Raw genomic sequence first — 60948 nt, 5'->3', positions numbered from 1 at the left:
CGAAGCTTTTATGGGTTTGGAACGACATGGGGGTAAGTGATTAATGACAACATTTTCATTTTGGGGTGGAGTAACCCTTTAAGTTCCTGGGCACCACTATCTCTCAGGACCTGAAGTGGGACACTCACATCGACTCTAATGTGAAAAAAGCCCAGTAAAGGCTGTATTTCCTTCACCAGCTGAGGAAATTCAACCTGCCACAGGAGCTGCTCACACAGATCTACTCGGCCATCACTGAGTCTGTCCTGTGTTTGTCTATAACTGTTATCACGATATCAAGAGACTACAACGGACAGTCAGGACTGCTAAGAGGATTATTGCACTATGCACCCCTGCCCAACCTCCAAGATTTTTACACTTCCAGAGTGAGGAAAAGGGTTAGTAAAATGACTCTGGACCCCATACACCCAGCACACTTCTTCAAACTGTTGCCCCCTGGCCTGCGCTACAGAGCACTGAGCACTTAAACAGCCACACACAAGAAGTTCTTCCCCAAAATCATATCCCACCTGAACAACATATAAAACTAATTGACGTCAGGCTGTTAAATTATTAGAAAAAAAATGCACATTATTATGCAATTATTTCACTTATATTATGGTCACTTGGCCTGTGGCCACATGTCTATGGACAATTCACAGCCATGCTGATATAGAGCGATATCACATGACTACTCATATTTTTTTGTACATTTTATATAGAAATGGTACATAATTACGAATATTGTTATAGTAATAACAAATCCCCTCAAAATACCAAATATATAAAAACATTATTGAAATGAAATATAATTTAATACATTCAATTAAAATTAGTGCTGTCAAACGATTAATTGCATCCAAAACAAGTCTTTGTTTACATTATATATGTGTACTGTGTATATTTATGTATATATAAATACACACACATGCATGTATATATTTAAGAAAAATATATTTCTGTATTAAATATATTTATATATAATATAAATTATATAAATATATACATGTAAATATTTTCAAAATATATCCTGTATGTGTGTGTATTTATATATATATATATATATATATATATATATATTATAATAAATATACAAAGTTCATGTGATTAATCGTTTGACAGCACTAATTAAAATAGAATTATTATTATTATGATCATGGTCTCCAGTCAGTTTTGACCACGAACCACACAAGTGTGACACCCAAAGTAACAACAAGGTTCAGGGGCAGTATTGCCAGATATTACCAGAAAACTTCACAACTAATCTGACACAAATGCAACTAAAAGTTAGTTTAAAATACATACATAACCACATTCAGAAATACAGAAAGAACCATTTTTAATCAAACAAGTATAAAATTTATTTTATATTTTGACTCTTTTTTTATTATGTACAATATTATAAACAGAACTACCTGTACACAATTTGAGTAGCATTTACTATTATCCACTCACAATTGTGTATAAGAATTATTGTGTATTAGAAATACAAACAATTGTATATCAGAAAAATTATAGAAAACATTTGAAAGCTATAAAGCATAAAGTTCTTGTGACATAAAGGTCAAACGTTATTCTTGAAACAACTTATTTCTATTCCAGTGACTAAAAGAACAAGAATGTAAAACTTGCCCAAAGAACTGCAACTGTTAATCAGGAACAACATGTAAATAAATAAAACTTAACAATTTAATATGTTTTCAGAGTGGAATAAAATTTGAACATTTTGTCTCCTTGCACAAAACAATAACCTAAGCTGAACACTTTGGCAACTGGCTTTAAGTAAAGTTGGTCTAAGAGGGGGAAATCTCCTGTATGACCTGGTTTAAAATCTCATCTATGACCTCACAGTCATAGTTCACTTGGTCGAGGTCCAAGGCAGGAACAAAAGTGACCAATAAACGAGCGATGCTGCACCGCAGCTCCCTCAACCTGATGACAGAAGAGAGAGAGAGAGCAGAATTATATATGTGCATCAAAACATGACTGCTAATGAGCATGTACAGAAAGGCCACAAACCACTGAAAACCTTTGAAACAAGTCAACAAGGCTCTTACTTGGCCGGTGTCACTCCGTTCTCTCCCTCCACAGGTCTTTGACTGCTCTCTCCTTCCTTTCTGATCCCATTCACAAGGTTTGCAGCTGTGCTTGTGTTGCATGTTTGTTCTGAACTGGCGTTACTGTCCTTCAGAGTCTCTCGCTCTCTTGCATTGTTCCACTGCTCTCTTTGTTTCCTCAGCTCTTCTACTTCCTTCTGCAACTGTTCACAGTGAGCTTTCTCCTGCTCCAAGCTCTCCAACTTTTGAGTATACAATTTGTGGGTAGTAAAGAATGAAATAAAAAATAAATAGTTTAAGCATGAATCATCAAATAATGGCCATGCCTGCAGAAAAGACCAGCTCCCCATCATGCCTCTTAAAGAGATAGTTCACCTAAAAATATATATTTTTTTATTTACTAATCATTAATTAGTCACCCTCATGTCATTCCAAACCTGTAAGACCTTTGCTTATCTTCGGAACACAAATTAAGACATTTTTGCTGAAATCCGAGAGCTTTCTGACTCTCCATAGACAACAAGGGTCCTACCATGTTCAAGGCCCAGAAAGGTACCAAGAACAAAATAGTCCATGTGACATCAGTGGTTCAGTCATAATTTTATGAAGCTACCAGAATATTTTTGTGCGTAAAAAAACAAAAATAATGACTTTATTCGAGTTACCATCTTCCGCCATTATAGAACGCATGCGTGTGATACTGCAACTTGTTTACAAGCAGAGGAAAGCACGGGAGAACAATTGGTGAATAAAATCGTTATTTATTTATTTATTTTATTTTATTTTTCTGCACACAAAAAGGATTCTCGTAGCTTCATAATTACGGTTAAATCACTGATGTCATATGGACTATTTTGTGGATATTCTTGGTATCTTTCTGGGCCTTGAACGTGGAAGGACCCTTTCTGTCAATGGAGAGTCAAAAAGCTCTCGAATTTCAGCAAAAATATCCTAAGTTGTGAACAAAGATGAACGGAGGTCTTACGGGTTTGGAACGACATGAGGGAGAGTAATTAATGACAGAATTTTCATTTTTGGGTGAACTATCCCTTTAACTAGTCTTGCGTAGCCAGACCTTCAGACTGACTGCATCAGATGTTCAGCCAACGGTCCGTGGGCGTGACGTCTGAGGCTTAGACTTCTGTTTAACTATCTCAACTAGCAAGGCTTTCATGGTCAGTCAACTCCATTAGTATAATAGAATTTTTTTTTTTTTTTTGGTGAAGTAACCTTTAACAGCATCAAAATTGTACTAAGCTGGCTTGAAATTCATTCTGGTCTTTTAAGCAGAGACAACTGTCATTTCTTATTAGTTACATTAATTTAGAGTCAAAACTACCAGTTTCTCACCTTAATTTTCAGTTCGTTGCATTCGGTGTTGCGACTGTCCAGCTCTCTTAGAAGAAAGTCCACTTGAAGAGCCATTTCATCATCTACATTTTCACAAATACTCGTTGATGAGTGTCCCTCCTTCTTAGCCTCATCCTGTGCTTCTTTTTCAGCTTTGATTTGCAACAACACCTCCTGTTTCACTTTTAGCTCATCCCTCTCTTGTGTAAGCTTGTCGATGGACTGGGTGGCCTGCAAGTAGAGAGTCTTATAGTGCTGTTCCTCTGATGGATCTGTCTGGATGCACTGATGGCTGCAGTCCTTCTTCATGGTGAGTTTCAAAAGTTTGATTTCTTTCTCCTGAGCTTGCTTTCTGAATTCATCTCTCTCCCGGGCTGTGGCCTCTAGGAGATCTAGCAGGTTATCCTGTTGCTTCTGTGCTTCATGTGTTGGCATAAGGTCTATTTGTATGTCAGAAAAAAGTGAGGTCTTTGAAGTTGATGTCATACCTTCCTGGTTTTCTACATATGACTTTGCATGTTGTTCAAAACTGATCTTATTCTCCTTAGGTATCTCCTCTATTTCTTCAAGACTTGGTCTGGAAACTTCTACGCTAATACATCTCTCTATCTCCATGGGGCATTCGATTTCTGAACTGTTACTTTTCCTGCTTTCCACCTTAGTAGTGCTCTGTTCCATTCTTCTCGCATCATTCTCAGTCTCTTCTTTCTTGATCTCACCTTCTTCCTTTCTTATCTGCTCGCCGTTCTCCGTCTTGACAATGAAACGCTCTGTTTGGGTTGTTATGCTTGTTTGGCCACTGGAAGTCGATGCCTCCATTGTTTCCTTTCCAGTGTTTTCAGTTTCTATGGAAGCTTGATCACTGCACTCCATATATAATCCTGGTGCATCTTCGCTGGTCTTTTTTTCCAACTTCACCTTAGAAAGGTCAAAGGGTTTGGGTCTTGGCGTGCTGTGGGTCTCATCAATAACAACATCATCAGTGTCACTGCTCTCTACATTGTTTTCATCAACTTCATTGCCATCATCTTCTGCAATCGCCAAAGGTGAGGCTATGGAATCTGATGTAGCTGCGGATGTTGATGGACCATCTGGTGTGTTGCTACAGTAGTCATGTAATGTTCTTGCTCTTTTTACAGTTTGGCTCGGGGATAAACCAAGACTTCTCTTTGTTCTGGAGAAGACAGGTTTGAAATCATGTTGTGTGCAAAAACAGAATTAAGAGAGAATAAATGGCAACAACGTGTAAAAAGAGAGAAAGGAAGAATGAAAATGATATACCTTTTAGGAGTGGAGAGGGACATGACATTTGAAATCACAGGCATGCTGTCCGAGGGGCTAGAAGCTGTTCAAACACAAAATATTAATAAAATAATTTAGATTCTGGATCAAATAATGCACACACAATTTGGCCTCACCAGACTGTGAAAGGCTCGTTGAATTGAAAGGGCTCTTTGCTGTCAAAGAGGTCGAAGGTGATCTGGGTGAGGAAGGGCCCTAGGGAAACAAAAGGGAAGACCGAGACTTCAATATGTTCTGGGAATGTATAATTGCTTAACTAAGCTTTGGTTAAAAAAAGCAAAAACTTACTTTTTGGTACAGTTGACGCACACGGTCAACTTTCCTTTTCAGATTCTCGTTCTGTTGAAGCAGCTCTGCATTTTTCTGCTGTTCCTGCCTCAACCTGGTTTCTTCCATCTAATTACAAACAAGAGGAAAGACATCTGAGTAACAAGCAACACCACCACTGGATGGAGAAATCCAGAAAGATTACCTGAGAAGATATTACCTGAGTTCTTTGCTGTTCCTGCTGTTTTTTGATGTTTCTCTCACTGTGGCAACATAACAAAGAACATCAGAGTCAGACTATATCACCTCTGGACACCTGGTATATCAGATCCATTTTCTTAATCTTATCACTGGCTTATCTTAATAATTTTTGGGGTAATACAATTCATTCATATTCAGATAAAGTGAATATTTTCACTCATTTTTTCACTCACTGCTGTTTGTATGTTTTCAGGCAGTCTGAAGTTTCATCTTCAGAATCTTCAGCTTCTTCTGGTTGTTCACATCGCCTGGATGTAGAAAGAACAGTTGTTTTAGCTACGACATGTTTGGAGATTTGCACGTACACACACAATTACATATGCTGGTAAATATAACTGATATCTAATCTACATTGCATGTTTAGACAAATGATACTGTACATTGCTTAAATGCACTGAAATAAATTTTTCTGTTTTCACACATGTCTGTTCAAAGATGCCACCCCATGAGGAGAAAAAAGGTAAGATAGTCACAGGTTGCTTTGTTGAAAAAGAAGAAAGTCTGGTTCACACCAACGATAACTGTATTAGCGTCCATACCAATGGATGATAATGTTCAGTTTATTATAATAAAATCCCATAACCAAACAATTATTACCAATTAAATATAACACAATGTAATATACTACATGTACATATATAAACTGTTGATTTACTAATCCACTAGTAAAACCATGGGTGTAATTCATTAAATTATGATGATTAAGTAATTGTTATCATTTCAAAGGTCATGAAACAAAACATTTTTCCTGATGTTAAAAATTTAACAATTCAGTCTCTTATTTGACCAGTAAATAATCTCTAAAATAATAACATCCACTTCTAAAAACATCACCAACTGAAAATAGCAAGTACTATATCATATTTTTGCTTAGCTATAAAACAAAAGGATACTGATGATTTGGATTATTATTTTTCTCCCGTGCTCAATTCAGCAATCATTAAAAGAACACAGGGACTGTCCATATATCCACACTTGTGGCTTTGGCCAACTGAGAGCGCGTGCACACAACAGGAAGTAAGTATGCAAGACTGTCCCAGGTCTTAGAAACGCTAAAGCACAGTGCCCTTAACACATACTAAATCCACACTGTTTCGGAGCGGTATTCGAGGCTAAGTGTATCCCATCATGCATTATGTTCTGGAAATAAATTTTGAGACTTTTTGCTCAGATCCCTTGAGATGTCACAGAAACCATTCCAGTGCAAGTTAAATATTAATAACGATATTACATCTATATTGTCTATCCATATTGGTGGATGAAAAATAAAACTGCAAGTCATTTTTAAAAGAAATTGTTTTGCTTTTTTTCAACAGATAGTTACAGTTTTTCTCGATTGCTAACACACTATAACTGATTAATTTGGCACAATTGTCCAAACCATTCATACAGTTCTTGAAACAAAGACGTTTCTCAAAACTTTTAACACATTTCACCTGTTTGCACACATGCTCCAATTTGCTCAGTGTTTTCTTCAAAACTCTACACAAGCATCAACAGCATCATTTTGTACCGGTTTAACCATGTTCTCATTTAGAAAACTCAAACACACAATATAACTACCTCAAGAATCACAAAATGATCACAACTAGCACACATTTACCCATGTGTGAACTTTCAGTAGCAAAACTGATGACACAGCAGTCAGAATCTCAGGATGATATGAACAAGAGCACAGGTGATTATGTGTTTCGGAAAATGAATCCTGATCATGGGAGACAGAGGAATAGGAGGAGAAAGGAAAAATGAAGAGGACGAGGTGAAAGGTCATTTGTTGCTGATGAAATATAAATCACTATAGTTGAGCATGTTCTTGTGCATGGAATGATCATAAGGAAAGCTGGCCTGCAGGATCATCTACAGGGTTTTACACTACTTACACATTACAATTACAGTACTTCAGATGAGAGAACTTTCACTGTTCTTTGTACTGTAAATACTGTACCACACACCCTCAAACTCATAACTGTTGAACTGATTTGTAGCCAAGTACTTCTTACATGTATTTGTGCAGAACTGAGAGTTGACTGTCTAGGGGAGGCAGAAAAAGTATTTTCTCAGAAGACTAAGAAACTGCTATAGCATAACAAATAAGGATATTACCAATACTGTAATGCAACTTGGCAGAGGATGCTGAATTTATTTATTTATGTACAGTAACTGACAGTACATTCTAATGTGTGTTTACTGTATATTCAGTTGTTTGGTCTTTGAACTTTTCTTTTCTAGTGATTTTCATCTACTGTAGGATCACTTTACAGTAGTGTAATGAAAGTAAACTTTTCTTAAAGTTTATTGGTGAATTTTACTGTATCTTCACAACTCTATTTATGCTGCATATTGTAACAGACATTGACTTGCAAAATGTCTCCTGTTTCCCAAAAGGAGGTTTTTGTAACAGTGTTTGGAATTGATCTCACTAGTTTTCTCTAGTCAGTAAAAGTAGTCTGTGTATGTGACAGCTTTGTGAGTCATCTGAGGCCTAAGATTAGATTCTGACAAAAGATAATATGTTTTTGACTAAAATGTTTGACTTTGACCTGAAAGTCTGAAGTTTGCACAAACTGGTGTGTAGTTTTGAGACTGTGTTTATAGTTGTGAGAAAATGGTGAATTGTTTCATGAATTGTGTGTTAGCAATCAAGAAAAACTGGAAGACAGCTAGCGCATAGTACATTTTTGTCATATCAATTTCACAGCATGCACCCACAGTCACCAGACTTCATCTTGCCTTTTTACAGAGCCTTGGGCTGTCACAGAGACATGTGATTTCTCAGAACATCCATTTCAATGATATCTCTTCTTAAACAGCTTACAACTGCTTTAACTGTAGGTTAAAAGTCACTACTCTATAATTCTCCTTTTTCTTGAATCCTGCTGGAGGTAAATCATTTTACAAGCTAAACAATGAAAAGTCAGATTAAACAAACCTGAACAGGGGGTCTGGATTAAATCGACAGAACCATTTTTCAGGGAGCTTATTCATGTCAATGCCATCTGGAAGTTTCCTCCATTTCAGACAATCATCACACTGAACCCAGTTCTGATCAGGACGCTTCCTTTATGTTAAACAAGGAACAAGGGTTATATATGGAAAAAGAAAGAAATGAAATGTTTTGAAGTTGCATGTGAGTGTATACTAACGGGATATCCTCCACAGGTACTTGAGTGATTAATCCCTTCTCGTGGCGGATTGCTTTCCAATACTCTTCCAGTTTAACACCCAAAGTGATCATGGTTTTCCTGCGTGGACAAATAATAAGCAGCTTAAATAGTAAGACTGCTATATTATTGATTTCCTGTTTTAGAAAACAAAATTTGCTCCTGAAAACTTGTAAAATTAGTTATTAACTCAAATAGAAAAGAGCTTGTTAATTTAGTTCAACAGTCCAGTATGAGAACAGAACTTAACAAGGGTTCGGGCAATTCTTGTAATTACCTGAATTGATTGTAACCCTGCCTGCCTCATCAAAAATCAAACGCTGAATTGCAAATGTGCTCACAAAATAAGATATTCATAATTAGTCAAAACAATTGAAATGCAAATATTTGTTATACAGCTAACATCTGAATTTATATAATGTATTTGACCATATACAGTATGCATACGGTCCAGACAGTTCTATATGTACTAACACACGTGTCAAACTCAGCTCCTGGAGGGCCACCTTCCTCCAGAGTTTAGCTCCAACCAACTGCAACACACCTGCTTGGAGGTTTCTAGGGCTGTGTTCAAAATCACCCCTTACACCCTCATTCACTATTCCCTACATTAGTCCACTAATACAGTCCAGTTGAAAGAGTGAAAAACGAGTTAGCGAATTCAATACACTGAGTGTGTCTCTCTGAGACGAGTAAGAGAATTCAGACACTGAGTGCACTGGAGGTGCAATCACTTTTGCATAGTTTGTGCTTGGTGTTTAATGATCATTTGAAACTAAGAACACTGGCAGCTCCAGTAGTAATTAAAAGATTTATCTCCAATTTTACATTTTTATCTAAAATTCTGGAAAACGTTGTTGCGGCTCATGATCATCTCTCAGTGATTAACCTATACAAACAATTTCAATCAGGTTTTCGTTCCTATCATAGTACTGAGACTGCCCTGTCAAAATTTCTAATGACTTCGTCTGACTCAGGACTATATCTATATTCATTCATCTTGATTTTTGATTCATCTCTCTGGTCATACTCAATTTGTTCAACTAGGCCAGTTTAAATCTAAGTCATCACATATTACTACAGGTGTGCCACAGGGATCAGTTCTGGGCCCTTTATTATTTATCATTTATTTACTGACACACTTGGAAGCATTTTTAGGGAATATGGTATTCATTTTCACTGTTGTGCCAATGACTCCATGCTTATCCTCAAAACCTACTTCTGAACTTCCTTCATCCTCTCTTTTTAACTGTTTGGCTGAAGTTTTAAAATAATTTTCTTAAACTTTACAGTAGTAAAACAGAAATACTCTTTGTAGATAAAAAAAATAATTGGTCAAAGACCAGTGGGTTTCTCTATGTGCATCAATGTATTTACAATTGCTCTTTCAACACAGGTTAAGAGCTTGGGTGTTCTCCTCAACAATACTTCTTTTAATCTTTTGAAGCAATACTTTTCATCTTTTGAAGTACATATTAACAAGGTTACTTGGATGGCTTATTGTCACATACAGTGCCCTCCACTAATATTGGCACCCTTGGTAAATATGAGCAAAGGCGGCTGTGAAAATAAATCTGCATTGTTTATCCTTTTTATCTTTCATTCAAAAAACAAACAAAAAAAAACAAAATTCCAACCTGTCATTGAAGTAAATCAATTGAAAGTGGGTGGAAAATCTCATTGTGAAATAAATGCTTTCTCTAGTTCATGTTGGCCACAATTATTGGCACCCAATTATTGCAACGTCCTTTTCCCAAGATAACAGCTCTGAGGTTTCTCCTATAATGCCTGAAGAGTTTGGAGAAGACCTGATAAGAGATCAGAGACCATTTTCTTCATACAGAATCTCTCCAGATCCTTCAGATCACAGCTCCATGTTGGTGCTTCTTCTCTTCAGTTCACCTCACTAATTTTCTACAAGGTTCAGGTCAGAGGACTGGAATGGCCAGCAGAAGCTTGGTTTTGTGCTCAGTGACCCATTTTTGTGTTGTTTTTGAGGTTTGTGTTTGGATTATTGTACGGTTGGAAGATCCAAACATGGCCCATTATAAGTTTTCTAACAGAGTCAGTCACTTGTTGATTTTTTATCTGTTGGTATTTGATAGAATCCATGATGCCATGTGTCTAAACAAGATGTCCAGGACCTCCAGCAGAAATATACAACAACAACAAAAATACAGCAGTATATTTCATTGTACACACAGGGTACTTTTTTATCCCTGTGTGCACCAAACCCATCTTGAGTGTTTGCTGCTAAAAAGCTCTTTTTTTCAGTTTCATCTGACCATAGAAGCCAGTCCCATTTGAAGTTCCAGTCGTGTCTGACAACTGAATATGCTGGAGTTTGTTTTTGGATGAGCTAGGAGAATTTTTCTTGAAACCCTCCTGAACAACATATGGTGATGTAGGGTCTGTTTGCTATTTTTTTTTAAAGGTTTTCTGACCCCGAGACTCAACTAATCTCTACAATTCTCCAGCTGTGATCCTTGGAGAGTCTTTGGCCACTCAAACTCTCCTCCTCACCATGCATTAGGACGATATAGACACACGTCCTCTTCCAGGCAGATTCATAACATTTTATGTTGATTGGAAATTCTTAATTATTGCCCTGATGGTGGAAATGGGAATTTTCACTGCTCTAGCTCTATTTGTGAAGCTCAAATATCTTTTGCTGCACATCAGAAATATATTCTTTGGTTTTTCTCATTGTGATGGATGATTAAGGGAATTTGGCCTTTGTGTTCCTCATATTTATAATCCTGTGGAACAGAAAGTCATGGCTGAACAATTTCATGCTCCTAGTCACCCTGGTGTGCTGAAAAATGTAAATATGAATGGGAATATACTTCAGAGATATTTTACTCATAAGAATTTCTAGGGGTGCCAATAATTGTGGCCAACATTCATTGGAGAAAAACATATTTCATCATGAGATTTTCTCCCCACTTTCAATTGTTTTATTTCAATGACAGGTTAGAATTTTGTGAATTTTTTGAGTGAAAGATCAAAAGGATAAACAATGCAGATTTATTTTCACAGCTTTTAGCTATGCTGCTCCTCATCTGTGGAACTTGCTTCCACAGGACATTCGTAATATTGACTCTCTCCCTATTTTTAAATTTCTTTTTAAGCAGGCATAACGGTGATTTTTTATGTCTCGTGATGTTGTAAAGATTTTAATGCTGGCTTTGAATTTTATTGTTGCTTGTTAATTGTTTTACATGTTTTATTTGAATGTAAGGTCTCCCTTAGTGTCACATGAGACACCTATAAATAAGATGTATTATTATTATTATTATTATTTTGAACTCTGTTGTGGAAACTAGCATGTATAAACTTTAATTAATCTGTTTAACAATCAATTAAAAAGAAATGTTATACCTGTATGATATTACGCAGTACCCACATTGGACAAGCTGTCTGAAAAGTGGATGGATGTATGATTTAGCTGCATACACCATCTTTTGGCGAGACACGGGTATTCATTCTGCCGACTCTCACAGTGCATTATGGTTATTCTCTAGCCATTGTGTGTACATTGGTTGTACACTCCTTATTACGGTGCAATATGGGATTGAATAAGTGCCCTCAACATCCACTACGGTTTCGGACACCACTACAAATGATTATTTCCTTAAATAGTGCTCTATTTAAGGGTATAGGAAGCGATTTCGGACACAGCCTAGCATTACTAAAGACTTTGTTTAGCTGGATCAGGTGTGCTTAATTAGGGTTGGAGCTAAACTCTGCAGGACAGTGGCCCTCCAGAATCTGAGTATGACACCCCTGTACTAACAGAAAACAATAATTGTAAACTTACACTTAAATTGTTCTAAACTAACATTACAATCCACCTGTACAGTATTACTCTCACCTGTACTCTTCTGTGTAGTCAAAGTCCTGCTTGTTGTGTGTTGGCTTAAGGAAGTTGCACTCAATCACTGCAATGACTCCCACTCCCTTTTCATTTGCCTAATTGCAAAATCAAGATTTAAATAGCATTCAGATTCTCCAAGTAGTAAAAAAGAATAAACTATAAAACATTACTTTGTCACTCTAAAGTAACGTGGCAAAGGGGGTGTTTAGGCACAAATAATTCAATCAAAAATGTAAATAATTACCTTGGTTTGACATCCAACACGTTCATAGGCTTTGATGAGTCTGTTTTTATGGTACATCATGACTCCATAATGGTCTTTGCTCTTGGTGTTGTAGCCAAATACGATGGGAATGCTTTCTCTCTGAGAAGAAAATTCTTAAGGAAAGCTCACTATGTAATGTATGTATTCAGTGAGTTGGTTAAATTCATAAAATAAAACCTGGGTTTATGTCAATTTGCTTTCATGTTCAAAAAACTAATTATTCTGTCTTTCTTTCAAAAGTGAACATCTATTTTTCCAATAACTAAATTTCAAATAGTTATGATGTATAAGGTTTTTTTTGGGAAGCAGAAAATCGTATCTTGCTCCTATATGATTGGTTGGATACATTTAGAAAGTTGGGTTTGTATTTATGCTTGACAATGCTTGCCAGGCTTTTAGAGATCAGCTGGGTTTTCACTTTCTGTCCACGAATGATAATCTGCATTCTGGGCTTCAAGTATAGGATACTACAGTATGCCTACAAAAAATAACATGAATACAGACACATACAGTATTACTGTTATGTTCTGTGAACTGTAATGCATAATGAAGTAGACAACGATAATACAATATGTAGACTGCAATGTGTTAGACCTGAAGTACTCACCCGCAGAGAGAAGTCGCTCTCTGGGCTTGACTGAAATGAGTGAGACGGTTGCTTGTATTTCTCCTTTTCACTCTCATATACTTCTGATGGAATCTGGATGTCATAGCGGTCTATGTCAAAGTCAAACTCAGATTTATCTGTGGATGTTCTGTAGCAGAAAAAAAACATTTCCCGAAACATTTAATCTATCCGTTTCTGGGCCTGGTAGCTCAAGAGAATGGCACTAGCAACACCAAACACTGCTCTGATCTACAATATGAGCAGATCTTTTGATTCTCACTTGCGGAGGTTCCAGATGATGATTCGTGTTCCTGTGGACTTGGTGTCATAGTGTGCATTAATGGCACTGAGCTCACAGAGAAGCTCTGCCTCCGTCTGGAACAGAGAGTAGCGTAGGATATCTTGAAGACTTGCAGCGTGTTGTGACTCAGGTTGGAGTGAGAGGAAGGGTCAAGGTTACAGACATCAAATTGAGAATGTATGCTGAAACTCTTACCTAAAAACATATACAACTTATTATTGAAACTCACTCGACTATAAGAGCTTACAAACAAATGCAAACAGAAATCAGCCACTGGACTCTTAATATATGTAATATACAGGTGCTGGTCATATAATTAGAATATCATCAAAAAGTTGATTTATTTCACTAATTCCATTAAAAAAGTGAAACTTGTATATTATATTCATTCATTACACACAGACTGATATATTTCAAATGTTTATTTCTTTTAATTTTGATGATTAGAGCTTACAGCTCATGAAAGTAAAAAATCAGTATCTCAAAATATTAGAATATTTACATTTGAGTTTGAATAAATGACCATCCCTACAGTATAAATTCTGGGTATCTCTTGTTCTTTGAAACCACAATAATGGGGAAGACTGCTGACTTGGCAATGATCCAGAAGACGAACATTGACACCCTCCACAAAGAGGGTAAGTCACAGAGGGTCATTACTGAAAGGTGTGGCTGTTTACAGAGTGCTGTATCAAAGCATATTAAATGCAAAGTTGACTGGAAGGAAGAATTTGGGTAGGAAAAGGTGCACAAGCAACAGGGATGACTGCAAGCTTGAGAATACAGTCAAGCAAAGCCGATTCAAACACTTGTGAGAGCTTCACAAGGAGAGAACTGAAGCTGGAGTCAGTGCATCTAAAGTCACTACGCTCAGACGTCTTCAGGAAAAGGGCTACCAAGCCACTTCTGAACCAGAGACAACGTCAGAAGCATCTTAACTGGGCTGTGGAGAAAAAGAACTGGACTGTTGCTCAGTGGTCCAAAGTCCTCTTTTCAGATGAAAGTAAATTTTACATTTCATTTAGAAATCAAGGTCCCAGAGTCTGAAGGAAGAGTGGAGAGGCACAGAATCCATGTTGCTTGAAGTCCAGTGTTAAGTTTCCACAGTCAGTGATGATTTGGGCAGCCATGTCATCTGCTGGTGTTGGTCCACTGTGTTTTCTGATGTCCACAGTCAACGCAGCCATCTACCAGGAAATTGTAGAGCACTTCATGCTTCCTTCTGCTGACAAGCTTTATGGAGATGCTGATTTCATTTTCCAGCAGGATTTGGCACCTGCCCACACTGCCAAAGGTACCAAAAGCTGGTTCAATGACCATGGTTTTACTGTGCTTGATTGGCCAGCAAACTCGCCTGACCTGAACCCCATAGAGAATCTATGGGGTATTGTCAAGAGGAAGATGAGAGACACCAGACCCAACAATGCAGATGAGCTGAAGGCCACTATCAGAGCAACCTGGGCTCTCATAACACCTGAGCAGCGCCACAGACTGATCGACTTCATGCCACGCCGCATTGCTGCAGTAATTCAGGCAAAAGGAGCCCCAACTAAGTATTGAGTGCTGTACATGTTCATACTTTTCATTTTCATACTTTTCAGTTGGCCAAGATTTCTAAAAATCCTTTCTTTGTATCGGTCTTAAGTAATATTCTAATATTTTGAGATACTGATTTTTGACTTTCATGAGCTGTAAGCTCTAATCATCAAAATTAAAAGAAATAAACATTTGAAATATATCAGTCTGTGTGTAATGAATGAATATAATATACAAGTTTCACTTTTTGAATGGAATTAGTGAAATGAATCAACTTTTTGATGATATTCTAATTATATGACCAGCACCTGTATATCTAATACCCTCTTCATCTCTTATATCATGCCAAATATTCTATTATAACCTATGTAGTCCATTCATTTAGGCCTACTCTTGTCTTTGCTCATTTAGAAGTTAAGGATATATGACTTCCCGATGCGTTTGAATGAGACAATGGGTACAATGACATTCTCTGCATTTATCTCCTGAAGATATGTCTGGGACAGAAGGCCCACACACATGGACTCTCCATTCTTGGAAAACACAATGGTATCCTTTCCTAAGCGCATGGAACCAGACTTGAATCCATTGCCGTAAAGGCCCACAGGGACATGGCCATTTATAGTCTCCTTGTCACTGAAGCCAAAACTGAGAGGGAGAGGAACACAGTATGTTATATAGTAAAACTTTTTCATATAAAATTTTTAATATATAATTTTCATATTATTTTTACAATATTATGGGATTTACTGTTTTTTATCTTCAAATAAATGCAGCAAGAGACCTAAAAATGTTTTTAAATCGTACTAAACAATGGTAAGTCTACACAAAAGACATTTAGAGTGTTACAAAAGCATTCTTTGTCTTTTTGAAATAAACGCTGTTCTTCAAACTTTCTATTCATCAAAGAAGAGTTTCCACACTTCGTTAACAATTAACTATGATAATAAGAAAGGGCTCTTAAGTACCAAATCAGCATATTCGAATGATTTATTAAGGATCATGTAACCCACCCAAGTGTATGTTAGTCAACTTATTGGTTTGTGTTCTCACCCACCTGAGCATTTTGTACATCTTATCGTAATTCATTCCTGCTCCATTATCCATGAAAGTTAGACAGTCTTGACCTCTGATTGTTGTCCTATCAATCCAAAACTGTTTGGCACTCACATCTGGGTCATAAGCATTGTCTGAGGTAGGAAAGATAAATTTAAAATATTATCAGGTTGCACATATTTATTCGACTTTGAGTGGATCTCTACTGAGGTAGCCCTGAACATTAATGAAACATAATTAGTCTGTTGTTTCCTTGCTTGCTCCTGGCTAGCTGTCTTTGAGCAATACATCAGATGCAATTAAATTACTCACATAATTGATTACACACAGTCAGCAGGCACTGGCAATATCAGCAGGGATATATTTACGTGGGGAAACTAGGTTACAAGTTCATAGTAATCTAACCCTTGAGGGCACACATCCATTGTTCCAAACTGCTAAACAAATATTATCACAATGAGCAATATCAGAAGATATGGATAGTTTCCCTCACCTATCAGCTCTGCAATAGCACTGAAGGGCCAGGTGTGGCTGGTGGAGTTGGTGTGAAGGAACTTTGGATTAAGCTATAAAAGGATCAAAGACACAATAAATTTTATAAGTAAAACATATTGACAATTTTTTTCTTCAACTTATCGATTTGCGGGTTTAAATGTAACAGGCATTATTTGTTTGTCCTCCATTTTGGCTTGATTTAAAATTCTTTAGTTTGGAGTTGTAAAAGAAAGTTTTATTTCATTATTTATAATACATTTTATGAGAGTATTTATTTTTAAAACATGTTCTTGTCTTCATATTTAATCATATAACATTTTAATGAGTCTTGTTCAAAGCTGTTTTTAAAAACCACATATATAGACAGATGTAAAGAGAAGACAGAAGTAAAAACTGACAATTTTTATTAAAAACATTTTACCGATTATGCATAAACCTTTTATGAGCGGCCCGCCATGAGCTTAGAGGTTATTGTTATGTGTTGATAAGGTACATATCAGAGAATCCCTACTTTTTTTTTTACTATCTTTTCTAATACCAGATTTCCAAGGCGGGCCAGGCTTTTGACAAAGTGAAAGGTGATTTTCAAGGGTGTGTAAATGTTTTTTCTCTCACAACATTTAGATTTTACGCAGAACAAAAAGAAGAATTTACACAGAATATTTAATTTGAAAATCACATAGGACACAAAGTCCTTTGAAATTGTTTATTTAAAGAGTTATAACTGACACCGGGGTCTGACAGGTAATGTACTGGACTATGAAAATACAAAGTTTGAAGAGTGTTAGTTTATCATTCCATTTTGTCCAATTGGAGCCGCTGTTTCTCAGCTATTTTTAAGGTGAGCTAACTTACAGATCACAATAAAGGGGCCGATGGACTATTAGAGTAAAAAGTTTAAAGACACGTGAGCGTCGCGTCCATAGGATGGAACGAATACATAACTGGATTTATGCTGGATTAGACATTTCCCTTTGACAGAGAAACGAAACTGAAAATAATATCCTACTTTTGCGCCTTTCTGATAGGACGAAGAACACATACGTCACAGCAAAACAAATGCACGATCCTGACATTAAATGATCATATACCGTTTTCAATATACTGTGAAAATATATGTTATGCACATAGTTAAGAGAAAATACATAGTTTATTTAAGATGACATAGTTCGTCAACCCGTCAATGACATGCTAACAGTGTGAAAAGTTAATACATGTAAACTTTTCAATATATCTATTACCGCTACATGTCTATTAGCACGGTGTTTACTACCATGCGTTAAATACACATGTCAGACAAAGAAATGTACCGGTATTAAATATTCATACCGCACTGAGCGGGATTCCTCTCTCCGTTTGCACAGCCATCCTTGATATGAACAAACCCGCGACGATACAAAACTTCCAGAGGCGTGACTCCGACATCCGGGAGGACAGACAGACAGTATTTTTAAAATAAGAGCTCAAAAATTACATAAATTGAATTAATATTAATAATTTTACATAATAGCCACAATATAATTATAACATAATAATTATATTTGCATTTATTTAACGTATTATCTGTTTAACTATATATTAGTCTTTTAGTTATTTTTTAAATGATTTTTGTCCATTTTTAATGAAAAAGCACATATCATGTCAAATGAAGTAACTCTTTAAAAGGATTTTTAAAAATTGATTTAAAAAAAAAAGTTTAACTCAAGCGTTGAATATGTCAAGCAAAGAAAGTAGACTTTATTCAATGGCATTTTGTGAGATTACATTAGATAAGATAGGGAATGGATATTTGCAGTTTAAACTAGATTTCTCCTTTTTATTATCTCGGACATAGGCTTATTTTTCATTGACATTCACATAAATTAAAAATATGCATGGATTAATTGAGAATTCACTTTGGATATCCAAGATGCACCTGGGATAACCTTTTTGTACACTTCTTTTGTTCCGATATTTCTTTTCATTTTTCTGAATTATTTTTTCATAACACCAACCGACTGTCGTACTATTATTTTGAAAGGAAATCTTAATGAGATCTATCACTTCCGGTCTGGAACTGCTTTTACAGAAGTAGATCTTATAAACAGTACTGGACTAAACTAAATTATTAATTGATCGTTGCTTTCAAAACAGTCTCGCATTTAAAGACTCGCTTTTAATATATGGTGAATACAGTAACGTTAGTCTTATAGTAAATATTGCGATAGTTGTCGAAGATGTTAGGACTGGATCTGTCAACTGGTGAGTAGAATTTGTTACTATTTTCTTGCAAATGTAAAGAGCAAAGTAGCAACGTGTGTTAAGTCCCGTTCTGTGAAAGTAAAAATTAACCTTATATTATATACAGATGTTAATATGTATTTTTACAGAAATCATATGCAGTATAATACGGGGTGCTTTTCTGCACTGAACATAATATATCGATATGACCTAGCATTAATAAATTATACAATTCTGAGAAGCGGTGACATTTTTCCTTTTTTCTTGTTGTTTTTATTTTATTTTATTTTTTTAATGCAGGTGTGGATGGTGTGGTCGAAAATATCGAAAAACTCCCCATAGACTTGTTTGCAGAGACGGTAAGATGTGTAATTACATGGTCTGGCCATGTACAATGGGAAGAAAATCATTACAAGTATGTGCTTAAAAAATGCAACACGTCACAGATCATACTGACATATTATCATAGTAGTTATTTAGTGAATGTCCTATTTTAAGTGTTGTATTGACTGTTCTGACACTCATCTTTTCATTTTCCAGCTTCAGTCAATCCTGGTTCACCTTCAGGATCAGAACAGAGCAGTAGATTTGATTGAAACCTGTGATGTAAGTTCAAAAAATCTACATCCCTGTTAATATACTATAAATTAAGCATGCATGTACCTGCCTTTCTATGTCTTTGTAATGCTTTCATTTCCCTAACAGAAATTTCAAAGAGTTGGTATAAACCTTGATCAGAAAGCTGTTCAAGATATTATAAAACTGATGACATACTATTTTAGGTACAGTATTATCTTTCTAACTACTACAGACTGTCATGTATGTGTATGTTTGGGAATTAAAAAGGCTTTTTTCAAATCCCCTTTGCATACACATCTCATACACATGGAGCCTGTCAGTTTGTCACGTTTGATATGTGTCTGCTGCATTTGATTTGATGAAATTGTTTTATTTAATCAGGTTAGCTGCAAAGAGCAATCTTAGTGCGGATGTCTTGGTCAGTAAATTGACTGAATGCAGCAGCAAATGGTCCAAACCAACTCTACAGTTGGTGCACCAGCTTTGGACTGAACATGGTGCTCTTCTACATGCACATCAGGAGGTCCTGACAATGGCTAGTATAGGACAGGTGTGTCACATGATTCTTGCTTCTAGTGTAAACTCAGACTGTTCTCAGTCAGGTTGTTGCTATCAAAGCTTCTTCATGCTTAGCTTGTAGATATCCAGTGGAAGCTTGGAATGGCAGTGAGCTCAGATACCTGCCGATCCCTCAACTCCCCGTTCATCTCTGTTCTGATGAAAATTGCGGACACATCAGGAGAGATGTCATATAAATCCTTTGAGATGACAGTTCAGCAGTTTCAGGTATGGAAGAATGCATTTCAATCCTCATTTCATTTATCTCTCTGAACTGATGCAATTAATCGTCCTCTTTCTGTTATTTTGACCCTCAGAACTTCTACAGGCAGTTCAAGGAAATGGCTTCTGTTTTGGAGACGGTTTAATATTTTTCTGCAAGCGATTTTTACAGCAGAGATTCTGAACCATTTTGTCTGTGACCAAATATTTACATACAAGTACAGTATTTAACAGTTTAACAATGTAAATTTGTTGAATTTTGCACTGAGCTTTTATTTTTGTTCTACTGTGACAGTAGCTACAAGATTAAAATTCTTACTTTATCATAATAAATGATGTCTGATTTGTTTTTTTCCTCTGTGGTTCATCATAAATTTCCATTTGTCATTATTTACAACTTAAGGTTACAGAAATTCAAATGACAGAAGATGTAACTGCAGTATACGATATAGTATGCGTATTGCGTACTGTGTGCAGTATGCTGTATTCCATAATGCAATGTGTTTGACCTCCAGTTTGACTAAAAAACTGGACTGAAATCCAGAGGTCACTCTTTGGCTGGCTGCTTCTGCTGGTAGATCTTTATAAAAGCAAGTTTCTCCATTCATGGTCATTACAAGTAGTTTTATTTTCCGATTAAATAAAAATCACAAGAAAAAAAATCATTGTTAAAAAAACTCTTAAGAGCATTAAATAACATGTTTTTCTATGTCTGCTGTCAGGTTTTCTACAAGAGTAATTGATCACATTTACAGCTTGAAATGAATTCTCTTTAAATGAGAGTTGATGACAGCAGCATCCAGGTTGTATACTTCTGAATAGCATACTACTCTTACTATTTCTACAGTGCTACTATTTCTATAGACTACTATATACTACTTAATATGAAGTATGTCAGTATTTGATTCGAAATATATACATTGTACAGTATATTCCATCAAAATCCATTATAACGTTGAGAGACAGCAGAGGGCGTCGTTGAGTAGTATTTTTTTTTTTTTTGTGCAGTCGGCTACTATTTTTATTAAAAAAACGTGGCAGAAGATGTGTGATTGTTTCCAGTTCACTATACTTGCAAAAAACAAAAAACACTACACATGCAGTATTTAATATTACTAAAAATATTGCTCAAATTCATCTTCCCATGCATTGGATACCTTTGAATTCACAATTTTACAAGTGTGTTCACCCTAAACACACCCTGAACCTCACCCTAATTTACTTGCTAGAAATGTAAAGAATGCTTTGTCCACAGTAAAGTGTCTGGACTGAGTGCAACGTTGACTGTATTTTGTGTTCATGTTCCATATTTGGTTTGAGTTTAAATAAAATTAGTATATTATATATTGGGAGGCTGGGGCTGGTCGTAACAGAGGAGGTAAAAGACCAATTTTCTTATGTAAGTGTGTGTGTTTGTGTGTACATATATGTGTGTATATATATATATATATGTGACTTTATATACTTTAGATATATAAAATATACTATAGATCCATTTTCACAACCGGGGTATGTTGTCACAAAAAGTCAGTCCATGAACGGTGTATATAAAAAAAGCTGACTTTCAAAAATATTCATTGGAGTAAAAAGTGTGAGAACTAGCTCTAAAACGTTTAACTCTTAATTTGAGTTGACTTGCTTTCAGGCCAGTGCCGTGTGTTTCCTTAAGACAGGGGAGCCAGAGATCCACACACAGAGACGCACACACTCACTCAAGTGAACGCCTCTCCTATGGCTGCTGCGGCCACTCCTCCTGGAACAACAGCGCTCTGTTCTCCAACGCCGTTAAATGACACTATAACGACTGAAAAGTGATGTTCAACGACTTTAAAGGACTCCAGCTGATCTGCAACTGCACGCAGGAGGCATCTGTCCGCTCCGGCGTCCACAATCCGAAACGCTGGGACTCGAGAAATCTGTAGGAATAAAACGCGCCTCCTTCAAGCAGCAGTGTATTGATACACGCACGCGAGTCGCCCAACTTAATATATGGATTATTCGAGCCCTCAGACCCTTTGAATGGATGTTTTCATCTTTAAACAGTGATCTGACCTTGGAACAAAAGCTAAAATCATCGCTGCATCTTAAAAGCCATTATTTTTGTACTTAAGCTCTCCAGCGCACTTTTGACTAAAGCGTGAGTGATGTTTCCAACTGCTTTCACACAATACTGACCTGTGCATGTATGTATTTAGGCATTTAGCGGTATAAAGGCACTGAGTTGTTGCATAAAGCAACTAAAGTCTTTGTCCCGGAGCCCTTGGAGAGATGGAGGAACAGGGTGGCAAAGGGAATAATGACAGTAATCAAAAGGCAGACAAAAGGTTTGCGCTCTGGTACATGGGCTGGTCGTCTATGGACAGGCGGACCACGCTGCCCATGCTGCCCTGGCTGGTGGCGGAGATCCGGAGGAAAAGTGAGAAGAACGAGTCCGGTCCCGCACAGGCCAGAGAAGTTCAGCTGTATCTCTCGCCTCCTCTGATCCGCTGCGTGCCAGCAAACAGCAGCAACCCGTCCGTGTTCATATTCGAGCACAAAGCACAGTTTATATCCAGGTTCATCCACAATAGCCATGACTTGTCTTATTTTGCCTACCTTATCAGAAGTCAACCCGATAACCCCGAGTCTGAGATGGCATGCCATGTGTTCAAAGCATGTGATCCAAACCAGGTACGTAGCCTATATGGCCACTCATTCAACTGTTAAGTGTTTTATCTGTTAAATATATTGATCGAAAACACAGTGGTTAAAGTTTGCAAATCAATCTTTTCTGAGATTTGGATTAGAGGTGAACTGGTTATTGGTTTCCACTCTACAGATAAATCACATTATTTGAAGTTATGTTTTTCACCTATATTAACACTTTTTTTGCAACTTAAATGGTTATATATTCTTAAATATTTTGTATATTATTTAATGACCCCATTTGATTAATTTTTCTTTTTAACGATACTCACACCATATTCACATCTATCTATCTATCTATCTATCTATCTATCTATCTATCTATCTATCTATCTATCTATCTATCTATCTATCTATCTATCTATCTATACCCTGCACCATGACCAAGGAGCAAATTACTATCATTGTTTTGAACAATAATTTTTTTTTAGAGGGCCACATGGTACATTGACAAAAATAGAAGTGTGCTAGGTGCCTTGGAGATATATATGATCTATCTATCTAAACACAAAATAGAAAAAGTAAACTTCATTCATATATATATATATATATATATATATATATATATATATATATATATATATATATATATATATATATATATATATATATATATATATAATATAATAACACATACTGTATTAGGGAAAAAAGGTCAACTTCATTCCTTTGAACCCCCCATTTTTGTAATGCAATTTTATAATTTACAAACATGAACTTTCACAATGCCTGTGCCAATGCACCCTGACGTTTAGTCTGCTGTATGACTGACAAGTCTTTGTCAGTTGGATAAATGCCAGTATGTAGGGCACCATTACGCCAGAGGAATTAGATTTACAGAGCATCATGTAAAGATGGGTCAGATCTCTCCTGGCACATGCAGAGGAAGGATTAATCAGATCAGCTAGACAATACACACTTAGAATATTGAAATCCCCCCTCCCACTCCTGTGCTCGCTAGCTGTCATACTGCCTTGAAACAATAATAACAACTTTGATGCACTGCACTTACATCTGAGTTCTCGGTTTCATGGTATTGATTAGAGATTAGTTGTAATGTGAACCTAATGTTAGTCTGCTGCTGAGCTATATTTGAGACGCCTGTTCAATGCACTTTGTTGGTCTGAGTGAAACATGGATTTAAACATACACGTGTGTTAATGCAATGATTTGCTATGCATTTTATTACACATTTACAAGCATACAATTTTGTTGCTCTGTGAATTTCAGTTGAAAAGTAATCCCTTTCTTTGCACTTGCTACATTATTAATGCTATTTGTTCTATTGTTGTACAATCTCAGAGGTAAAAGTTCTTAGAAGTGAATGTGAGGAAGGGAAAGTTTCTGGTGTCCTGTGAGTGCACGTTGAGCTCCAGAGGCAACATATTTCACCGTCATGTGTTATGCAAGAAAAACTGGCTGGATAGCAACACGTGCTTAGATGGTCCATGAGGAATGTGTCTTAGCTCATGTCTTAAGATGGCTGCTGGCTCATTTCGAAGTTCTACCATGCACCATAGTCTGTCCAGTGTTCAGAGACTGACTCGGCTGGCATATTGCCATATAAATATCTCCTACTCCTAATACAGCCCGATCAAACCTTTCCAGATGCCTGCGGAGTGAAATAGTTTAACTTTTAATGCTGAGGGGGAACCCACTGGTCCCTTATTTATAACTCCACCTTCAGCATGGAATAGCCCACCCAGTGTAAGGGCAACAAAGTAAGGTTATGTTTCCTTTCATAATTATATACTATGTGCACGCAAATGCCTGGCCTCATTTTACTGATAGAAATGAAAGGAAAGCATTATCTGTGATTATGCGGTGGTGTGTTGTTTATGCTGTGGGCAAGAAAAAATGGCTGGGGTCCCTCTGATGCATTTTGTTCATTGTTTATGCATTTTAAGATGGGGCTGTTTGTTTTGTGGTTTGGAGCGATCATCAAAGTATGAAGCAAAATCAGTGTTGCACAGGATAAAACCCACTTAGACCTCCAAGTCGGAGTTTCAGAATGCAGTACAGTGTCCTGTTTTATCCAGCTGCCCTGAATACCTTCCTGGTAAGCATAATTAGAATGACTCCTGGCATGCCAGTCTACATCCAGTACAGGACTTGACCGGTGATTTGAGTTTCCTTATGTCTTAGACTAGTGTGAATTGTGTTTGGTACCATTTCAAACTAGGGGGTGCTGGGGGTTCACAAACATTTGAGAGAAATAAAGAGATTTTGCAAAGGTTAATTTGTGCTTTTTAATGACTGGTCCAATCTCAGAAGATTACTTTATTTTTTATTTCTTTTGACCGCAGTTTTTAGTAGTGTGGTGGAAAAATAATTCTTCATAAAGTATAAATGTGTTTTCACATGAAAATATGTTTCTGCTTTTATATTTTACTAAGGGGTTCCATTGCATGGGGAGCTTCATATTTTGAGGTCCATGTCATCAGGGACTTTAAGAACCTCTAATTTACAGTAAGTAATTCAGTTGAGGTTGAATGAAGCTTGACCTTGGGCCCTGCAAGACTGAAAGTGCAGAATCACAACCATTGTAGTATTTCGTAACTGAGCCTGCCTTCAAATAAATAAATAAATTGTGAACCTGCTTAAAACATGAGCCATCTTTCTGTGCTCTTTCCTCAGTTTTCATGTGGCTTGACTGGCAAGTTTCTAAGAAGCCTCCAGTGCTTTTAACATTTGATATCTTAGTTTTTAAACAGCATTCTAATAAATCAATCCTTTATACAGTAAGGTAACGGCAGCACATTGATGAAATTTTGCACATTCTTTAAATCACAAAAGCAAAAATGGTAATAACCTTGTGAAATAGGAGGTCATATGCACTAATCAGTGGATTTGAATTTCATCAATTTTTAATGAAAAGCAAGAATTTCCTATCACATTTCTTTGTGTTTAAAGAGAACATGTAAAATAATCAGTTTAAACTATTAATCATCCACACAACTTTGATGCGTAAATCAAAGAGGCTTAATTTTGCTCAGCTGTTTTCAAGTCTCTGTGTCATACCGTAGCCCCAAAATGTTTGAACAATTATCTGCTCTTGAAAAATGTATGAATGCCATTGCATTAGGTTACATCATATAAACCCAAGTGGCACATATCTGTAAACATCAGAATGCTTCACAACAGCAGTTTATTTTAAATCGTAAAAGAATATATATGTTGTTCAGAATAATGATAAAGTATTTGGACATTTTCTGATTGTCAAACAGTAGTAAAATATGTTCATAGTTAATGTAATGAACTACACCTTTGCTTAATGTGCTTGGACATCTGTGTCTTAAGTCTGATATATTCTGTCATCAAATGCAATGACAAGGATTGGATGCAGGAAATTCACAAATGAGAGAATGGGTGGGAAACTCTAATGAAACGAATAATAAACCATGTTTGTTTTTACAGCTTTTGTAATTCACACTCTCTTACTTTCATCCTTGCATGTTTGGTTCAGTGCAAATAATTCATTAGACTAAATGCGGTTCTAGTGTCATCTTGCAATTAAATAATTCAGACTATTTAGGGGGTTTATAAAACACTGTCATTGATTTCTGGTGAGGTCGTTGAAGTTTCTTGCAAATGTGACAAATGGTTTCTCTCTTTTTCTTGCACTGGGCTTGTGTCCTAAAAACAGCACTAGAATGCATTGCCTTTCCACTATCAGATAAAAAAATCTGCTTTTGGCAGATTATTCAAGCTGGTTAAACTAGGTTAGAGACTATTTGGAAATCTCTTGAGTGTTCCTGGGAAAGAAGTCATTTGTCAGTTAAAAACAAGCAGCCACACCCTTTCCGCTGCTTACACATGCAGCCCATTGCAGGCGACGATTGCTTGAATGATTGTTTGCTTTTCTCCTGATCTCAAGGAGCCTTTTCTCCCAGCTGCACTGTGATTTTCCACAAGTTAGCCTTGGGGTTTTAATGAAATGTTTGCATTAAACCAAGCCATATTTACTGAGAGACATGCAGTGGACCACAAAGGTCTTAGTTGTCTTCATTTTTACTCCAGACTCCTTGTGAAGGTCTTGCAATAACTGCATAAAACCAATTGCAAAGTAAAGAAAAGTGCTGCCTGCCCATGCAGAACTTGCTGCTGCAATGCTAGCCTGTTCTGAGTGGTTGCCAGGGTGTTGCTATACGGTTGCTAAGGCATTCTGAGTGGACTATAATGTGGTTTATAGGGTTTTCTGGATGGTTACTTTCCCGGGCCTCAAGTCTCTGGTTCTATTTATAATTCAGGTCCCTCCTATGCTTTTGCACACTCTTTATTGTCAGCTAGGTGAAAATTATAAGACTGATTGCTTTGAAAAATAACAACACACTTCTTCTCAACAAGCCACATCTTAAATATCAAGTTATGTGCTGAAATGTTATATGGTGGGTTAGGTTTTTGTTGTGCCTGAGAACCCATAAAAAAGATTATTTATATTATAGGTCTAGTTCCATGCCAGTTATTTGGGAAAGCAATGTGTCAAATGTCCTTTGCAGATGTTTGCCTCTAATGTGAAAGTTTTCATGGGTTTCAGCACATTTGACAAACATACCTGTCTTTATCTTTGTAAAGATGGACCAGTTTGCACAGTGTGCAATTATGTTTGGCCTACTCTCTATTACTGCCTTGAACAAGTAATCCATGTGATCTTGGTACGGCGCCTTGTAATTGTTATGCGGCAAGCACTCTGTGGCCATTACGAGGCTTTAGTTCCTGGAAGATTTGTTTGTATCGACTGGATTCTTGTTCACGTTACTGCTTTGCACTCTATGTGCACTTTGCAACATGCTAATGTGTCTCAGAGCTTGGTGTGTCTTACTTTGAAGGAAATGTCACCTTCATTTGAACCATGACTGAAACTGTGTTTTTGCTTTTAACAGATTCTTGTTAAAGCATCATGTTCTCTACTGTTTGTTTTCTTTAATGTAGCTACAGGGATTTATGGTTTACAGAGTCTCAGAATTGAATCTTATGCCAGGCTTGTGGTAGTCTTGTAGATCAGGCCAGCCAAGCATGCTCTTCCAGTCTAGTCTGAGCGGGCCTTGTGTCTGTTTGAAGACTGTGGAACTTCATTTCTTTTCACCTTCAGTCTTGCTGGCACCAGGCCCAATTCTGTCGCCAGACTCCTTTTTGTATTCTCTCAACAAGACGTGTCTTGCTGATAAATCAGTTTTATTTAATGTTGCCATAACCTTGTATACACTTGAGCTGGAGAGATGTGGCCAACATGATTTCTGAGCCAAACAAAAACAGAAAAGATCATGGTCATAGTATATTTTGAGGTATATCTGACATTTGCACCAGATTTGAACCCAAAAATATGAATGCAGAGTTGAGTATGAACAGTAGGGACATGGCCCTACCAAAGTTAAGAGGCTACTGAATAATCCCTGCCGATAATTCTATTGATCCCAGCTGTAGCTAAATTTAATAAAGGTACTGAATGTAATTCATGTCATGTTTTAATTTGTAAAATTTCCCGTAAGTTCACTTAAGTGTTTCAAAGGACCCTGTCTAGCTCGTGACTGTGCACGGGTTGTTTTATGGGAATTATCTAAATGCTGCTTCAGTTCTGAACCCAAACAGCTGTAAATCACAATTTCTTTATTGCCCTGTGCCTTTCTTTGAGGAGCCACATCAAAACAGCTAATTAGAATCTCAGTTTTTCCAAAAATGGTGTATCAGCAAAATTTATGGGTTGGATTGACAAACTATTCTTAATTATGAAATTCTACTTAACTCATTATCTTTTCACTGTTTAAATCAAACCTATGCCCTTGCACCTAGTTTCAAAAGATTCCTGCTGATGTTCAGGCGTACAAAAACAGAGATCTGCTTTTCTTAGCTTCAGGTTTCATTCTAACTGATATCAGATACAAGAGACGAGGCCCAGCTGATAGATTTATATCCATTTGGCTTCTTTAATGCACGCTCAGGTTCCTCAGCTGTTTTTTTTTTTCTGATATTGCTAGTCTGCTTTGGCCTTTGTATTACCAACTCCTAAATTGTTCCACAGGGGCTGAAACTAGTTAGTTATGCAACCTGCATGTCCCCCTGCAAAAGTTTAACATAACAACTGAGCCTTTTTATGGACGTTTTGTCCTTGTTTGCCTTTCAGTGTGTTGATTTAGTATTTTTATTGTTGATCTAATGTCTTAAACTGTTCTCCAGGTGCCTGAGGTTATTAGCAGCATTAGACAGGTGTCCAAGGCTGCTCTTCAGGAGGAAAGCAAGCCCAAGCAAGAGAGTGACGAGTCTTTCTACAACTCCCAGAAATTCGAAGTGCTTTACTGTGGAAAAGTGACAGTAAACCATAAGAAAGCCCCTTCCACACTGATCGACGACTGCATTGACAAATTTCGCCAGCACGAGATTGAACGTAAGCGTCTGCGGCTCCTCAATGGCCAGCGCGGCTCCACTGAGGCCCCTGTGGAATTCATTATGGGTGATGACCCTCTAAGCTCGTCCCTTTGTGAAGTCGATGAACCTGAGCCCAACCTAAATGAGGAAAAACTGTCTGAGGTGGGCAATGGGAATTTGGGCATGACTAGCTCATCCAGTACGAGCAGCCTACTGGGGTCCTTTCCTGAATGCATCTTGGAGGACTCAGGTTTTGGGGAGCAGCAGGAGATTCGTACACGCTGTAATAGCCTGGCGGGCGGCCTACAGAAAAGGCCCAGAGAGGCGGGCAAGGGATCGACACGTAGGAGACATGCTAGCGCGCCCAATAACGTGCAGCCGTCTGATGCTGACAAGAATCGCACAATGCTATTCCAGGTACTACATGCAGAAACACGCTTACTTTTAGTCTGTGATTTCATAAACCTTGACAGGTGACTCAAAAATGGAAATTCTTTCATTGGTTGCTCATGTCGGAATACAAAAGATATTAGATATTAGAAGTCTGTTTTTCACTTTAGAAGAAAGTCAGTTCATTTTAGAGTTTTTATCCAAAGCAAACTTAAAAAAAAGTTAGATGGGTTTTTAAATGGCTCTTTATATTTTTATATTATTATATTAAGTTTATATATTTTTATATTAAGTTTATATTTTTACTGCATGTTGTATCCTGCTTCATGTCCCATACACACTAGCATTACCGCGGGAAGTAGGGGTGCTGAGGGTGCTGCAGCACCCCCTGGAGTGTAGCCCAAGAAAAAATTGAGGTGCTCGGGGTGCGGTGTTAAAAATAAATGGATGAACAATTTTTAACAAAATATAAATAAAATTAATTTGATCAATTTGGATATTCATTAAAATTCATTGAAAAATTAAAGTAGCCTGAGCCTACAATGACCTGAAGCAACGGTTGAACATGAGTTGAATCAAATTGACTGTGAAAGTCGTTTCAACTTATCAAACTGACTTAAAAAATAATTTGATGCCATGTTGTTTTTATTAGGCCCTATATTATTACCCGTAATGTCTGTGCCGTATTAAGAATTAACGATTATTTTTACAGACATAGCAAAGAGACATCAAGAGTGAACGAGAGCGTTTACCTCAGCGGCAACAAATCTCGCATTCTCGCATCTGTAGCGCTTATTTTGATCTTTAATGTTTGGTCTTTCCTACAAAATGAATGCTTACAGTTGATTCAATATTACTCTTTAAAAAAGAAAAAAACACACACACATCAGCAATGCTACAAAGTCGTTTATATTAAACACAACACTTTTATGAACAGAACGAAGACTGATCTGATGTACCCACGTTGTAACACAAGTAGTCTATAGACTACATGAAAGGTTTTTGGATTTTCCCCTTACTTTAAATGAATGCATATGGCTCATTATTATTAATGGAGGAAAAAAAAAAAAAAAAAGGCTATACAATAAAATAGTACAATGACAAATTTACCTATATTAAACTTTGATCTTTTATTAACAAAATGAATAAGGATATGTTTTACCCACGTTTAACAAACAAATAGGCTAAATATGGATTTCCCCTTAGGCTACCTTAAAACGATCGTAGTTAGTGTTTTATGGCTGTTGTGTTTTAATTAGTAAGATAATAAACCACAATGGCATATTCACATATATTAAACATCTAACTTTTATTAACAAAATGAATAAGATGGATATAGCCTTGTATTGTAACCCAAATAAATAAGGATCTTTCCCCTTAGCAATTTAAAACGTATGTGGTTCATTGGGTTTTTTTTGTTTTGTTTTTTAATGAAAACACAGCAACAATACACTCACTTATATTAAACGAAGAAATATAAATTTTATTAACAAAAGTAGCACCATTGTAGTGTCAGTCTTTCATGCATCACTCTTTAGCCCCCTGCATTTTATTTCTCAGCCCCCCCTGCTCAAATTACGTTCCCGTGGCTATGCACACTAGATTCTAGAATAGCCTACTCTGCCTTAGTGTTTGATAGGAAAGAATGCGTAATCTCATTACAGGGCATGGAAAGAGCCATTTTAAATTTAAATAGCCAAAAGAAAAAAATAGAAATGGTTAACAAAAAATACTAGCCAATGGCCATTCTATTGCCAGTGTGTGCATAGAGGGTTGATGGAGTTCAAAACAACTTTTGACCACATTGACCTTCATTTTCTGAAACCCAAAAATGTTTTTAGTGTTCCATCTCGGGATGAACTATCCCTTTTACCTTTAAAACAGGCCTACGCATGCAAATGTCTTCTCATTGAGAGGCGAAGTGCTAAATCTTGCTAATTAGTATGCATGACAGTCATGCAGTCACACGTTTTCCTTTTAAACATTTTTCAAGGACAGGTGTCTCCACGGTAATTTGGTTAAGAAATCAGTTGTGGCTTCTGCGACCTTGATGATAAGTAGAATTGTTTTTATGTTTTAATACTGCTCTCAAAAAACACTGCATGCTGAGTTATTAGTTATCGGACATTTAGCTTGATATTTTTTTTGTTTTTGTTCCTGCTGCTTCTTTCTTAAGCAAAGTATGCTCTCAAATGGCTCTTTTGTGCAGGTTGGACGGTTTGAAGTGAATCTCATCAGCCCTGACACTAAATCTGTGGTTCTGGAGAAGAATTTTAAGGACATCTCGTCCTGTTCACAGGTCTGTGTGTGTGTGGAAGGATTAGGTTTGTTTGGTTTTAGAGATAATCTCTTTCTCCCTATAATATTTAATGTCACCATATGTTATCACACAAAACAAATACCAAGCTACTGACATGAGCTTTTTTGTACCAGATATTTTTTTTTTTTTTTTACAAATTTACTTTAGAATATTTGTCTTGATTTTGAAATTTTCATAAAAAGATCAAACACTAAAAACGTATTTCTTACTGTTTTCGTAGTCTTGTGTAAAAAAATGCATGTTTTGCATGTACACTGAAGTGATCTGAATATCAAGGCACGAAGTCTCTTAAAGGAATAGTTCACCTAAAGTTGACAATTCTTTCATTAATTACTCACCCTCATGTTGTTCCAAACCCATAAGACCTCCATTCGTCTTCGGGAAACACAAATTAAGATATTTTTGATGGAATCTGAGAGCTCTCTGACCCTCCCATAAACGGCAAGTGTCCTTACACGATCAAGGTCCAGAAACAGCAAGGAGATCGGTAAAATAATCCAGAAATGTTTTCTATGTTGTTTGCGCTTTGATCTGAACGAAAACAACGTTTCCGCGTGGCGCAGCTGACACAGAATAGCATACGTTTACGTTCAGTGGATACTCTTCAAAATGGAGCTACGGTGACGCGGAGGAGGCGAATTGTTGAATAAAGTCATTATTTTGTTTTCTTTTGCGCACAAAAAGTATTCTCGTAGCTTCTTAAAATTACGGTTGAACCCCTGATGTCACTAGGATTATTTTACCGATCTCCTTGCTATGTTTCTGGACCTTGATCGTGTTAGGACACTTGCTGTCTATGGGATGCATCAAAAATATCTTAATTTGCGCTCTGAAGATAAACGGAGGTCTTACGGGTTTGGAACGAAATGAGGGTGAGTAATTAAAGTGATAGTTCACCCAAAAATGAAAATTGTCTCATCGTTTACTCACCCTCAAGTAGTTCCAAACCTGTACGAGTTTCTTTGTTCTGCTGAACACAAAGGAAGATATTTTGAAGAAAGTTTGTAACCAGGCTGTTTTGGGGCACCATTGACTTCCATAGTAGGAAAAAAAAAAAAAAACCTATGGAAGTCAATGGTGCCCCAGAACTGCTCTGTTTCCCACATTCTTCAGAATATCTTCCTTTGTGTTCAGCATAACAAAGACATTCATACAGGTTTGGAACTACTTGAGGGTGAGTAAACGATGACAAAATTTTCATTTTTGTGAACTAACCCTTTAATTTCATGAGTTGCAGTTATTTTACTATAGTTAAGGGATGTTTGTCGGCATTTTTACTTGGTAAAATCACTATAAAACACATCTTTAAATGTTTATTGGGTTCATTGTTGTATAACACCAATGTTCAGTAAATAACAATTCTGTGTATTACCAATAATAATCACATTAAACAATTATTGTGCCAAGTAGAGTAGTTTATTAGACTAACTTACTCTGTTGTTCACAGTTGCCACACAATGTAGCAGCTTGATGCAATAATATAAAATTCAACTGATGCACAATCACAGTTCTGAAAATGTTTCATCCAATCAGATTTCATAGGCAGAATCATTTTTTGTTTTCTAAAATGGATAATTTTGCTGCTCTATGTTGTTGTGTTGCATTGTGACTTTTAGCTCCATATAGTTATTTATGTTTCACGGATGCTGTTTTTTGTGCCTGCAGGGTGTTAAACAGACAGATCACTTTGGCTTTATTTGTCGGGATGTGGTTGATTCTGGCCCAGCCCAGTATGTGTGTTATGTGTTCCAGTGCGCTAGTGAGTCTCTGGTGAGTCCTGACCTGCTTGCAGCACCTGTTGTCACCACACTGATCAATTATTTATCCTAAGCTACAATGGAAACAATGACTCTCCCTTGCCTATTTTGTGGATATTGCCTTCAGTATGCTGATTTTTCTGCCAGCTGAATGCCACCCAGAGCATGAATAGAATTAGACCTATGTTTTTGCACCCAATGCACCCATTTTAATTGAGACAACTTCACAAATTAAATAATGTTTTATTATTAAATAATAATTTTCAGTGTAAGTCTATTACTGTATATGTTTTTCACTTGTGTATTTGACCACTTTTTTTTTTTCTGCAAATGTTTTTCACAGGTGGATGAAGTAATGCTCACCTTGAAACAAGCCTTTACCACAGCAGCAGCTCTGCAGAGCTCCAAGAACCAAATCAAACTGTGCGAAGCTTGTCCAATGCATGACTTACACAAGCTCTGTGAGAGAATAGAAGGTACAGCCACCAGCTTCCATCAACTCACTCAACGTCTTTGTCCCACAGTTAGCACAATATTCCAGTGTGTTTCTCTCTCAATGTCCCAGGCTTGTATCCTCCCAGGGCGAAACTAGCCATTCAGAAGTACCTGTCCCAACTGAGCGACAACGAGCAGGTCAATATATTTGAGCGGGTGCAGGTAGGCACACAAGGAGAACTCCTATATTGCAGACAAAGTAACAAAATATCTTTGAATTTCATTTCTTTATTGCATATTTAGTTTGTATTTTCTCATGCATTAGAAAATGAAGCCAGCATCCGATCATGAAGAAAACGAGCTTGTGATTCTTCACCTCCGACAGCTGTGCGAGACCAAGCAGAAGTCTCATGTTCATATTGGAGAGGTCCCACAGGTAGCATAACTACAAAAACAACATAAATGCACCACCCACGCTGCATTGCAGAGTCATGAAACTGTGACCTCTCTCTAATTGGATAAGACAGATTGTAAGTGTCATCTGAATACAGCTATAGATTAGAACAGAGCTCCTGAATGAATGCAGCTGCCCTTCTGAGTGTGTGGTGTGGTACGTTCTCCGAGTACTTCGCCTCTGGAAACATTTCTAGCTGCTTTTAAAGTTGACATGAAGTTGACATTTATTGTGAATAATTTATTAGTGCATGTTATAAATTTAGTTTTCTGTTGATACCACTTAGCTTGGCTGTTTGGCTATTGGTTAATGTGTATTAAATAATATCATGCATTCATTCATATGATATAATGTATATCTGTGTGTATTTTGATCAAGCGTGATAGTAAAGACGTTTATAATTTTACAAAAATTTTGAATTTTGAACTTTCTATTCATCAATGAATCCTAAAAGAAACGAATCAAAAAGTAAAATAGCAAAACTTTTCACCTTTTTTGAGCATCAAATCAGTATATTAGAATGATTTCTGAAGGATCATAAGACACTGAAGACTGAAAAATTCAGCTTTGCCATCACAGGAATAAAATTAATTTTATTATATATTAAAATAGAAAATGGTTATTTTAACTTCTAATGATATATTACAGCAGTGCTGTTTTTACTGTTTCTTATAAATAATAAATATATGCGTGTATGAAAATATTAAACAAAAAAGACAAGAATCTTTTATATATTTTTTTTATAAATATATACATAATTGTCTGTAATATAAAGACAGCTATACAGTATGGTACCATGGAAACAATGAAATAATGACCTGTCCACCGTTTAAATTCTACAGTGGAAACAATGGTTTACTGGGACAAAAAGACACAGTTAGCAAGGTTTCCAATGCACTCAATCTGTGCTTTAATCTCACTTGTGTTTGCTGTGGCAGTGTTGTTTTAGATGAGTGACGATTTGATCCCTGATGCCTGGTGGTCTTTCTTCCATTATTTTCTAATCTGTTGAGTGAAATGTTTCCAAGTGCAGAAAGCGATTTTCACGGATCTCTCAGAAAACTCTCTAGTTGTATGGCACATTCATTCTCACTTACTCACTCCCTTTATACCTTTGTGTGACAGCAGAATGCTTCTGGCAGCACTGTGACCTCTGATAACTCCATTGCGGGCCGTAATAAACTGGACGTGTTGAAGAACAAAGCCCGGAGTTCTCTGACAAGCTCCCTGGAGAACATCTTCTCAAGGGTATGTGTGTGTGTGTTGTGCGTCTATGTCTTAGTAGTCTATGAATGGGGATTGACCCATTTACCCCACCCTTGTACTGAATAATACCTTTGTTTGTGTACAGTAATGAATCAACCATCTGCTGTATTTACTCACAAAACAATATCTATGTGTAAAGATAAAGATCAGCTAAGTCTGAATTTTCCATTAGATGTGTGTGGATTCAGTTAAAGGAACAGTTTATCTAAAAATTAAATTCTGCCATCATTTCCTCACAATCATGTTGTTCCAAACCTGTATGAATTTCTACTTTGGAGCTCAAACTGAGATAATTGTTTTTCGATGGTCACTGTTTGATATTGTTAAATGGAAAAGAGCAGCATTCATTTTTTTCAAAATATCATCTTTTGTGTTCCATGAAAGGCAGAAATCATACAGGTATGTGAATAATGAATGACATGTTGATTAAATGATGAAAGAAATTTAGTTTTATTCCTTTTAAAGTGTGTAAATGTAAATCCTGACATTCAAGCAGCTTGCTGTTGTTTCTATATTTTAATTATTAAATGTTTCTTCTCTAGGGGGCTAACCGTATGCGAATGCGTCTCGGCAGCATGGGAAGTTTTGACCGCGTGAGTATCACACAACACGTGAACACTAGGATCTGTCATTTTAACCCCAGCTCTAGTTCTCTCCCTGCCAAGAATCACGTCTCAGTTCTGCCCTGCCAGCAAGCATGTCTCTGTGGTGTCAATTACCACCGCATGCTGAAAATAATACCAGTGCTGTGTGATGATACACTACATGTTTTTCAGCATCAGCTTGTGTAATATGATTGAATCTGGCTTGTCAGCCTGGTCAGGAGGTCTTGCTTACTGGGGGTGGCTTGTTTTGACCCTGTCTACCTCACTGTCTCGGTGGGGTGTGAAATGTGAGGTGTGTGTGATGGTAAGCTGGATACGTCTCCATGGAAAACAAATCAGTCAGCTCTTCCTTCCCACAGGGTCCTCACATGGCCACAGAGACATTGTCAATGTGAGCACCTTCTTTCATGCTTAAACTTCAGCTCTCAGTAACGTGATAGAATCCAGCAGCTCCTTGCTCATGGCTCTCTTCCATGTTCTATATGTACTGTGAATCAGTTCTGAGAATTATTATCATATAGTAAATCTAAACCAGCAATGAAAATAATTGATTTAAAAGGATAATACACCCAAAAATGAAAATTCTGTCATTATTTACTCACTCCCATGTTGTCCAAATGACTTACTTTCTCCTAAAAAAAGATGGTAAGAAAGTAATCACAATAAAAAAATAAAATAATTAAAAATAGAATAAATACATGGTTTATAAGGTAATGGAAAACCTGGAATGTCAGTTTATATATGAATATAATTCAATTTATGTAGTGAATATCCATTTATCCATTTGTCTAGTTATGCTCAGCTCTAAAATATTTCATAGGCTAAATACTGCTTAAAACGTAATCCCAAACAATAGTAATGTCTATTTTAAGTATTTAAAAAAAAAAAAATCAAAAACAATTGGAAAAATCATGGAAATTCATTGGTCAAATTGTGTAAAAACCCCAGTTGAAAAATGATGCATTTTATAACAAAAAATATCAAACCAAGTCGTGTCCATAAACCATGACCAGTCATAAAAAAATTAGGTTATTACTTTATCCTCAGAATTAACTTTTCTTTTCTTATCCATTTGTACAATTACTTTTAGCCAGCTGGTCCCACATTTATCAAACTTAGGCTGTATAAAGGTTCCCATTCCCCTGCCAAGAGAACTATTATGCTGTTTGGATCATTTGTTTTTCCCAAATTTAGCTGTAGGCAGCTGTAGGAAGTGGACAGGGTTTGTTGATTTGTGTGAGTAGAAGGAGAGAGAGCGTTGTGCAGCCGTTGCTGGTTTCCTGGCCCTACTGTGTATTGACTCACAGGAGAGCATGGGTTCAGGAACCGCCATAGCGCAAGGACAGGAAACAGAGTGAGGAAGAGAGACCCTTCCTATAGCCATCACAGTAAACAGCAGCCAGAAACCTCCATTGTGCTGCGGTCCACCTCGAACGGCTCATGCGTGTCTGATGTGGTTCTGTGACACAGACTATTAACATACAATAGATCACAAAGTGTGTGTGCAGTCACGCTACCACCAACACAGCCACTTCTGCTTGGGGAAGTGAACCGAGACTCGGGCTGGACAGGGAGAGGGAAAGCGCTGGGTGAGTCGAGAATTAGTTAGATGTAGCTGGCAGCAAGTCACTTGTTTTGCTTTGTCTGAAAACTTACATGCATATCTCAGAAGATTGCTTGTTTCTTTCTGGCGAGTGGTTGGAATTTGAGGTTTGACTCTTGGATAAGCTGACTTTGTGGATTTTAAGGTTTGTGGAGACCTTGTCTGTATTGTGCGTCAGGGTGTTGGGTCCATCTCGTCACTGACCTGGTTCATTCTCTGTTCACCCAGCAGGGCGACTCCCCTGGTGACTCCCCACCTGGGACTCCACCCAGTTACATTGAGGAGGACCCAGATGCCCCGCAGTTCCGTCGCCGGGCGCACACCTTCAGCCACCCGCCCATCAAGAAGAAAATCTCCTTCACTGAGGTTTCCTCCCAGGCCTGTAAAGCTCCGCTGCGCCGACAGCAGTCTTTGGCCCCAGAGCTGCTGCAGAACAGGTAATGCATCACTTCCTGTTTGCTCTCATGTGATAAAGTCATATATCTTTCCATCTGTTTTTCAGCAGTCATGTGATATTCAGAACGTTGCAGCAATGTGCTGGCGTGCTGAAAACAGCTTGTTGATTTTATTTGCAAAATCATAAATATGGTTTAATACAATACATATAAACTGAAATGAATGATTTTAGCATGAATGCTTACGTGGAGAGAGCATGTGGCATGCTGTGTGTTTTGCTGGACTTAGCACTAATTCAAATCATTTAGAATATTAATAAAACTAAAGGATATGTTTGTGGTTTTTTTCTTTTTTCTTTGTTTTATCATTTTGTGATCTATATTTGTTATTTTAATGAATCAGCATTGTATTGATGGGATGATAGAGCCAGTCAAATTGTTCTAAAAATTAGTTGAATTAATTATATGGCACTTAATTTAACCAGTATCAGCATTTTCTGAGAAATTTGCCCAAAGGAGGACATTGTGTCGAAATAATATTAAGAATTTTCTTTGTTTTGTTAAACAGTTTGTGTTTTGTACACTATTACTTTATTATTATTATTATTATTATTATTATTATTATTACAACTATTGAAAACAAGTCTGAGAATTTCTTTCTTTCTTTTTAAAAAAAAAAAGATTTTAGAAATGCACATATATCATAATGCTGGTTGATACCGATAAGCTTATTTTTATGTAAATGGCAATAACTGATACATGGCTGATATTTAAAAAATATTAAAATGTAAAATAATATAATTTTTTTTTAATGCAAAATAAAATAAAATTTAATATTAATTCTGAGATTCTGTTAAAGATTATTAAAATTATATAATAGTTGAATTTATTAATTACATTTATTAGTGTTTTTAGATTTTAAGCCTCGGGTATATGGCAGCAAAAGTAATCCAAATGTAAATATAGTTGGAAATGAACATGCATAATTAAATGCCTATATATATATATAGCCTGAATTAAAAATAACAGTCATTATAACACCAATGTTGTACAGATTTCATGTGCATCTCTAATATATTTTATAGTTCTGATAACTCTGATATATGATATTTTTGTCAGAATTTTTACTTTTCCAGCATTTAAAAAAGTAACAGTAAAAAAATCTCTATTTCCTAGACAAAATCTGTGCTCTTGAAGGAGTCTTTCATCTGCTCAGAAGCTCTCGTGTGTTCTAGATTGTGGTTTCATAGCAGTGTTTAGACCTCTGTAAAGTAATGTGTATTTGTTGTGGGCCTTTTATGTTTCGGCTCCCTCAGCACCGTTGGTTACACAAGAGTGCGCAGTGTCTCTGAGAGCGAGTCCTACTTCAGTCTCTCATCCTCCTTCCACACCCCCACTTTCCTGAAAACCTTTTACCAGGGCTCCCTCGGCTCACTGGCCTCCCTGTCGGACAGCGGGAGTCTTAAGAGGTGAGAGGGGGCTTTGGTTACGGACCGTTCAGTGTCCGTTTCCCCCGGGGGTGCCTGAGGTTCGAGCTGATGGCGGCCGCCTTCTCTGCGCCTGTCTGTTTCTTAACCCAAAGGCTTCAGTCACTTTGTCATCAGTCAAGAAGAACCACTTCTGTAACTTACTCTCTCGTCCTGTCAAAATTGTTGTACTTTGGCATCATACACTGGACACGAGGGATGCATTGTTTGCATGTTGGTGTCTTTACTAACTAATAATAAACAAAAGCATTTATCATCTATATTGCATCAAACTGCAGAACTTTCTACTAATCTATACTCATATTGAGAATAATTTATGTTGTTATGCTGGATAATAATTCATTTTGAATTCATGTGGCATCAGTGGTTCAACAGTAATTTTACGAAGCTACGAGAATACTTTTTGTGCGCAAACAAAAATAATAATGGCGCGGGTTACGCGGAGGAGACATTGTTGAAAATTACGGTTGAACCACTGATGTCACAAGGATTCATTTAACTATGTCCTTGCTACGTTTCTGGACCTTGATCGTGTTAGGATCCTTACTGTCTATGGAAGGGTCAGAGAGCTCTCGGAATTCATCAAAAATATCTTAATTTGTGTTTCGAAAATAAACGAAGGTCTTACAGATTTGGAACGACATGAGGGTGAGTAATTAATGACAGAATTTTCATTTTTGGGTGAACTATCCCTTTAAGAGTCCTTTAATTAAAACTAAACTGCAACTCGTTCAGAAATCTTTGAATGTGTGACAAAAAAACTGACATTAACACACACCCACATTTACAGTACATTTCAACAACACCAGTTTGATGATGTTATTAGTTCACCCAAAAAATGAATCATGTGATAAACCATTTACTCACCCTCATGTTGTTCCAAACCTGTATAACTTACTTTCATCTGTGGAACATTGCAAGAAGATATACTGTGGAAGTCAGAAAACTGTTTGGTTACCAACATTTTTGAAAATATCTTTTGTGTTCTGTTGAAGAAACGACAGGGGGGTGAGTAAATGATGAGAGTATTGTTTGGATGAACTATCCCTTTAAATACATTTTATGCTCTGAATCCAGGTAATGGGGTCATATAACACATTTCATTTCTTCTGAGGGTTAACCAATTTTTTTGTGCTAAAAACTGTCAGTTTTGTTTTACATATCCATTTGCACCCTCTCTGACCCTTAACAAAGCGCCTTCAGTGAATTGAATTTATAGCAGTGGTTGTCAAGGGCGAGTGTACTATAATAGAGAACATACAGTGAAACCATGTGTGGAATATAGACCCTCTCCCAAGGGTCTCTTTACAGGACAATACTGTTTGACCAGGCTTTTGTGCTAGTGGCTTGGACTACGAGCGCTCCTTCATCTGAACAACAGCCACCTTGGACTCGCTGACAAATGATGTTCCTCAATGTGTATTTGCCCTTCATTTGTTTGACATAGCGGGCTCTAATGATCCAGTGAGTGCTCTGAAAGGAGGAGATAACATTTAAAATGTCACTTCTTTGGCCCTGCTCTGTTTTCTACAAATTGGAGAAAAGGTCTTTCTCTCTGTGTGCTGAATGTCACCAGCTGTCTCTTCTAATTGAATGTGCAGCACACCTGTCGGTGTGGCAGTCTGGGTTAGTCCATTTCTTTAGCCAGCGTTTAATGCATAACATCCAAACCCATTTCACGCTTTCATTAACTCCGTCTGATCTGTCCTTGTGTATTGTTGTGGTAACTAAGTGAAGAGACCGGTACAGGGAAAATAGGCAGACTAGCAGGAGAAACCACATTTTGTTTTTGATTTAAAGATATGCCAACTTGGACTCTTTGTAAAATATTTTATATAATGGAAAAGAGGTTTTATACACACAGATGTATTAAGCACACAAAAATATTACCCAGCACACCTGTTTTCAGCATTAGCAATAAAAAGTAAATGTTTCTTGAGCACCAAATCAGCATATTAGAATAATTTCAGAAGGAACATGTGACACTGAAAACTGGAGTAAAGGCTGCTGCATTTTTATGTATTTATTTATTTATTTATTTATTTGTATATAAGTTGACTGAATGTTTTGTATTGATTGGTAGTGAAAAGATCTAAAGAATGATTTGTATAAAGTTCCTGTGTGCATTCTTCAGCAATTCCTCATTCTGTCCACTTCCTAATAGTTTTCTCTTTCTTTAAAACAGGTAATCTGTGTTTTATGTACTTTATGCATGAATCTAATTAACATCTTTTATGACTGTCTAAATGCACTTCTTATTGCTTATGAGCTTTTGCTTCTATGTTACACAAATCTGTGTTGTTTATTAGCTTATAACTGGTTTGACCACCTGTTTTGAGAGTACACAGCCTAAAAATGTTGCTTTTCTATTCATTTGAATAAGCATATCTTGTTTTGTTTCTCTGCAGTGGTAATGAAGAGGGCAGGAAGAGGTCTCTGTCAGGCTGTAGCACCGATTCTTTGACCTTGGTGCCAACACGCAGAGTTTCTTGGCGCCAGAAGATTTTCCTAAGGGTGGCGTCACCCATGAACAAACCCTCTGCTTCTGTGCAACACGTGGGTGAGTGTGCATGCTTTAGCGCACACATAGACAGGTGCAACATTAGACCCTGTTCTCCCAGCAGTCTATTTTTAGTCTGCATTGCAGGAGACATCATTGTTCTGCAAGCTTTAGAACTTCCAAGATAATTCTCCCTTTTACTGAGATTCAAGAAAAAGAAACTGAAACCATGGTATATATTAGGGCTGTCAAATCGATTCATCGCAGTAAATCGCATCCAAAATAAAGGTTTGTGTTTACATAATATGTGTGTGTACTGTTTATGTTTTTATGTATATATTTGTTTTATATGTATATATTAATACACACATATATACATGCATACATGTGTATATATTTAAGAAATATATAAATGTATGTGTATGTACACATAAATATACAATATATTATATATATATACACCTAAATATATATAATGTAAATAAATATATACATGTTTATGTGTGTATACATATAAATATACATAGTACACACATTTGTAAACAAACTTTTATTTTGGATGCAAATAATCGATTTGACAGCCCTATTATATATATATATATATATATATATATATATATATATATATATATATATATATATATATATATATATATATGTATGCATGTTATAAATTAGAATATTAATTTATACCATTAGTTATTTAATAGTATATACAGTATATTCTATTTTCCATTATATTTTATAATAATAATCAACAATAATAAATACTTGTATATATTTTTAATTTTATGTAACATTGAATTACCTCATTCTATACTGTATATATTGTATCATGATATATGAATAGTAGTTTATTATAACACTCAGTACAATGGTATTGCCGACAATATCATAGTACCGTCACAGTATTTTTTTGTCAGGGAAATCACTCAATTTTTTTTTATTCCATGCCATTTGAGCATAAGTCTTAGACTTTTTGGTCAGCATCTGCTGTTTTTCAGACCACATGGATGGCCGGGAGCTGCTGCCACTTTCTCCTCGGGCTTTGAACCAGGATCAAGATCCTCAGGTCAGCCCCCTGTCCCCAGAGCAGGGCTTTGGTGGAGGGAAGGGCCGGTGCATTCCAGCTGACTACAGGGCCCTGTGGAAGAAAGCCATCCACCAACAGATTTTGCTCATCCGAATGGAGAAAGAAAACCAGCGCCTGGAGGGTTAGTGTTTCTACTCGTATCCCTCTTTTATAATTTAACCTTCCTCTCATTTTGATTCGCTCATAACCGGGCAGGTCTTCTTCACTGGGTGGCTGTGTGTTTCCCCCCCAAAAAATCTGTCATGATTTTCTGATCCTCATGTCATTCTAAACCCCTATGAGTTTCCATTAAACACGAAAGGAAATATATTGTTGATCTAGATTTTATATTATATAAATAAACATGAATGGTGATATATAAATAATAACTATGATATACCGATTTAATATATATAATATAATATAATAAATATCAATTGAATGGTGGTGATGATCAGGAGATGACTATTTTCATATTTTTCTGAAGGCATACAGAAACAGATCAACATTTAACTCGTTACTCACTGATAATTTTACCATGTGTTTTGTAACCAAAACCAACATGAAATCCAATGACATTTGGTGTCTTGAACATCAAATCTGCTAAAATGCGTCTTGACATGGCAATTTTGAGTATGTAAACACATCTCTTATTGTGTTGCACAAAAGGAAGACAGTAATGTTTGGAATTACATGAGGGTGGGTAAATAATGACCAACATTTCATTTTTTAGGTGAACTATCCTTTTAAATAGTTACTGCAGCTCAAATATGGCACAAGCAATGCCCAGTGTCATGGGCTGTTAAAATAAACTTAATATATAAACAGTTTATAAAAAGATAAAATGAATCTTGAAAGCAATCTAATTCACTATATAAAAGTTTGATGAGATGGATTGCCTGAGGGAAGAAACTGTTCCTATGTCTGGTCGTTCTGGTGCTCAGAGCTCTGTAGCGTCAACCAGACGGCAACAGTTCAAAGTGGGAGTGTGCTGGATGTGAGGGGTCCAGAGTGATTTTCTGGATAAGTACAGTTCTTGGAGAGTGGGGACATTTATGGGACATTATGGAGTCACGGAAGAGGGAGTATTTCCTCCCGTCACTCTGATTAGACTGTTGTTTTTGCCCTGGCCTTATTTTTAGAGGGGCAAGGGCCACTGCCTCTATTTTACATTCTGGGGCAAAGTTAATTATAGATGGGAATGTCTGGATGACGTTAACGTTCTTTAAGAGTGCACTTGCAGTTCTGTGACCTCTAGGCTACATATTCAGCCTTAGTCGTTCAGAAATATTTATTTATTTATTTATTTATTTTAAATAGTGTTTGAGTCTCTTTAACACATTATGAAAGGTTAATATTGTGTATCAGTTCAACTTTGCTTTGGAGTAGCAAAGCTTTGTGAAATATTGCCCTCTGTTGGCCAAACTGCATCACACATAAGACTTAAATCATTTTCCTCTACCTTTTTTTTCTTTTTGGTGTTTTCTGTCTTTTTGGGTGCTGTTGGATGGACCGAACTGAATAAACATGTTTGAGTAGAAGGTAAGAATATATACGGCCATGGTATTGACGTCTCGCCTGAGCAGGCTGCACTTCAAGCAGTTGTTGGCATGATATCATTGTTTGGCTGCAATGTAGTATACAAACCAGCATGAGGCAGATAGCTACATGTTCTCAAGTGCAAATAAACAATAGCAGTTGGCTTTTAGGATATAATTTCCTCCTGCCAAGTACAACAGTTGTGGAGTTGCACCTCGAGTCTAACAGAGCGTCGTCGTCTTGTTCATCTGCAGAGATGTTCATGTATGCTTTTACCTTGGATACTACAAATATGATGCGTTAAGGTTACTATAAAAGGCCATGCCATTCTGAACCTTGTCTAAAGTTGCTATGGAAACTTGTGGTGCATATAACCCAAACTATCAGCAGCATGCATGCTAGAGTTTATTCGCAGTGATGCATGTTTGCCTGTGAAGCTTCCATTGTACATGCATTGCTTGTAAACACTGTTTATTTGTTTTTAGAAATGGAAATTGATAAAATTATTGTATGCATGACAGTGATGAATGGTTAGTGGTTTTGATTTTACTTGTGGACCCAGATTTTACATTGGATTTAAATCGGTAAATCGACACAATATGAAAACTGCAAATAAAGAAAATGTTTTTATAATAATGTGATGAATGTAAGATTTTACTATGAATTATACATATTTTAAGAACATAAGTTTTGATATGTTCTTAAAACAATCTGATGAATGGAATTTTATTATGAATCATATTGATACAGTATTACAAAAAATTTCAACAAACTGATGAATGGAATTTTAATTTGAATTGCAATTTAAATTGCATTTAGCATTGTTTTCCCCTTCTGTCCACATTTTTGGGTCACACCTTAACACTTAAGAACCACTAACAAGGAATCTACATCTGTCTCTATGGTAAGAGCAGGTGATGCACATGATGCCATTTCATTTTGACACCTAGAATGCTTTTAGAACATCATAATGCATTCATGTGTCAGTTGTTCTGTTAGTCTGGATAAATAAATGTTAAATCTCACTAGCAATATTTTCCTCCCTGCAGCCAGCCGTGATGAATTGCACATTCGTAAAATGAAGCTGGATTACCAGGAAGTGTGTCAGTGCTCAAAAGAGGTGCAGGCCCTTTGGGACAGGAAGTTGAGCAGTCCCTGCCGCAGTAAAGTACAGTGGGACAAAGAAGAGATCCACAGTGCTGTCTGCCAAGGTATTAACTGTTTAATCTATTTACTTCCATCAATAAAACCATCAAAAACATTTTGGTCTACATAAATTTTTGTTTTTTACTATAATGTGTACTAACATTTAAAAATTTGGGATCGGTAAAATTTGTATTTTATTTTTTAAATTATACTACTACAATTTACTGTTGATATTTTAAAACTATAATTTATTCTTGTGATGGCAGCTGAATTTAACAGCCATTACTCCAGTCTTCTGTGTCACATGATCCTTCAAAAATGATTTTTATATGCTGATTTGGTGCTCAAAATACATTTCAAAATAGTTTATCAAAATTTCAAAAATTTTATGGAAGCTATTTTTTTCAGTATACTTCGATGAGTGGGTCAATATCACTGTAGGGTGCCTTTTGGTGTCCTGTACATAAATAACTCATTTGCCATGATAACTTGACATTAAAATTACTGAAAGGGTGTGTTATATTAGGCTAAGTTTTTATATTCATAACAAAAGCATTACTTGGCTCTTTAGATACATTTTCTAGATTTTTCTTAGTTTTGTGTGTCCCATGCACTGCTCATTAAATTTGATTGAGAGTAGAATACAGTAAAATCATAAAATTAAAAAACTTTGTCCTCTATTAATATTTTGTACATTTTTTTTGTTAAACTCAATTTAAGTGTATTGATCATTTGGTCATAAAAATTATATTTTTATTTAATAAAAAAGAAGAGTTTGTCCATGTCCCTTGAATGGTTGTCCCATTTAAGAAAAGGCCATCCCCTTTAGTGACATCAGGACAACAGATATTTTTGTCTCTTCAGTGGCGGGAATTTCAACCGCTTGGGTGAATAAGTTGGTGACTTTTCAATTGACAAATTTTCTTCATCTGAGTTTGCTTACTTGCTTTTCCTAAGCTTAACATGTCCACCCTGTCGGCATAAAATATGCCAGAAGTGATTAAAATACAGTATTTTCAAAATATGTAAGTTTAAATATACCAAATTCTCTTCAACAACCAGACTAAATATTTAGCTAGTCACAGTTTGTTGTAAGCTAATATGCTAACTGAAGCTCAAAATGTCCACCCTGTCGTTGTTCCAAAATGATCAGTTTGATCAAGTGAATGTGTCATTGCTATTGAAACATAATCATTTCTTTAAAAACACATCTGACTACTGACTACAAACTTTTCGCTAGAAGTGCTTACATAATCGTAGATGATTACATTTACATGTGAAATAGTTTTTCTATTTCTAATAACCCTTATTAGAGTTCCTCACTCTTTTATTTGTATGTGTATTCTCTGTAGGTCTTCCCAAAAGTCGGCGAGGTGAAGCGTGGCTCCTGCTCTCTCAGCAGTATCGTCTGCGTCACCGTCTGCCGCAGCGGCAGCAGCCCCCTGAAACCCCTTATCAGGATCTCCTCAAACAGCTTACAGCACAGCAACACGCCATCTTGGTCGACCTCGGTCTGTATCTAACCAAAGTACTAGTTTATGCAGTTTTTGCAGCCAAGTCACGTGCACATCAGAATACTGTTATATTTTTGATCCAGCACATTACTGAGGTGATGTTCCCATTCTTTCCAGGCCGGACATTCCCAACACACCAGTATTTCAGCACTCAGCTAGGAGCTGGACAGCTATCTCTGTACAATCTCCTGAAGGCCTACTCCCTGCTGGACACGGAGGTGGGCTACTGCCAGGGGATCAGTTTTGTGGCTGGTTTGCTGCTTTTGCACATGAGCGAGGAACAGGCTTTCGACACTCTCAAGTTTCTCATGTACGACCTGAGCATTCGCCGACAGTACCGTCCCGACATGATCTCTCTGCAGGTGCGTTGTGTGTGTAAGAGTATCAGTTTTCACTGGTTCAGGTTTTTCTTTCAGAACTGGTATGTTTGCTTATCTGATTATGCCTATTGTTAAATGTAGCAGGACTGGTTTTTGTGACAATAAATGGAATGAGCAGATATTATATGAATTACCTTCCTGTTGTATTAAAAACTAGGTAATTAAAGAGATTGAATAAATGAAATAAATAGTATTTTTGACACATTTGTTTAATATCATGTACATTTTAGTAAATATAGTGACTTAAAAAGCTTGGATTGACACGTTTGGCCAGCTAAATACTACTCAATTTTTCTCACACCCCTTTTGTCGGACACTTTCATTTTTAATATAAATGAACAATAAGTAAAACAAATGTTTACATATTTGTTTATGTGTGTTTTAGTCATCATAATGTTTATAAAAGCTTGGATCGCCATGTTTAGATCACATGACCAGCTCGATACTACTCACTTTCTTGGTAGCGCCTCTTTTATTGGACACTTTAAGTAAATTAATAATAAATATAGCGGTGAATAGGGTATTGTTAAAGGTAGGGTATTGTTGCCGACTGAAATGTTTTTGCTTAATGCTACATCCACACCACTAGGTGTCAGTGTAACATTCAAAACAACTGCTTTATTGGCTGGCGAAACATAAATGAAAATGTAAGAAATGTACTATTAGTGACTGTAAATTTCACATCCTAATTTTGTTACAGAGACCAGAACAGCAAGTATTTTTAATACACCTAGACTTAAACACACATTTGCTGAAGCGATATGCAAACAGCCGTCTCCACCTCTTGTACACCGTTTCCTCCTCAGCTGTTAGTGGTTATTCATCATCAGATGTGCCAATGTTTAATCCCGTGAGAGAGAGCCTGTCTCAGCCAGTCACATTTGAGCCTGTTTAAAGTTCACTCCTCTGAGTGTGAGTACGTTTTCTTCTTTCTCTCTCTCTGTAGATCCAGATGTACCAGCTGTCCCGACTGTTGCACGACTATCACCGTAACCTGTACACTCACCTGGAGGAGCACGAGATCTGTCCCAGCCTGTACGCCGCACCCTGGTTTCTCACTCTCTTCGCCTCTCAGTTCCCGCTCGGCTTTGTTGCCCGTATATTTGGTATATTTTACTTCCTACCTAACTAACTTGCTCAGATCTGAATGAATGTATGTGATGGGGTTCGGAATGAACCTGAGGATAGTGGTGAAATGATCCTGTGTGTTAAAATGTATGTATTTCACACATATGTCAAGTATTGTAGCCAATACATGGCCTTTGACTCTTGTGTATGTATGTGTGCTGTGTGGCAGACCTCCTGTTTGTCCAAGGCACGGAGGTGATTTTTAAGGTGGCCCTGTGTTTGCTGAGCAGCCACGAGGGAGAGATACTGGAGTGTGACGGCTTTGAAAGTATTGTGGACTACCTTAAATCCACCATCCCCACCCTCACTCACAGCCAAATGGAAGAGACGATCACTAAGGTACATTTATAATGGAAATATTTCCTTCTGCATGTCTGGGTGTTTTGTGTTAAATGATTTAGGCCTATTTCATCCAAAAAAAGAGAGCCTTTTTTTTACACTTTAAACACTCATGTTACTTTGGCAGTTGGCACATAACTGTGGACGTTTTTTGAATATCAAGATTTTAATATGAAATGTAATGTATTTAGTGTAAAAATGGGCTTGACTGGTTTTAAACGGTCTACAGTGTGACCAAATGATTTTTTAAATATTCATACAATTAATGTAAGTATATAAATAATATTAGCCATAGTGTTATTTTTCAGTTTTATTTTAGCAATTTTTTGTTTGTTATAGTAATTTTAATAATGTAACATTTTAGTAATGTACATTTTAATATTTTTTTCTTAGTTCAGTTTTAGTACTTCAGCTTAAACTTTTTTGACATTTACATATAAACATGTCAAATTTTCATTTCCTTTTTTGAAATTTTAGTTAAGTTTTATCTAGTATTTATATTGCATTTCCTTCAGCTTTATTTCAGTTACTGAAAACCATTTTCAAGTTTTATTTTTATACTTATCAGCCTTTATTTTTTTAACATCTCTTCCTTAAATTTAAAATATTATTTTTTCTTTTTGAGATGCAAACTGGATACTATTCTGTAAAGTAAGCATATGGCAAAAAGGTCATGTGACAACTGTACTGAATACAGTTTCACATGTGATTTAAGTAGGCTCACACAGTGTTTCATATGTACTATGCAATACACTAGAATGCACTCTATTTAACCACTAGGTGGTGCAACTAACTTTTCAAAAATCAACTGTTTTGTTGATAAACTTGAGCAAGATGACAGAAAGAAAATTCGTTGACTAGAATTTGTGTATATACTTTATGTAAAGGTATGTGTGTGAGTCTCAGATAGCATTTAATTTGAATGAACCTGTGCCATATTTTCTGAAAATGACTATCAGTATGAAATGTGGTCTGCAGGCAATCGAGATGGACATCTCCAAGCAGCTGCATGCGTATGAAGTGGAGTACCACGTCCTGCAGGATGAGCTGTCAGACGCTCCTCCACCATCAGAGGACTCCGATAGGCTAGATAAACTGGAGAAAGCTAATGCCCAGCTCAAGAAACAGAACATGGACTTACTAGAGAAACTGCAGGTAGATGTATAACAATGTCACAGCATAACACAAGTAGTGGTTTGAAAAGCTGACAAGTGTTTTGTGCCTTTATTGCCAGTGTGTGGCAGCACAGTACAAAAGACAAGCAGCCTGAAACCTAAGATCTTTACAGATGCAATTCTCACTTTGCTACCAAAGAATATTAAAATGGAATTTTGGTTCAGTGTTTTACATTTCAAATGAAAAATAATGGAAATTCAACTGATAATAGCTTGTTGATTTATCAGTTTTTATGAATGTGGGAGAATGAATTATCCTTGAAACATGTAACATCACAACTTGCTTATCTCCATGTCGTTCATAAAAACAACCTGTTGCTTAAAATAAGCAAAACTAACCATTACTAGTAGTATTAGTTGAGCCATTGGATCTGTGTGTATATGTTAAAATAGAAAACATTTATTTTAAATTGTAATATTACCATTTTTAATGTATTTTAATCTAATAAATGCAGCAAGACAAAACATTAAAACGTTTTAGTAACCCCAAACTACCTCAACAGTAGTGTATATGGTTACATGGAAAAATTGTGCGTAGTTTCTTCACAAGATTCCCTCATTGATTCTCATGATTGGCTTTCTTATTAACAGGCGGCTCGTTTGAAGATTCAGACGTTGGAGAGCAGCGTAGAGAGCTTCCTTTCACGCGAGAGCAAAATGAAGCACCTGATCCGTTCTCTGGAACAAGAGAAAGCTTCCTACCAAAAGACCATTGAGCGCATGCGCAACAGTTTGCCATCGGATGCCATGGCTGAGGTGGAGATGACCCAACTCAAGTCCAGCACCAACGGGAAAGCCAAAGAAACTGCCTGCAAAAAGCCTTGAATCACCATCCTACTGACTGATGCATCGTATAGGTACATCAGTAGGGAGTTAGCCTGCTTCTTCCTCTTTTGTGTTCCCATCATGCTTCACCTTTAAACGGCCTAATTTGACACCTTGCAGCCTCACAGAGAAAACTTGAAAACAAACGAAAGTGTTTTCTTTCCAAAGAGCAGCACAACTAGTGCATTAATGTCCACGCACTGTGAAGGTATTTTTTGACCTGGCACTCCAAACCAGGTGTTTGGTGGAAACCAAATATTTAAAATGCTTAAAGTGCTTCACCTAAAGTGCAGGCAGGAAGTGAAACCATGTGCTGCTGGGTTTCCTCTGCAACTTACAAACAGTCCTGCTGTCCAGACTTCCCAGTGTGAGCTAATGGACTTCAAGTGAATCACTGTCTGAAAACATGAAGAGTAATTTGTCTTCAAACCGTCATCTTCGATATTGCACAGTATTCTGTGTGTGCATTGAAGAACGTTGTGTTGGATACTATGCCATAAAAATGTGCGTGTGCAATCTTTGAAATGCAGTTATGGTCGCCTGTGCATAAAAAAAATAAATCCCACAATCCTTTTGGGATTTTACCATTGTTTGGGTTTCTTTTCAAATGATCACTTGTTTTTTGTGTCGCACCAACTGTCCTTGACATCTGCGCAAATATTTTTGTAGTGTATAAGAGTGCAGGGGTCTTGACTTGTGTCGAAATATTCCTCTGTCGTAGAGAGCGGCTCACAAAAGGTGTCGGTTATGAATCTGTCAGAACTTATATAGATATCAAATGCTAAAGCATTGCATTTCATTCATTTTCATTTTTTTCATCAGACATTTGTATTACAGGTTTTATTTGATGCTAGTTCATTTTGGCCTTGGCATATAAGCCTAATAGGACAAAAACGACAGATGAGACATTGGTTTAAACCACCTGTTCAGCTTGATGTTGGCCAAATATGATTGTACATATACTGTAAGAAAAATGACACTGTATTGGTCTCTCATCTAACCACATGAATGTGAAGCTAAACGGGAATATCTACTTGAACACTCATTCTTGTTTGTCTGTTTTCAAAAGATCTACATTTGTCTTGACTACACCGATCAGAACCTGCCACTTTTTGACCATTTAATGAATGAATCACAATTGTAGTAAGATGATAAACTCTATTGTAAGTGTTGTTAAATGTAAGCAAGAGCTTCTTTCTGCTATTCTATGTTCGAGTGAACATAATATGGCAAAAAGTGACATTTAAGAAGTGTTAGTGCTGGCCTGGTGGGGGTTACCAGTGCTGTGAATATTTTAACTGAACAATTGTCTTTTAGATATTGATTGTTTTTTGGAATCATTTTCTTTTCAGAAATACATCTTTGACATTGCAAATTGAAAAGACTTGCATATCTTTGGAAGAGTGGGGCTGCAAATACAGCACCTGTTCAGAGGAGGTACATTCTAGCAATACACCGAAAGTTTAACAATGTGAAGGATGGGGGAGAAATTATTCGCATTGTCCAACTTTTCAATATTTGTCAATGCTATAATAAAATAGGATGTCTTCATACAAAAAAACAAACAAAAAAAAGATGTAAAGCAAATGGTCTGATGATGCATTTGATGCATCAGTCATTCTTTTTCAGATTTTGTTCAATGTGCCAAAACTTGTTGATCATTACATCACGTTTCTATTGTGACATGCCGCCGTTACTTCTCAACACCTCCAACACAAAGTTTTGTTGGACTACATTTATTTCGGATGGACTTTTGTTTGCGATGAATCTTTGGTCACCATTGAAAGTGTGTGTGCAGTGTGCTGACAATGTCTTGATTGTTTCTTTTGATTTTGGCTGAGTTGTCAGTCCTCTATACTCCCATTAAAATCAACGTTTTATACCTCAGTTTCCAATTATTGTTATTATTAGTTGTTCTTGCCAAGGTAAGCATTCTGTAAACCTACACTGAAGGAAGGACACAAGTCACGAGAGAGGAGTCTTTTGACTGGGGTCAGTAAGCAAACTCCTAGCAACCACCCAGAACACCTAGCAACCACATTGCAAGTGCTCAAAGCATTCAGAACATCATAGCAACACAATGGCAATCACAATGCACATTTTTGTAGTTTTATAATATGTAACTAGACTCGATATAAACTTGAATAATGATGCATGATGATCAAAACTGCCATAGTTCTTTTTAGTGTTTTACATGACAGATTATTTGCAATATTATGGGATGCATGGACATGGTCAGTCATTCCGGTCAAATAAAAATATTCAGGGCTGGGAAGATATGAATGTGGTGCATGTGTACATTTACACCATCTAACAACTGAGAAAAACAAAGTGATATTTTAAGTGTGCACACTTGCATTAGATTTTCATCCTCACATTTGTATGAATATGAAAGTCTATGCATTACTGTTTGAGGCACAAATAATGTGTACAATGGCAAGGGCACCGGAATCCCTTTAAGATCTAAAAATGATGACATACTTGAGCCAGTTTGCATTATTTTCTTGACTGTCCGGTAAACACGGCCTCATACAAACAGTGCTTGAATTTGAAATTGAGCCCTATGGTTGTTCCCTTGACCGGAGGCGGTTAAACAGTAGCTCTGAGACTCCAGTCATGGAGAGTTGGCTATGTTTCTCCTTTATCTCAAGGCCAGTATTGGTTTGCAATACCACCACTATTTTGTGATGTAAATTTCACACTTTTATAATGTTGCCATTGCAGACATGTAATACAACAAGACAGCCTGAAGATGTTTTTGGTTTAGTGAAGTCAACAGGACCGCATATTTCATTGATTGCTCTCTGAGGTGATGTTTGAAAGTCAGTGGTGAATTAAAAGGTTGCCGCTATGTGCCCTGATGTTATTAATGCATATTCAGAGGAGAAATAAAGAAGTTCTACTTGTTTAGTAGGGTATGGGGGAGCAGGAATATTTGTAATGCACAATAATTTATTAAATAAATATTCTCAGTTGCTGTATTAGGTACTGTATATGCACAATTCAGCCCTCAATCTCTTCCTAAAAGAATGAACAGTTTTATTTACATTATACATGGATATATAAAAAAAAAAGAGTTATGTACAGTAAAAAAAAAGAAGGTTTTAGGGTCATAATTTTATTTACATATTATTTATATATTACATAAAATATTACATTTATTTTTCCTTTTTTACATTAAATCATTGAAAATCTAGTCACACATTATTTTGAACACATTACGTTTTACAAATACACTCTTACAAATGGATCATTTTTGGAGAGTTTATATTATGTGTCTTCCTTATCAACTTGTCTTGCTGTGCATACATATTTCTTACCGTAAATATATGCATACAAATTTCTTACCGTAAATATATCAAAACTTCATTTTTGTTTAGTAATATGCATTGCTAAGAACTTAATTTGGACAACTTTAAAGGCGATTTTCTCAATATTTAGATTTTTTTGCACCCTCAGATTCCAGATTTTCAAATAGTTGTATCTCGGCCAAATATTGTCCGATTCTAACAAACCATACATCAATGGAAAGCTTATTTATTCAGCTTCCAGATGATGTATAAATCTTAATTTTGAAAAATTGACACTTAAGACTGGTTTTGTTGTCCATGGTCACATATAGTCATAATCTGGGACAGTCATGAAAAGGGACAGTTACTGCATAGCATCTCAGGCATCTAGAATAAAAAAGAATATAAAAAGATACACATAATTACTTTTTTAGACATATATTATACATGTTTAAACTAGACTTCCAATATGTCAAAGCTATATGGATTTGAGAAAAAAATTCAAAGCTTTTATCTAAAAATGTTTTTGAATAAATAAGTAATGAAAGTCTGGGTTGATTGTGTTCGGCCTGATAAATGTTTATGCTTATGCAAAAGAGCGTCAGTCCTTTCACAACCACATTACTCAAAAGAATTGCAATTTTTGGCACAGAAAGTGGTGATATGTAGTCTTACAAGATAGATGGGAAGTTAAGCCCAATTTTCCTGCAGGGAGTAGACAATGACTCATTGGACCAGATGTAGGACCAGCTGAGAGATGGAGACAGCGCATTACCCACCCTTCGTTTCGATAAACCTCCTTTTGATGGCGAGAGGATGCAAAAATACCACACTTGGAGCATTGTCACAGCGCTTATCTCTCTCTATGAACAAAAGGCAGCATTCCGTATGTGTTCCCTGGTGAGGGCGTTTCCTGTGGAGGGGAAATGCCTGGACAGATCGTGGAAATCAGTAGGGGATTGCCGCACAGAGCACTTCCTCTGCACAACCTTATCAGTACTTTTTGTTTAATACCACGTCCAATCTCCCACTCATAGAGATGCACAATCAAGGGCCTTATGTCAAAGGGTGATGGAGGGCTACAAAATACTAGCCGTCAAACCACTTTTTTGGGGCATGTTTTCACTCCTCTTGTGAGAACTGATTTCCAGTTTAAACAAAAGAAGATATTTTGAATAATGTTTAAACTGGTTTTGTGTAAAATTAATATGTACGTTTTGAATGACCATTAAGTGAGATTTTATTTTATTTTATTTTATTTTAGCTCTAACTGCATTGCCAAAACTTAGATCCAAAATGTCAACTTCTTCATGAACATAAAACACAGAAAACCAAAATGCTTAGCAATTTTAAGACAAATTAACAATGTCAAGCAAGCCAGTCATTACATTAACCATTTTTTACAACTTTATCCGTTAGTGTCTCCCGTGTTTCTGCAGTCAGTTATCAGAGCAGTTTGGGCGGTGGAGGAAGAGTTTTTGGAAGTTAGACTTCATAGGGGTAGTCAGTGTCCTCCAGCCATATAAGGTGAATCTTACTGCATGGTTTATGATGAAGTAGATAAGGGTTTGGAGCAGTAAAAACCGAAAATCAGAAAGAAAAAAAAAAGTTGCTTATTTTGAGAGGTCTTTTCATCAAGTGGGAAATTTAGATGCTGGTAAGCTTCCACACATTCTAATGCTAACAGCATCACTTAAATCAACCCTAATGAGTATTTTGATTAACTGGTTTAGAAGGCAACTTCAGTTAAGATAACAAAAGCAAGCTTTCATTATTGCTCATATGGTGGTTTGGGTCACACTTCAATTCTTAGACTTTTCCTCAATAAACTACTAAACCACTAGTTAATAAGGTACAGTAGTTGTTAAGTTTATTGGGTTTGATTAGGGATGTAGAATATGATAATAATTAGACTTTATTTAATTAATATGGTTTTAAAAATGGTGGCTCTACTGACTTTGAGCAATAAGCAACAACATAGCAACATGTTAAAAACTACCGTTAACACTTTAGCATCCAGATAGCAGCATGATGAACAACCATGTAGCAATAGCATAGCCAACACCCACAACCCTTCTGTGACTTTTGAACAGGTAAGCACTACTGATTTTCTTTTTCAAAATATAATAAGATCCATTTTGCTATCTTCTATTTTTATGTTGTTTGAACTTTCTTTTTTTGGCAATATCCTGCATTCTTAAATCAGATTCCTTTTCAAATGCTGAGGCTGTATATTGTTTTATCGTGGTTATTTATTAACTTGTCTTATTCGTAGCTGTACACTGTGCAGGAATAATGATTCTAGCATTCACAGTAATTTTTCAAATATGAGCTACATTTAATACAAGATGCAATAACAGTTTGAAGACTTCAACATTGTCTCATAATTGTTTAATGATTATATGAAAATAGCAATCTAATCTTTTTAGGGTTTTTCACACTTGAAATCCCTTATGAAAATTAATCATAGTTTTATTATAATAAAAGTGCAGTAACTGATTATCATTTGTATAACCATAGTTCATACAGCTCATAATTTACCCAGGGTAACAATTAATCCTGGTATAAAGTGACCTTTCACACATTGTACAGTTCTAAACCTGGGGTAAACGTTCTTATTTGCATATCTGCATTACATTACATTATATTTAGTCATTTAGCAGACGCTTTTATCCAGAGCTACTTACAAATGAGGACAAAAGAAGCAATCAAAACCAACAAAAGAACAATGGGTTGGGTTGGTTAAATATGTAAGTACTGTGACAAGTCTCGGTTAGTCTTATGTATTACATGTGGTGTCTTAAATTTTTTTTATAATAAATAAAAAGAGAACAATTTGAAAGAATATAAAAGACTAAAGAACGTAAAGGACCAGCACCTTTTGCCATTTTCTCCTCAAACACTAAAACAACTGTTTATACAAAACATGTATTAAAAGTTTTGCATAAACATCAACCAACCAATCAAAATGATGTGCAATTTCCATGAAATAAAAATGAACCCTATTTTGTAAATGCATGCTATAGGGTCTTATTCTGAACAATCTATCAACATATATGTTTAATTATTTTGTAATGTAATGTAATCAAAATGTCATAACGCAATATTCTTGGAAAAACAATTATTTAGTCCGCCTAAACTCCAAACCGCCCAAAATCAGCTGCAAGCTCACATTAATTTTTGAGTATAACGCCTACATATCAAATATAGAACCAAGTCCCCTGCTTGATATTTTTTCAATAATGTGTTACACTCGGATGTAGGTCACCACGGAAAAAAGATCTGTTACTTCTGTTTCATTGTTACTTTAGTACAAAAAACACCTATTTATTAAGTATCTTGTTTGTGTGTCTACATTGCACATCCAAAAATGTGCACTGATAAGAGTGGTGGCTCAGGATTTGGGGGTTGTGCTGTGCTTGGAAATTGTACACAGAGGCCAGGTGACAGAGATGTGCAGACAGCTGTAGGGGGCCGGCGTTACCGAGACGCAGGTGTACCGCGTTAGGCCTTGCGAGCGAGGTAAAATCTGCCCGTAACCCAGAGGGGCTCGTCCCCACTTCCTCATTCAATCTCCACTGACTCTAATATCGCCATATACTCTATCTTCTATGCACAGGCACTGCATGCTATTGGAACATCATACAGATAGTCACATAGATATGCATCGGTCCATTTATTTAGGTATATATTTTATATATCTGTCAAGAATCTGCAGCAGCTCATTAGATTATCAGTATGGGCATTTCACAGTCACAGCACATTTTAGAAGCAGAAGACAGATGCTCAAACACAAAGAGAATTCCTCCTTGATATGTATCACAGCAGACAATGGGTTTTTTGAATGCAATCAGTGTTTATCCTAGTGTACCTGTCAAGGCTCCTTTCCTGCCTGGAGGCCATTTGCAAGCCACACTTTCACTTTCATCCCCCAGCTGCCGGGCGAGCGTGCAGCTAATCCCAAAAGACCGGCTGCAACGTCCCCGGGAAAATCACTGGGCTTACCTGATCCAGCACTGAATTAATCTCCTTCCCCTTTGGGAGGGGAACAAAGCACAGTTTGGTCCAGGAGGGACAGTGAGAGCGAGGAGGGAGGTTCCATGCACGTCCTCAGCATTGCACAACGCTTACACCCCCTCCCAGCTGGTGCTGCCTGTGCCACCATGTATCACATCTCCAAAAAAAAATGCTGCTTTTAGCTATTTTGCTCATCTCTTTATTATTATTATTTTTTTTATTGTTGAGGACGCTCGCTCTTTAAGGGCCACAGGATGAGCAATTTTAGTTTACTGTGGAAAAATAGCATAAATTGTTATGTCAATGTGGTAAATTGATGAAAACTACCTCAATATAATAATTACCTGAATCCTTCATTGCTTTTTCCTCTCGCAATGTTACCGTTGTGGGATCAGATCACCTTCACACTACAAAGCTGCCAACACAATGATGCTTTTAGAGATATTTATATCAGAAGTTATTTTATTGACAGTAGATGTGCAGAGACATGATGAGAGGGAGAGATTTATTTGCAAAAAAAGGCTAGAGAATTGCGCTGACAAAGAAAATGAAGAAAAGCAAGACTATCTTCATGATTCGGGAAGCCCTTGTCTGAAAGTTTGCAGGCCAGGAAAATTAGGTTTGTGACGTAGACAGCACGACATTTTTTTAAGTTAATAATTTTATTTAGCAAGCATTTAGCATTTTATTTGTTTTTACATCTATGATCAAAAACAATAATAGATGTTTCACAAGCACCAAATCAGCATATTAAAATGATTTCTAAAGGATCATGTGAGACTAAAGACTGGAGTAATGGTTAACCTTTAGGAAGGTTACTTTAGCAATGTGATAGGTTACAGATTACAAGTTACCCTATGTTTAAAATGTAATAAGTAGTGTAATAAGTAATGTAACTGATTACATTTGATTACTTTCTAAATTTCTAATGGATGTTTTCAACTGTTAATCAGCTAATCAACTCTCAGACAGGTTGTAGCCTAAAGCTTTCAGCAGCAATGTGAATTGATTTAATTGGCACTGCAAATTCAAACAAGAGAACAAATAAGATGCACCATGCACATCAAAAATAGGCAAAGCAACAAATTAATATTATTCAACACACTGTAATTTAATAACACTTTTTAAATTTATTGGATTACAGTTACATTTATTTTGTAATTGAATTACGTAACAGCATTACATGTAACTAGTTACTCCCCAACATTGCACTTAACTCTTTTGAAAATATTTTAGCATATTTAAATCCATTTCTCAGATTTCCCTCCAAATTCAGCGCAGAAAATGTGATTTCACAAAGTCCGTCTGGGTCTGATTATAAGTAGGGAAAAATATAGGTATTCTTTCAGTCATAAATCTCACTGTTTATTAGGGACAGAAACATATGATACATGTTGGCTTGGCAACATGTATGTTTTTACACTGACATCAACAATAACCTTAATGACTTCATCCTAATGAAAATCAATTTTCTAGCTGAGGTAAGTTTTCATGACAAATGGGACTTGATCCCAAAAGACAGACATGGAATATTCTATCTACTCCCTTTTTAATCAAATTATCCTTTCACCAACGCAGATCAAGACCCATTGTTTACATAGACAAAAAACAAAAGAGAAAAAAAAGAAATCCTGCTTTGACAACCTTTGAGGGTGGAGGTCAACTCTGGGGACTATCAGTGAGGGGCGTTATGGGTGTGAAGCAACACTTACATCATAGATACATCCTCAACGGTGTGGTGGTGGGCAGAGAGAGAAAGAGGGAGAAAGAACTGGCCAAAAACACACTCTTCTGACGTCTGTGATGACCTCAGTGAAAACAGTGTGATGAGTGGAGACACTCTCCACCAGCAAAGCAAACATTAGACTGGGGGCTGCTCTTGTGTGCCTTTGGATAGGCGAATGGCTGCCAAATATTTGTTGTTCTGCCCTGTTCCTTTCTACACGGGTCCAACCACTACCGATAGACTGTTGCTCATCTCCCACGTCGCATGTCTGGATTGAACTTTGCCTTGGGGGGAGCAGTGTTAAAAGCCTGTTTTGAAGTCCTTTGAGTGGCCCATCTGTTTGAAAACAAGGTACAACTATCGTGTGGACAAACTCGCACAAGCTCTGCTGAGCAGACAACATTGTAAAGGAGTGCAACCATGGACACACCCTCAATTAATTTC

The 60948-nt window shown here is 36.6% G+C and overlaps 3 protein-coding genes across 9 annotated transcripts; 2 read left to right on the top strand and 1 right to left on the bottom strand.

Moving 5' to 3' along the window:
- Positions 1 to 1213: 1213 nt before the first annotated feature.
- morc3a (MORC family CW-type zinc finger 3a) lies at positions 1214 to 17929 on the bottom strand. Of its 2 annotated transcripts, XM_058787816.1 has the most exons (20): positions 17844 to 17929; positions 16513 to 16585; positions 16021 to 16153; positions 15388 to 15611; positions 13407 to 13563; positions 13127 to 13274; positions 12866 to 12997; positions 12499 to 12618; positions 12252 to 12349; positions 8655 to 8675; positions 8360 to 8458; positions 8146 to 8274; positions 5390 to 5464; positions 5176 to 5218; positions 4977 to 5084; positions 4805 to 4883; positions 4668 to 4731; positions 3387 to 4560; positions 2037 to 2278; positions 1214 to 1911 (listed from the first exon to the last, which is right to left on the bottom strand). In XM_058787816.1, exons 1-20 carry the CDS (start codon positions 17880 to 17882, stop codon positions 1773 to 1775), a joined length of 3297 nt encoding a protein of 1098 aa, XP_058643799.1. In that variant the 5' UTR covers positions 17883 to 17929; the 3' UTR covers positions 1214 to 1772. The 2 variants fall into 2 exon arrangements, with proteins under 2 accessions (XP_058643799.1, XP_058643800.1); XM_058787817.1 differs by lacking the exon at positions 8655 to 8675 and having other exon boundaries at positions 1216 to 1911.
- Positions 17930 to 18538: 609 nt separating this feature from the next.
- On the top strand, positions 18539 to 20405 carry commd6 (COMM domain containing 6). 2 transcript variants are annotated; one of them, XM_058787603.1, is made up of 7 exons: positions 18539 to 18755; positions 19035 to 19149; positions 19275 to 19340; positions 19440 to 19516; positions 19695 to 19863; positions 19947 to 20099; positions 20189 to 20405. In XM_058787603.1, exons 2-7 carry the CDS (start codon positions 19099 to 19101, stop codon positions 20237 to 20239), a joined length of 567 nt encoding a protein of 188 aa, XP_058643586.1. In that variant the 5' UTR covers positions 18539 to 18755; positions 19035 to 19098; the 3' UTR covers positions 20240 to 20405. The 2 variants fall into 2 exon arrangements, with proteins under 2 accessions (XP_058643586.1, XP_058643585.1); XM_058787602.1 differs by having other exon boundaries at positions 19035 to 19093; positions 20189 to 20404.
- Positions 20406 to 21719: 1314 nt separating this feature from the next.
- On the top strand, positions 21720 to 53358 carry tbc1d4 (TBC1 domain family, member 4). 5 transcript variants are annotated; one of them, XM_058787158.1, is made up of 20 exons: positions 21720 to 22763; positions 28953 to 29558; positions 31741 to 31830; positions 33517 to 33621; positions 33952 to 34084; positions 34174 to 34265; positions 34369 to 34479; positions 35623 to 35745; positions 36306 to 36356; positions 38203 to 38408; positions 39683 to 39835; positions 42262 to 42413; positions 43358 to 43567; positions 46014 to 46175; positions 47463 to 47621; positions 47742 to 47986; positions 48951 to 49110; positions 49302 to 49471; positions 50450 to 50626; positions 51238 to 53358. In XM_058787158.1, the coding sequence occupies exons 1-20, from the start codon at positions 22362 to 22364 to the stop codon at positions 51469 to 51471; spliced, it is 3741 nt and encodes a 1246-aa protein (XP_058643141.1). In that variant the 5' UTR covers positions 21720 to 22361; the 3' UTR covers positions 51472 to 53358. The 5 variants fall into 5 exon arrangements, with proteins under 5 accessions (XP_058643141.1, XP_058643139.1, XP_058643140.1 ...); XM_058787156.1 differs by having other exon boundaries at positions 21722 to 22763; positions 38200 to 38408; XM_058787157.1 differs by having other exon boundaries at positions 21734 to 22763; positions 35626 to 35745; positions 38200 to 38408.
- The last annotated feature ends 7590 nt before the right edge of the window (positions 53359 to 60948 follow it).

Source organism: Onychostoma macrolepis, chromosome 09 (genome assembly GCF_012432095.1).
Source record: "Onychostoma macrolepis isolate SWU-2019 chromosome 09, ASM1243209v1, whole genome shotgun sequence".
Classification (NCBI taxonomy): domain Eukaryota; kingdom Metazoa; phylum Chordata; class Actinopteri; order Cypriniformes; family Cyprinidae; genus Onychostoma; species Onychostoma macrolepis.
Note: the sequence above shows the minus strand (reverse complement) of the source record. Positions and strands in the feature narration are given on the sequence as shown.

Excerpts from the sequence above, each read along its gene's own strand:
- morc3a (XM_058787816.1), bottom strand. The coding sequence starts at position 17,882 with ATGGCTGTGCAAACGGAGAGAGGAATCCCGCTCAGTGCG. Across the intron at positions 15,612-16,020 it reads AAGATGTACAAAATGCTCAG|TTTTGGCTTCAGTGACAAGG; the intron begins GTGGGTGAGAAC and ends TCTCCCTCTCAG. Across the intron at positions 5,219-5,389 it reads CTGAAAACATACAAACAGCA|TGAGAGAAACATCAAAAAAC; the intron begins GTGAGTGAAAAA and ends ATGTTGCCACAG.
- commd6 (XM_058787602.1), top strand. The coding sequence starts at position 18,731 with ATGTTAGGACTGGATCTGTCAACTG. Across the intron at positions 19,094-19,274 it reads TAGACTTGTTTGCAGAGACG|CTTCAGTCAATCCTGGTTCA; the intron begins GTAAGATGTGTA and ends TTCATTTTCCAG. Across the intron at positions 19,341-19,439 it reads ATTTGATTGAAACCTGTGAT|AAATTTCAAAGAGTTGGTAT; the intron begins GTAAGTTCAAAA and ends TTTCCCTAACAG.
- tbc1d4 (XM_058787156.1), top strand. The coding sequence starts at position 22,362 with ATGGAGGAACAGGGTGGCAAAGGGAATAATGACAGTAATCAAAAGGCA. Across the intron at positions 36,357-38,199 it reads GCATGGGAAGTTTTGACCGC|CAGGGCGACTCCCCTGGTGA; the intron begins GTGAGTATCACA and ends CTGTTCACCCAG. Across the intron at positions 49,472-50,449 it reads TGGAAGAGACGATCACTAAG|GCAATCGAGATGGACATCTC; the intron begins GTACATTTATAA and ends TGTGGTCTGCAG.